Raw genomic sequence first — 72,089 nt, 5'->3', positions numbered from 1 at the left:
TAATCATACAATCCCAAATTCATAATATTCGAAAACAAAGCGATTACCGCACCAATGGATTACGTAATTTTTGTAACCATTCGTACCTACTTCTAACAAAAAATTAAAAAAAGCGCTCCATTCCTTTGTTTTCAGTAGAATGAAAATAGTAAAGGAACAGGTACCTGATTTGATAAGATAAAATCGAATAATTTCTTCAGAAGTTTCTCCAAGGATTACGGTTTTGCCACTTTCTTCAAGAATTCTTTAAGAATGCCTTGAAGCATCTTTTAAGTGATTAATGGAAGTTTAAGATTTCATTTAGGATTTCCATCGAGAGAGGCCCTTACAAATTCCTTCCAAACTTCCTTCAGGAGTTTTTGCAAAGGTTTCTTTAAAAGTTCATCCAATAAATTCTCTTGTCATTTCTCCAAGAATTCAACAGTTTCAAATTTAAAAAAATGTAAGAAATCTTTCAATTCTCACAGAAACTCCCCAAAGAAATTCTACTGGTATTCTTTTAAACATTTTTTCTTGGATAATTCTTTTGAGATTTTCTTCGGCTTTCGGCTCTCGATAATAAAGTTATATAAAAAAATCTTCAGCCGTTCCTTTGTAAATTCTTGTTTTTTTTTAATTCGCAAGAGTGTATCTCATAGAACCTCAAATTTTCTGAGAATTACCGGAGACATTTTCTATAATTGCCGCTTCAATTTACAAACGAATTGACTGAAGAATTTTCAGATTATCGGCCGAATGAATTTTGAAAGGAACTATTGAAAGAATTACAAAAATTATTGTCAGGTATATTAGCAAAGGGACTGCCATTGAAACTTCCAAAGAAATTGCTGAAGAGAATCCCGCAGGGGTTGCCTGATGAATTTCTGGAACTATTGTCCAAAGGAATGCCGTAGATATTTTCTAAAATAAAAACCTACATCAATTTCGAATATTATTGCCCAGAAATTTCCGAATGAGTTACTGAACCAAATTTCGAAGAAAATGCCGAAATAGTTTTCAAAACAAAAAATGTGCAAGAAAATCCCAAAAATAATCTTATAGGAATTTAAAAAATAAATGCTAAAAGGATTTCCAAAGGTTTTGCCAAAAAAAACTCCGCCAAAGGTAATATGAAAAATGTTCACGGGATAGCTCACAGGAAATTTGCCGAATGCATTTCTAAAGTAAATGCCAAATGACTTAAGCAATCAAATTCCGTGGGAATTTCCCGGAAGAAGTTTCAAGAAGAGTGTTGAAGTTATTCCCAAAGCAATTACCAGAGGACTTTTCAAACGAATTTACAAAAAAAAAAACAACGAGAAGTCGTGAATGGATTATTATTATTATTATCTTTATTTACGAGATTTTCAGCCCTGGGCTGGTTCATCTCGGACGTGAATGGAATTTCCAAACAAATTTCCGTTGGAAAAAAAATCTGAAAAGGTTCGCAAAGTCGTTTCTGAAGCATTTCCGATAACTGATTAAAGAAATTTCAAAAGGAATTGCCTAACAATTTCTCAAAAGAGTTGTCGTAGGAATGAAACTTATAACCGAGTTCCTAAAAAAAATCTTGAATATTTTTACCAAAGGAATTGCGAACACAATAGCTAAGACATTTTTCAAAAGAATTGCCAACGAATTTATTTAAAAATAATGAAGATTGAATTCAGAAAAAAATTACCTCAGGAATTCCCAAACCAATTTCCGAAGGAAATTTTCAGAATAACTGCCGAAGGAATTTTCAAATAAATGTTCAAAGGTATTCCTTAACGAACTGCTGCACGGATTTCCAAAGGAATTACTGGAAAAGATCTAAAAGAGATTTCCGAAGGATCAAGGATTTGTTCCAAACGAGGAACTCGAAGAGAGAGATATCTTTTACGATCCATCTAGGAATTCATAGACTTCTTAACAAATTCCTTCTAGATTTTATTTTTGAAATTCCTTCAAGATTTGTTTTTAGACATTTCTGCAAGGGTTCTTTTTGCAATGCCTCAAGCGGTTTACTTAAAGTCAAGTCCTTTTAAGTATTTCTTACGAAGCATTGTTCTTGATTTTCAAAGATTTCTTCAGAAATTTTTCCAATAATTACTGTATGAAATCGTCCAAAGATTACGCAATTTTTTAAATTCCTTTAAGAAAATCCAATAAATATTCAATCTTTTTTTTTCAAGAATTTTTTCAAGCTATGTTACAAAGATTCCTTCAGGAGTTTCTCAAAGTTTTACTTCAGATAATCCTACAAGGGGGCATTCATCTCCAAAGGATTCCTGCACAAATTCCCTTAAGGGGTATTAAAGGAATTCCCCCAAGGCTTCCAGCAGAAATTTTTCCACTGAAATCTATGGGAATTCTTTCGAAAATTGTTTTTTGATTTGCATCAACGAATTTGAGAGGAATTCTTTGGGATTCATGCCATTGATATCTTTGAAAAATCATCTAGGCATTTGATAATTGATTCTTCCAGAACTCCCTTCGCTTTCAAAACTTCTTCAGGAAAACTTTACGTAATTTCTCATAAAACATCTAGTACTTCTACTACTACTTCAATCCGTCAAGAATGTTATCATGATTCTTTCCGAATACATCTTAGAATTCATCTAGAAGATTCTTAGAGGATTCCTTTCAAATTTCCTCCAAAAATTCCTGCAAGCATTTCTACAAGGATTCTTTCAGGAATTCCTTCGAAATTCCTTAAAAAATCTCACAACTGTCCATTGAAGAGCCATACCTGATCAAGCATGATCTCAGAAATTTATCGAAGATATTTTCCATGAGGAACTCCTGCAACATTCTTTCTTTGAGAAGTCTCTAAAAGTATCCTTGGAGAAATTCCTTAAGGTTCATCTGAAGGACTCGATGAAGGACTTCATGACATAATCCTTGAAGGACTTTATGAAGCGATCCGAAGAGGTATTCTTGAAGGAATGCTTGAAATAATTTGTAAGGTTAAATAATCTTTGAAGGAATTTTTGAAAGATTCCTTGATACATTTTGGAAAAAAAATCCTGAAGAAATTTTTGGTGGTGTTCCTGAAGGAATCAATTTAAGTATTCCAAAATCAATGCTTAAAAGAATTTCTAAAGCAATCCATGAAAAAAGTTCTGAAGTAAATCTTAGAGGAAGTTTTGTACGTCTTTGAAGTAACTGCTAGATAAATCGTAATACATATTCCCGAAGGCAAGGTACGTAAGTATTGACCTTGCCCGAAGGGATTCTCGTAGAAACCCTTGAAGGCATACTTGGAAATAAATACTTGATGAAATTGTTGGAATACGTTGATTGCACTTTTTTTATACGAAAGCAAAAAAAAAACGACACAATACTGTTATTACGGTTTTGACTTGACATGTGTTTAGATTATAATTTTCATAAATGCGGCCCCTGAATTTTAGCTGCTACCTTAAGCTGAGTCAATAACTATATTTGGTCCTGTTATCAGGATATCAGGGACGTTTTCACAATGCTCATAAATTTTACTTCAAAATCGGTAATTAATTTCTTATAATCCAATTTTGATTTCTAACACATTTTACTTGTAATTTTGGGGGCATCCATGTGCACCATGATAACCACGAAGTCACAGGGGATTTTTTCGGCTTTCAGTCTATCAAGCGATTAAAACGAAAGTATCTTTCTTACGCCCGACGTTTCAATGGGTTTTACCATCTTTTTCAAGGGTTAAGGATGAAAAAGATGGTAAAACCCATTGAAACGTCGGGCCTAAGAAAGATACTTTCGTTTTAATCGCTTGATAGATTGAAAGCCGAAAAAATCCCCTGTGAATTCGAAACAGTCGATAGCATCCACGATAACCAAACCACGAAGGGGCCCCCACATACCTATCAGCAGTGTTGAACTTATACTTATAGGAAACTTTCGCTATTTAAAGAACTTAGTTCAAACTAGTGTTAGAAACCTTTCTTGATTTGGAGGCCCCCTGAATTCGGGGGCCCGGTGCGGACCGCACCCACCGCACCCCCCTTGCTACGCCACTGGTTGCAAAAATAATGCACTTTTCCGCAAAAGTCTATTTAAAAGATGGCATAAATTTGTTCGTGAGCGGAATTAGGACCACTTTGGTCTCACACCAAATGTAATAAAATCATACTTTTATGAAAAGTTTTACATAGGGGCTGTCCATAAACCACGTGGTCATTTTTTTGGGAAATCTCAAACCCTCCCCCCACCCCGCGTGGTCATTAGTCCATACAAAATTTTTTATTCGTCCATACAGACCCGACTAGAAAAATATATCAACTTTATAACACATTGTGTTATGATGTTATGAAATTTTTCTATAACTTATTATGTTATAAACTAGATGCAGGATGATGTTAAAATAACTAAAATTGTAACAAAAAGCACACCGGTCTTATCAAAATAATAACCTATTTTGTTATAATCAGATCAAAATTATAACACAATATGATACAAATTTTATCTTCAAGAAAACTAGTTTCTATCATATTTTGATACAATTGTGTAAAATAATGTTCTGAATGTCCAAAAATCAAAACTAAATTATTTCACAATGAGTTATTGAACAACATTTATAACATAATATGATACAAATGAGTTATAATATTTTCAAACACCAAAGATGTTAAACATGATTATATCACAATGAGTTATACATATCATGGTTTGTTATAATTATGTTATATTTTTGTTAGATTCTTCTAGTCGGGGAATGGTCATTGGCCGAAAGCCCCCCCCCCCCTCATGACCACGTGGTTTATGGACAGCCCCATAAGTCTTGATTTGTATCTGATTGCACTTAGATTGAACTAACATAAAATGGAAAAACCTTACAAATTGACTTAACAGTCATTCAACAGATGATGTTTTTCTGCGAAACTGGCCTTAGATGAGCGGAATCTGGTACCCTGATGGTATCTATGATATATAGAAAATATTCTCAATCATTCATAGAAGTCAGTAGCTTCGTGGAATATGTATTAAAATACCTGAAAATCCCTAGAGATTCTCAGAAATTCCCAGTCGTCCCCAAGTAACCACGGTGCAATCTTAATTTGATTATATTATTGCCCACTTTAAATCAACCTTAAGTTTGCATGTAAAGTAATGATTGCTCTAAATTCACCGTATATCCATGTATAGCTGCATGCAATAAGGCTTCAACACCGTGGTTAATTGGGTGGGATGTACTCGAAGATTTATAAAAAAAATATTCTCAATGATTAATAGAAGTCAGTAGCTTCGGGGAATGTGTAAACATTGCTAAAGAAAAGTTCGAATAATTTAATAAAATCTCCCGGGTAACTCTGCGATGGAACTCTTGGATGAATTCTGAAAAAAAAATCCTAGAAAGTTTCTGGTGGAATTTTTGAAGAAACCTCTAAATAAATTTTCGAAGAAACTTATGGAGCAATTCCCGAAGGCATCTCTGAAGACGTTTTCTAAAAATAAACAAAAATGCTATTCCGACTCTCTCGGGAAAAGAAAATTCGGAAGCTCGACATTGAGCTCGGCCTAAATATGGCACACACTTCAAAAATCAGTCACTTTAAATGCAGGGAACAAACGTTCATCGAGGCTGCCTCAAGTGCTGGATTCCGCAAAGTCGGCGAAACTGGAGCCATTTCCTCACTTTTTGGTTTTTGATTTTTTATAAAATAACGAAGCAATATTTTCAAAATCGTTTTTCGTGCTTATGTAGAGTGTGGATCAAGGTATCTCCCGATTTTTTTTCCAGATGGAAGAAGTTTTTAGTTTTTGCAGAAACTATTTTTAAACAAAATTTCATTAAAAAATGGTTTATGAAAAAACGAAAAACATTTTCTACCTGGAAAAAAAAAATCAGGAGATACCTTGATCCATACTCTACATTTGTACGAAAACCGATTTTGAAAATATTGCTTCGTTATTTTATAAAAAAAATCAAAAATAAAAAAATAGGAAATGCATCCAGTTTTGCCTTAAGTAAATATGGTCGGCGTTCAGTCATGTCCGATCAAATCATCAAATGCCTGCTCATCCCTTTTCAGGTGCTAAAATGTTTTAAACTCTACCTGTCCAGAAATCTCGGAAGCAAATCCGTAAACCAGTTCGCAGCTCTGCCCCCACAAACTTCCTCTCATCGTCTCAAACGCTGCTGCAAGATGTATGAATGTTTTCTGGCTTGGGAAACCCCTTGATGTATGAGTTCTCCTGTTGCGCACGGCTGTTTCCGTTGATAGATGACCGGAACGTTGTCGATTGTACCGGCATCAACAGTTCGCAATAAAACCTAGTAATCGCCGTCCAGGGAGAGTAGCGAGGAAAGATCGTTTCACAGGATCCTCACGGCTGCTGCGTTATCCTCGGAAATCGCCTGGAAATCGATGCCTCCTACGGCTACATCTAAAATACAATTTTTATTTATTTCGGGCTTGACTCGTGTCGTGTTAATTTATCTTACCGACCCGTTTGGCAAGCAGTAGCTCGTAGAAATCCTTTCGTAAATCATACCCATCATACCATCCGGTGTTATTATCACGCCGAGACCACAGCCAAACCAATTCCAATCGGTGCACCATCACAGCCATCACACTCCGCGAATTTTACTGCCGACAAACCTCGGTGGAATTCCATTAATGGAGCGCTTGGTGCACTTTCAGAGAAGCAGATTTCAATTTGGAAACACATGACAGAGGCCCCGAAGGCGATCATTTTCACAATCCGGATAATTAATAACTTCGATTTCGACACTACGCAAACTCCCGGCAAACGTAAACAAACCTGCTTTCCGAAGCACGGTGACAAGTGGGATTGTATACGTTAGTGTGCGTGCGCTAAACGTCACTCAAACGTCAATCAAACGTCATTTCTGACAGCGAATCTAGTACATACTTTTTCCGCATAACCCCTCGAAGTACACTGTGAATAGTCGTTAAGAAGTGAGCCATGGAAAAATCGCCAGTGTCCCGTCTGTAAATAAGTTTGTGCTTCAGTTCTCGGATGAAATGATGCCTTAAGGATGCCTCGGATTGAATGATGCTCTTGAAGGAAGAAAAATGTACTCGGTGGTTCAACAATGAAAAAAGGGCACTATTTAGGGCTTCCTTCAGATTCAAGATCATTTCAAGCTTCCTCCCAGTAATGAGCAAGTCGTTCACATAGAGGATGATGTACACCTCGTCTCCTGGAACTATCCGCGCGTACAGGCAGTAGTCCAGAAGCGATCGGTGGAATCCGCTGCTCTGCCTGCTTCATTGTAGTGGGTGGAATCCCAAGCTCAGCAATCGATTGTTGAACTTCTCGTCCCAGCATCTCGGAGATAGTTTGAGCCCGTATAGCAACTTCAGCAAGCGACACACTTTATTAGGGGATGCTGTTACATCGTCTAGAATGACCATGTACAGTTCTTCCTTCATGTCTCCGTGCAAGAACACCGTCTTTGACGTCTATTTGATGGAAGAGGAATTCTTGCTGCACACCGGTCGCGAGAACCGTACTCACTCATTTCTTTGCTTTTTGCATTCAACTTACTTCCTTGCTGCTTCGGAATCCATACAAAACTCACAACAACAACAGCGCGCTTGTTGGACTTTGATTCATCAAGTAAACACACGCTAGAGCTGCTTCGGACCACAGCCGCTTCGGTACCTTGGATTGCATTGGATTGGATACCTCTCCGCTGCGCCATTCTGTTGGCGACCGTTATCTCTAGCTGGATTCCTTCCCTTTTGTAGAACTGCATCTGGTTCGTGGAACAGTACTTCCTACCTTGATCGACTGTCATTCTTCAAATGGCATTTCCGAGCATTACTCTTTAGCATTATTTCCCAGCGATATACTTGAAATTTCTCGAACACGCCAGATTTCCGCTTTAGCAAGTAGATCATGGAGAAATGAGTGTAATCGTCGATGAAACTCATCATGTACCGTGAACCATCCAATGCCTGCGGGCGACTGGTCCGCAAATATTAGAATGAATCCGCTCCAGGGGCCGGTTAGCTCAAGGTCGTGTTTCTTTAAACGGTTCCCGGCATTGCTTGGCTTGTACAAAGGCATCACAGAAATCGACCTTGCTTGCCCTTTCGTCTATACCTTTCAGCATTCTGTTACGGGACATGTTCTCCAGTATCCGCGTTGGCCGATATGCCCAGGTTTCCGATTGCTACCTCACAGTGATTCACCTTTGCTTCCTCCAACTACAGCTCAAGCTCGTACAATCCGCCCCGGAGGTGTCGCGTGGCCAACAACTTCTCGTTTTTCTTCAAGACTGCTACATTTCCAGAAAACAGGACATCATCCATCTTTCTAACGGATATGAGGTTTTCTCGTAATTCCGGAACGTAGAGAACATTCTTCAAGTTGCACTGTACTCCTTTGTTGCTTACCGCATTGATTCCGCCGATCTGTTCCGCAAGCATGGCTTCAGTGCCCAACACAATGCATACGTTAATGCGTGTGCGTGACAGTAATTTGACACATTTACCACGGGAAATGGTCAATAAAACGCAAACCTCGACGGAACGGATGCTATGTGTTCCAGCCTAGGCTTTCCTTCTTATTTCTTATGCAACCTTGATCTCCACGCGGCTTCTTCAAAACAGCGACCAGGATTTTGTTACATCCGGAATCAAACTTGAACAGGATCCGTCCAGGCCTCTTCTCCGCAAAGTTTGCATCGGCCATAAAACTGACTGCATCCTTCTTCGCTGAATTTTCTTCCCGATGGCGACAGTCCTTCTTCATGTGACCACGGTATCCGCAGTTATGGCACTTTCCAAGGAATTTTTGCGCCTTTCGAATCGCTTGAGAACGCTGCCGACTTGTCTGCAACCGAATCGCCCTGCCGGTCGGATCGCTTTCTTACTTCGGCCGGTAGCCATTGTTTGACGCGAGGTTTGACGCGGTCCAAGTTCAAGTCTTCTTCCGCTACGTTCTCCAAGGCCTTCGCCAGTGGATCGAACGAGTCTGGCAGCGTCAGGAAGAGCTGCGATACCAGATCACTTTCCGTTTGCGTCGCTCCGGCCGTCTTTAAGTTCCTAACAAAACCATCGAACTTCAGAAGATGCGTCCGAACATCTACGCCTTCCTTCATCCGAATTCTGGTTTGGCTCGCCACGGACTTTTCGCGTAAGTCGTTTCCAGACTGGTCCACATCTCCTTCGTGGTAGTGTTCTCCCGGACGATTTCCAGGCACTCGTCCGATAGGCAGCTTACCAACAACGCTTTGGAGATCCGATCGGTCTCTTCCAAGTTCATCCTTTTTGCTCCCTTCTCCTTCGTCAGCACATCCGCGACGCCCTTGGCTTCAAGGAACAGCCGTACGCGGTAACTCCAGTTCTGGAAATCTGCTCCGCTTCCCTTCAGCAACGGAATGTTGCAAGATAGATCCTTCACGGCGGTGCCCATAACCCCTTGAAGGTGTGATCGGGGGACTCCAGAGAGAACAGTGAACAAAGGAAACTACGGGGTTTAGTTGAGGAATGAGCCGGGCTCTTGACCAGGCTTGTTAATTTTCACTAACATGGGTGTTGTTAGGGGCTTAATTTACCAGGCGGCGCCCGATTTCCCACTACGATAATAGAAGATTTGTTTTGATGTGCTTGGATCTGCGGTTGACGTTAAGGCTCAAGCATTCGCCTAACTGCTGCTCAGTTAGCAGCAAGGTTAGCAGCGGTTTGCGACGGTTAGGAACGGATAAATGCGAATTTTCCGTTTGTTTGCAGTTCAGAAGGAATTTCTCTGCCTATCTTGATGCATGGGAAATTCCTTGTCTAAATCGCCCAAGAAACCGTTTTTCTTCGATCGCAGTACGCAGTTGCGAAGAAATGACAATTCAAATGGCAACCACAGTAGACAATTTCTGCCAGGAATCGGTTAAGAAGTTTCTTGATCGATTTCTTTTGAACTCGAAACTAGGCTTTAGAAAAGGATATGTCATTCCTCTTGTTCCGTAAGGAAAAGTGACATTTCTCCCCATATAGATCAGTTGTCAAAATTACTTGCGGAAAAAGGAGGAATTTTACTTGAGCGCTATACTTGGGATCTGGAAACTTAGCTTTAAGAAATATTTCACAAGCGCACCTTTGAATTTTACAATCCAGAGACTGGACTGTATTTGCTCAAATAGCATTAAGCATATTATTATTACACTAATTTACCAACAAAATATAAAACTAGGGTGCACATCTGGCGATACTAGCTTTAAAAGGTAAAACAACGGCAAATTTGCACCCCGATTCGAAATGTGACAGCGCCGCGTTATGGCTACATTCCCAGTTATTTCAAAACAACAGTTGCAATGGTTTACACAAACGCACTTCACGAGCTTGGACGTCTGTTCTCTATGCTTTTAGGTACCGTGCGGTACCCATATTCTGAACGATTAAGGGAATCTCACAACAAACACTAAAATAAATGGAAGTTCTTGTTGCTAGAGATAATGCTTCATAAGATAAGTTCAATCAAAAACGATATGTTTTGTAACGATTGGATAATAGAGGGGCTCAATAAAATTAACACCTCAACTCTCGATTCAATATATGCTTCATAAAAGGAAAATCTATTTTGCGTTAGCCGACTGTTCAGAATAGGCAGGTGTCTATAATATGGTGCTCGCACGGTGTAACGGAATACTCGCTTTGCTTCATTCCAATTAACTTAACTTGGGTTACTGGTCTCACGTCCGAGAATCGATACTGCAACACATCTATATCCTGTCTGGTGTTCACGGCTATACAACAATCATTCGATGAAGCTGGCGAACTGGTGGTTGTTTGACAATGCTTCCTTCAACTTCAGTTAAGGCCCATAACGAAACACTGCGTTGTGCAATTCGTCAGCAGAAGGCGCTAGTATAAAACATCAAACACAAAGAAAAACTATGCGCGCGCCTCTGGTTGTAAAGGTTACAACTACGCAAATTTGAAATGCTCGTTAAAAGCATGATCGATGAGAATTTTACCAGTGCACTCAGCCAAATAACCTTAAGATTTCCATGAGGCCCAACTTATGAAACGGCCTTTAAATAATTCATGATTCGAATGAATTTCATAAGGTCACTCTATGACGTAAAATCGTCTCACAGCTTGGCTTTTATTCATGTTTAGCAACATGGTATTCTTAAGCGTCGGTAGCCGTGTGGATAAAACACGGGCTCAGTGATCCCGACGTTCATGGATCGAATCCAGTCTGCATCATTTTAAGATTTTTTTGTTCTTTTCATAAGTCTATCTTATGAAATTTGTCATAGCAAGCACGATCAATTTTCATAAGGTATTCTTATGTCATCCATAAGAATTAGTTATAGCAAATTTTCATAAAGTATTTCGATGAATTTCGCTAGTTTTTTTTTCGCTGCGTGTGTTATGTCTGTTTGTGTGTATAAATAAATGTTTCAAACTTTCGCGGGGTTGAATTTTTCTGTGTAGTTGGCAGCACGGAAGGTGGAATGAACTTATGCTGTGAATGAATGCTTGGCGCATGAACTGGAACCCGAGAAAATGAAAGTAACTACATGGAATTCGAATGTAGTGAAAAGCACTAGCTAAATCATTTTAGGAAGCTTAATAATCATTCAGAATAGAATATATTCCCAAACACTGTTTGGCAACCGATTTTACCCACCCCTAATTAGTTTACATTTTCCAACAAATAAATCGCTTCATTATCTCCCCCACAAATCACCTTTGATCGACAGGAATCGAACGAATTGACCGCCTTCCGGATGCCACTCAGCAGAGAAGTCACGCTAATCTTACTCTTGGCTCTTTCCCCATTCAACCACGGATTGTTGGTGTCGGTCGACTCACCACCATGCGTCGCCGTACCACCCAGCAGTCCACCGGTCGCCGAAGCACCCGTAGGAAGGGTGTTCTGATTCCACTGCCACAGTTCCCCACCTTCGGAGGCGGAAAAGAGACGCGAGGGTTGCGTTCGGTGGAACGCCAGTTCGCTGATGGCGTGATCGTGGGCTTTCAGGTACGACGCTGGGAACTGAGGCTGACGAAGGTCCCACACGGTTATGGAGCCTTCCTCGCTGCCGGCTAGGATCTGAAATGGGAGAGGAGGCGTTAAATGCAGTTAGGTTTTGGGGATGCAATTCGAACTTACAATATGCCTTTGCGTGGGATGATAGGCAATACAGGTCACGCAGTTGGAACGCTTTTCGTCCTCGCAGGAAACCGCAAAGCTGCCAACCGCTTTCTGTCCCTCAGCCCGAATATCGAAGCACTTGATGATGCCCAGCCGGTTTCCGGTCAGCACTTCCTTCGGGTTCAGAAACGCCACACAGCTGATGGTGCAACTGTCCGCGCTGGCGATACTCCTCAGCACTTTCAGCCCCACGGTGGACACCACATTCAATCGACCATCCTCCCCGACCGTGGCCACATCCGTGTCATGAACCGACAGTCCCGTGCAAGGTGCCGCATTCAAGCTGCTGAACGTGTCGAATTTGTGCAAACCGTCGAACCGATGCCGCTCCTGCAGGTTGTCCTCGTCCTTTTCCCTGTCCAAGCCGATCAAACTGACGAATCCTTCGGTGCTGGACAGAACCACCGAGCGCTCGTCGACAAACTCCAGCCCGCTGATGTCACCGGTGAAGCACACCTCGGCCGTACACTTGGGCACGAATTCGTTCTCGTCGTCCGCGTAATCATTCCGCACCAGTTTCCACACCTTCAGGTTGTTCACGGCCAGATCCCAGCTGCCGGTGATGAACGAGCTGGATTCGTCGTACTGCTCCGGGATCCAACGGATGCGGGACACCTTCTCCGAAATGAAGGTGCTGTTGACTTTGGTGGTTTCGGGAACCATTTCGATCGTGGGTGGCGTTAACTTTTACACAACTAGGAACGGGATAATCACAAAAAATGATACAAAATCAACGAGAATTTTCACAAAATTTATATCGCTGAAACCGGCGCGATGCGATGCGAGGGATGCGAGAGAATGCGCGTTTCGTTCTGTCATTCTTGTTTTGATTCTGATAGAAGATTACGAATAGCAGTATGGAACACGTTCGCAAATGTACCAATCAGTGATGCCAGATAATCACTCAAATTTCAAAATGAGTTGAAATATTTCCATATGTCAAAATTTCCTTTCTCATCTCTATCTCACCTATCATCGATTCGTCATTGGCGATATCGCGTCATCATAGAACAACAAAACTTTTGAGGTCACCCATAAACGATGCTCCGTTGATGATTTCCGGGTTCAGTTTATAATGAGCGTTTTCCAAAGATTTTTTGGCTTTAACATGATCCAAATCGATAAGTTTACGAATATTTTATATCAACACCGCTATGAGGTTCGCGAAATTTGTAGATAAGTCGAAATTGAATGAGCCATTTTACGAGTGACAACAATGTTGATGATGATATTGGTTTTCACGGGTTATTGGACGCTACCTCCTGTCAAAATTAATTCATAAAATCGGCTCGTAAAATGGACTATTCCCAGGAGATTTAACCGCAAATTCCTGCGTTACGCATTCTATGGATGATCCCACACACTTTACCGTTCCCGTCATCCCGTTCTACCCCAGTACGGAGGGTTAGCCTAACATTAGCCTAATGTTAGACTAACTGGCCAGCATGTTAGGCTAACTTTTTGTCTCACTTTTGCCTAATGTTAGTCTAAAATTAGACAGATATGACACACTTTTGTTAGACATGTTGCAAATTCGAAACATGTTTGTTAGTCTAACATTAGACTAACGTTAGACATGTTTTAGTATGGGCTGTTAGGCAAATGTTAGGCATAGATTTTATGCTGCTTGTTTTCATTCCAGCTGTCATCCGAGCAAGAAGTGTGATTGTAGTAGTGAACTTTTATCGGCGTTCAATACTACAACCGCACTTCTGCCTCGAATGAAAGCTGGACGAAACATATTCAATAAAAAAAATCGGAGCCTGTTTTAATTTTTTTAAATTTTACTTCAATTTATTTTAATTTTAATTTTAATTTTAATTTTAATTTCAATTTCAATTTCAATTTCAATTTTAATTTTATTTTTAATTTTAATTTTAAATTTAATTTTAAATTTAATTTTAATTTTAATTTTAATTTTAATTTTAATTTTAATTTTAATTTTAATTTTAATTTTAATTTTAATTTTAATTTTAATTTTAATTTTAATTTTAATTTTAATTTTAATTTTAATTTTAATTTTAATTTTAATTTTAATTTTAATTTTAATTTTAATTTTATTTTAAATTTAAATTTTAATTTTAATTTCAATTTTAATTTTAATTTTAATTTTAATTTTAAATTTAATTTTAATTTTAATTTTAAATTTAATTTTAATTTTAATTTTAATTTTAATTTTAATTTTAAATTTAAATTTAATTTTAATTTTAATTTTAATTTTAATTTTAATTTTAATTTTAATTTTAATTTTAATTTTAAATTTAATTTTAATTTTAATTTTAATTTTAATTTTAATTTTAATTTTAATTTTAATTTTAATTTTAATTTTAATTTTAATTTTAATTTTATTTTAAATCTAAATTTAAATTTTAATTTCAATTTTAATTTTAATTTTAATTTTAATTTTAATTTTAATTTTAAATTTAATTTTAATTTTAATTTTAATTTTAAATTTAATTTTAATTTTAATTTTAATTTTAATTTTAAATTTAATTTTAATTTTAATTTTAATTTTAATTTTAATTTTAATTTTAATTTTAATTTTAATTTTAATTTTAATTTTAATTTTAATTTTAATTTTAATTTTAATTTTAATTTTAATTTTAATTTTAATTTTAATTTTAATTTTAATTTTAATTTTAATTTTAATTTTAATTTTAATTTTAATTTTAATTTTAATTTTAATTTTAATTTTAATTTTAATTTTAATTTTAATTTTAATTTTAATTTTAATTTTAATTTTAATTTTAATTTTAATTTTAATTTTAATTTTAATTTTAATTTTAATTTTAATTTTAATTTTAATTTTAATTTTAATTTTAATTTTAATTTTAATTTTAATTTTAATTTTAATTTTAATTTTAATTTTAATTTTAATTTTAATTTTAATTTTAATTTTAATTTTAATTTTAATTTTAATTTTAATTTTAATTTTAATTTTAATTTTAATTTTAATTTTAATTTTAATTTTAATTTTAATTTTAATTTTAATTTTAATTTTAATTTTAATTTTAATTTTAATTTTAATTTTAATTTTAATTTTAATTTTAATTTTAATTTTAATTTTAATTTTAATTTTAATTTTAATTTTAATTTTAATTTTAATTTTAATTTTAATTTTAATTTTAATTTTAATTTTAATTTTAATTTTAATTTTAATTTTAATTTTAATTTTAATTTTAATTTTAATTTTAATTTTAATTTTAATTTTAATTTTAATTTTAATTTTAATTTTAATTTTAATTTTAATTTTAATTTTAATTTTAATTTTAATTTTAATTTTAATTTTAATTTTAATTTTAATTTTAATTTTAATTTTAATTTTAATTTTAATTTTAATTTTAATTTTAATTTTAATTTTAATTTTAATTTTAATTTTAATTTTAATTTTAATTTTAATTTTAATTTTAATTTTAATTTTAATTTTAATTTTAATTTTAATTTTAATTTTAATTTTAATTTTAATTTTAATTTTAAATTTAATTTTAATTTTAATTTTAATTTTAATTTTAATTTTAATTTTAATTTTAATTTTAATTTTAATTTTAATTTTAATTTTAATTTTAATTTTAATTTTAATTTTAATTTTAATTTTAATTTTAATTTTAATTTTAATTTTAATTTTAATTTTAATTTTAATTTTAATTTTAATTTTAATTTTAATTTTAATTTTAATTTTAATTTTAATTTTAATTTTAATTTTAATTTTAATTTTAATTTTAATTTTAATTTTAATTTTAATTTTAATTTTAATTTTAATTTTAATTTTAATTTTAATTTTAATTTTAATTTTAATTTTAATTTTAATTTTAATTTTAATTTTAATTTTAATTTTAATTTTAATTTTAATTTTAATTTTAATTTTAATTTTAATTTTAATTTTAATTTTAATTTTAATTTTAATTTTAATTTTAATTTTAATTTTAATTTTAATTTTAATTTTAATTTTAATTTTAATTTTAATTTTAATTTTAATTTTAATTTTAATTTTAATTTTAATTTTAATTTTAATTTTAATTTTAATTTTAATTTTAATTTTAATTTTAATTTTAATTTTAATTTTAATTTTAATTTTAATTTTAATTTTAATTTTAATTTTAATTTTAATTTTAATTTTAATTTTAATTTTAATTTTAATTTTAATTTTAATTTTAATTTTAATTTTAATTTTAATTTTAATTTTCATTTTAATTGTTTTTATACTTTAATTTCAAACAAATTAAACTAAAATAAAATTAAATTAAAATTAAATTAAAATTAAATTAAAATTAAATTAAAATTAAATTAAAATTAAATTAAAATTAAATTAAAATTAAATTAAAATTAAATTAAAATTAAATTAAAATTAAATTAAAATTAAATTAAAATTAAATTAAAATTAAATTAAAATTAAAATTAAAATTAAAATTAAATTAAAATTAAATTAAAATTAAATTAAAATTAAATTAAAATTAAATTAAAATTAAATTAAAATTAAATTAAAATTAAATTAAAATTAAATTAAAATTAAATTAAAATTAAATTAAAATTAAATTAAAATTAAATTAAAATTAAATTAAAATTAAATTAAAATTAAATTAAAATTAAATTAAAATTAAATTAAAAATAAATTAAAATTAAATTAAAATTAAATTAAAATTAAATTAAAATTAAATTAAAATTAAATTAAAATTAAATTAAAATTAAATTAAAATTAAATTAAAATTAAATTAAAATTAAATTAAAATTAAATTAAAATTAAATTAAAATTAAATTAAAATTAAATTAAAATTAAATTAAAATTAAATTAAAATTAAATTAAAATTAAATTAAAATTAAATTAAAATTAAATTAAAATTAAATTAAAATTAAATTAAAATTAAATTAAAATTAAATTAAAATTAAATTAAAATTAAATTAAAATTAAATTAAAATTAAATTAAAATTAAATTAAAATTGAATTAAAATTAAATTAAAATTAAATTAAAATTAAATTAAAATTAAATTAAAATTAAATTAAAATTAAATTAAAATTAAATTAAAATTAAATTAAAATTAAATTAAAATTAAATTAAAATTAAATTAAAATTAAATTAAAATTAAATTAAAATTAAATTAAAATTAAATTAAAATTAAATTAAAATTAAATTAAAATTAAATTAAAATTAAATTAAAATTAAATTAAAATTAAATTAAAATTAAATTAATATTAAATTAAAATTAAATTAAAATTAAATTAAAATTAAATTAAAATTAAATTAATATTAAATTATAATCAAATTATGATTAAATTGAATAAGAATATTATTAAAATTTCATTGAAATTTAATTAAAATTTTATTAAAATTTCATCGAAATTTTAATAAAATTTAATTAAAATTAATTTTACATTAAAATTAAATTTGAATTAGAAATAAATGAAATTAAAATATAAGTGACTCACCGACACGATGAGGACAAACTTAACGGAGTCGGACACTGTTTTGGTGATGACTGGTTCCGGCGACAGTGCGAAGAGAACGAACCGAACTAATTGGCCAGCAGCAGCGACGAGGAACTGACTGGTTGGACGACGGAACGACTGAAATGGTTCCTACGGGTTTAAACTAATTGAGACCGCAAATTTTTCTCATTTTCTCGACCGACGAACGCGATTTTTAAACTGCCGCAACTAACAAAGTTTTTTTCCACTGCCATTTGCTCAACTGTCAATGACGCGCGAAAAAAATCGAACATTCAGCATAAATTCGGGGTTATGATTTATGCTCTCGAAAATTTTTCGATGAGCAACATAACTAACAAATGCCTAACATTGTCGAACGCCTAACTTCCTCCGTGCTGGGACGGGTGTGCGGGATCAGTCATTTATGAATCAAATCAACATCATCGCGAACGCGTAGCTCGTGCGTGCCCAGACGACGAAACCTTTTTCCGCTTTTCCGGGTTCCAGAAAACGCAGAAAGCAAGGCGAATCTAGTCCGTTGCCCCGGAGCCAACGGAAACGAAACTCCGCGCAGATTCTGTGTGGTGCAAGAAGCAACATCAAATTGCGTCGGCATGAAACAACCGAACATTCTTGTGACAGGTATGTAGTAAATGATACACGATGGAGAATATCATGTTTCCATCGAAAAAGTGTGCAATGATGGGTGTGTGGACGGAGTTTGATGGCGAGAGTTTATTTTTAGGTACCCCCGGCGTCGGTAAGACGCACCTGAGCAAGCGAGTGGCCGAGAAGCTCGGCTTCAAGTGGCAAAACGTGTCGGAAATAGCCAACCAGAATGGGTTCGTCGAGGAGTACGACGAGGAATTCGAGTGTCCGGTGCTGGACGAGGACAAACTGCTGGACCATCTGGAACCGATCATGCAGGAAGGTGGCAACGTAGTGGAGTACCACAGCTCGGAGTTCTTCCCGGAACGGTGGTTCCAAGCGGTGTACGTGGTCCGGTGCTCGACTTCGCTGCTGTACGAGCGGCTGCAGGCCCGGGGCTACAACGACCGGAAAGTAAAATCCAACATGGAGTGCGAGATCTTCCAGATTCCGTTGGACGAAGCCAAAGATTCCTACCGGAGCGAAATCATCGTCGAGCTGCAGAGCGACACCGAGGCCGATCTGGACGGCAACGTGAAGCTGATTTCAGACTGGCTGGAACACTGGCGAAGTGCCAACGAGGGCAAGAAGCAGTAAGGCGGGCGGGGAAATACCCGCGCGGCACCAGCGCTACCAACCTCAACCCTCCGTTTTGCATCCCAAAAATATGGAAAACGTACGGAAAAAAACGCCGTATATTTTCTCAATAAGGATTTGTGTTCAGAATATTTTTGAGCATTGAGTTACAACGCCCGCTGCATTATACCTACGAAGATTGCTTTAAACTAACCCTACCCTTTAAGAGCGCGCAAGTATTTATGGACGTGTTTTGGCCTGTCAAAATTGTTAAGCGACTGCTATTGATTTACTTTTTTAATAAAACAAAAAAAAAAATGGAAAATTAATAAATTATTAGGATACAATCTACACACAAAACATGATGCATATTTATTTCTAAGTTTAATTAACTGACAACAAGAATTAGTCCTCATGAATCGTATATACTGTTTCTAAAACTGTTCACGTTCTTTCCGATGTCAAAATTAAGACATGCTCATCAGAAACGTTCATCATTGAGCGAATGGGCTCTTCAACATCGTAGGTAGTTATGAAAACGGCAAGAAAGACGAAATATGCCACTATGACGAAGCGAACATCTGCATTTATATCCAGGCCCAGGGACACGCCATGAGATAGGGAGCATCCATTTGACCGGCCAGGATTTTTAACACAAACACTGTCTTAGCAGCTTTCCTACTTGTGACTTCTTGCTCCATACGGTAGCGTGGCAAAGTAAAGGGAGCATTACAAGGAAGATTGCATAGCGCAAATCTTACAAACTTACGCTGTAAGAATTTCTTTAAAAGATTCTGCTGAATCTCGTCGAGAGATTCACAAAAATCTCACTGAGAGATTCAGAAGAATCTCGCCGAGAGATCCATACGAGTCTAGCGGACAGATTCAGATGAATATTTTTAAAATATATATTCAAGCTAATCTCGTTGAGAGATTCACGTAAATATCACTGAGAGAGTCAGACAAATATTGCTGAAAGTCGCTGAAAGATTCAAACGAATTTCACTTAGAGATTCATTCAAACGAATTTCACTGAAAGTTTCTGATGAATCTCAATAAAAGAATCAGACGCTGATCGCTGAGGGATTCAGACGAACTTTACTGAGAGATTCAGACGAGTCTCCCAAAGATTCAGACGCCTCCCGCAGAATGTTTATCGTTCAAACATTCAAACGAATCTCATTCGAAAATTCAGATGAAGCCCATCATGTAAGAATCAGATGAATCTCGATGGGAGACTCGGACGAATCGCTCTCAGGCGAATATTGCTGATATTCAAACAAATCTCGCTGATAGACTCAGACAAACGCCGCTGAGAGATTCCAACCCCCTGAAGAAAGTGTTAATTCTTGATGCCACCGCCTTTGGTGGGGCGCTACGGGTTTGTTTACAAAGTTTCAATCTGCTGGCCAATCTGCTACGTGCGGAAGCGAACTTTGTCGTACGAAGATAAATTCGTGATCGAGAAACGATCATTTCCTGAAGGAATCTTCGAAAGAATCCCTGGAGGAATCCATGGTGGAATTCTTGGAGAAATCCGTGGAGGATATCCTGGAGGAATTCCTGAAGCAATTCATGGAGGAATCTCTAGAGGAAATCTTGGAGGAATCCCTTGAGGAACTTCTGGACAAATTCCTAGTGGAATCCCTGGAGGAATTCTATGAGAAATCCATAGTGACATTCTTAGAGGAATTTCTGGAGGAAACCCTGGAGAAATTTCTAGATTAATTTTAGGAGGAATTCCTGGAGGAATTCTAGAAAAAATTCCTGGAGGAAGCCCTGGATAAATCCCTGATGCAATAGGACGCAATCAGTGAAGTACTATATTGAGCTGGATTTTTGTATTAAAAATGCCTTCCATCAACTCCAACTCGACGATGAGAGTAAGCACCTGACGACTTTCATTACCCACCGCGGCCTTTTCCGATATAAGCGTCTAGTCTTCGGTATCTCTTTGTGCGCCTGAGATGTTCCAGAAGATTCTCGAGCAGATCCTGGCAGATTGTGAGAACACGGTGAATTTCATCGATGATATACAGTGTAGCAAACAATTGGGTTTTTAAATTTTGAAAATAGGCTCCTAAAGGCCTATCTCAATTTCTGCATAATTCGATCAAGCATTGAGTAAAACGACATGTTTACTCATTTTTTAAGTATTCCTATTAGGTAAAGCCCATAAAATATATTTTCAAAAATTTTAATAATTTTTGCAACACTCCTTGTTTAGCACTAAATTTTGGGTAAATTTTGTTTACCGTGTAGGTCAAACAGGAACATTTATTGTCAAAAGTGAGCCAATGTGGTGTCTTTTGCAACCCACCGTTTCACTTTCGTTACGTCAAGGTTGACCTCGAATGTCAAACAATACCTGCTCATCATTATTTTATTTTCAAGTTTATTAACTATTCTGTTATTGTTTAAGTTCGGAAAAATTACCACTGAGATCAGAAAAGCACGCTTGTCGCCGACGCTATTATAAAAATACAATACGATCAATTAGCAGTACAAAAACAAAAGGAAAATAAACCGGCAATAAAACAGACCCTTCAAATTAGAAGTAGGAAACAAGGATCAGCCTGTACCGCCTCTCTCATTAGTAACATCCCTTTTTCAATCATCCCGATCACGAGACACCTCCTCAGGTAATTTGCAAGACAAAAAGGATAACAGTGATAACACGTGACTGTGTCTGACCGGCGACGACGGCGCGGCCGTTAACAAAGTAGATAACAACTGATTACCTGAAGCTGGCGGCAAAGCAGGCGGACACGCGAAACATGTGCGAGGCATGTGAACGAAAAAGGTCTCGCAGGTATTTTTTAGGTAAACTTAGAATTAAGATATTTTTGTATAAAAACCCTTGTTCAGAAAATAAAGGTAGCATTTTTGCACTTGAAACTTGGTAAGAGTCATTTCACTATTCGAACTCACGCGTCACATTATCCGAACGCTACAAGATTAGATAATCTCAATTCTGGAATAGCTTCTCGAACGAGTAGAAGAACTAGCCAGAATCTCGAGATATATCCGAGATTGATAGCCTTGATTGTGACTTAAAAACCTTTTGGCACTCTGAGCCACAACGCTCTTTCGTGTTATGCAGCAAAACCGGGGAAATATTTTTCATTTTAGGACCCTATTGTATTGATTTTTCATTTTTATACGAAAGAGCATATTTTTCTGAGCCACCATGATTTTTTCTGATTTTTAGAACTTAATTGTGATACCTAAAATCAATTTCAAAGATATTTTTTGAAATCACCTTTTAACAGCTGGACAACTGCTTGACAGCTCCGCCTAGTACAAAATGCGACCAGGGGTGATTCGACAAATCGCTTCCATACAAACTTCAAATTTATTTTTAAATGGGTTCCCGAGCTCCAAAATTCATGAAAATTTGGATTTCGGCTCAGTTTGGCATGTAGATTCAGAATATAGGATTATCTAAACACCACTAAAGAAGTCAATTGTCCGTACAGCATTTTTTTGGTTAAAATAATTTTTCATTCAAATATTCATAACTTTTTTATTCGTCAATAAAAATGCTGAAATTTTGACCAATCATGAATCATATATTAAAGCTCCATTGGTAAAATTTTGAGCGAGATCAAATAAGTTTTCTGAAAGTTATAGAACTTTTAGAAAAACTTATAAGATTTTTGAGCACGTTTTCAAAACTTTATATCTCAGTATGTTCTCGATGTAACTTTTTCAATTTTGTTATCAAGTAGCCAACTAGTAAGTTGTGTAGCAACGCTACCCTAGAAACCCCCTAGTTACTTAAGTTGATTATACCAAATAAATCTGGCATTCGATTTGAATAGGTCGTATGAACATAGGAATCACAGCAAACATACGACCTATTCAAATCGAACGCCAGAAAGTCAATTTGCTATCGTCAAGCTCAGACGTTTTTTCTTCAAACCCTCCGGAGTTTTCCCGACAAGTAGCACCACTACTCTACAGGTTATGGGCTCGACCAAGGATTCGGCGCACAGAATACCCCAGTTCAGCTCGGACACTACCGAGCTACCTTTGCTTCCAAGCTCCTCCTGGCTCCAAGCTTCATCCGAGTACCTTCCCGCCATCCAGCTCCAGCGTCCCGATCAGCCAGCACCCTCTACCTCGACCTCTTGGTTCCAGCGCAGTTCCCTCAAGATACTAGATCCTCACCGCCTCTCGATATCTCAACGACTATTAGCAACAGGCCTCATCGCATCTTGATACCTCATCGGATATTGGATGGTACCGCATCTTGGTCTCCTCGCTTCCCGAACCACCGCCAGGGCGTCCCTGGGCCCATAACCTGTTGGAAATAAAAACACAGGCGAGTTTGTTCTCCAAACCCAGGCACTGACTGATATTGCTACCAGCGCAGTGTCTCTCCTTTATTCAATCTAGGTATAACTTATTTACAATTTATTTCCATCATACTTTACCAGTTGATACCTAGCTATCCTCACTGAGCTGTGTGATGCACCTCCAAGGATGTACCTACAATCCAACACGATGAAGCGGACAGGAAGGCGAAATCCCTGTTGATCGGTTTCCTGGGTGACGACTGTTTGGAGATCTTACGGGACAAGACTACAGAGAAGCAAATGTGGCGAGCTCTGGAGAATTCCTTTGCCAAGAAGTCTCTGGTAACGCAAAACATAGTGTGGAAGCAGCTGGGACGGTTAAGAATGAAGGAAGGCGATTCCATGCGAAGTCATTTGGTGGTGTACGAAGACCTGATTCGGCAACTCAAACTGGCGGGCGCGGTACTGGCGGAAGCGGACTTCATCGTGACGATGTTCGGAACCCTTTCGGAAACTTTCGATCCGTTGATCACGGCGCTTGAAAATCTGGGTGATGACGAGTTAACGCTGGATACCGTGAAGCAAAGGCTCCTAGGAGAAGAAGTGAAGCAGCGAGACCGGCAGCAGGATATGACGGAGAAATCGACAGCGTTCGCCAGCGAGAAGGGCAAGATGAAACCCAAGACAAGGTTCAACAGAAAGTGCTACAAATGCGATCGGAAGGGCCACATGAAGAAAGACTGTCGCCAGAAGGGCGGTAGTGAAGCCAACGTTGCTGCGGGAAATAAAGCCTTAAGTTTTATGGTCAACCGTGAGGAGAAGATTCCGAGCCGAGGTGAGAAGTTAATTTTCAAGCTGGACTCAGGATCAAGCGACCATTTGGTTAACGACATCAGGGTGTTCTCGCAGTCATCAAGATTATCCAATCCGATCGTCATTCAAGTGGAAAAGGATGGGGAAAGTCTCGTTGCGAAGACCAAGGGCGTGATCAATGGATGCAGCAACAAAGGTATTCCGGTCAACATCAACGACGTGCTGTACATCCCAGATTTGAGGGGCAATCTGATGTCGGTCAAGCGATTGGCGAGTGCTGGAATTTCCGTGCTGTTCCATGGACGTCAAGCTGTGCTGCGGAAGGAAGGTCAAGTTATTGCTACAGCTCACCTGAACGGCAGGTTGTATGAACTAGCGGTTAGCGTCCACTCATCTACGGCGAACGCCAAGCGGAGACCGAGGCGGAGACCAGAGGATTGTGGCATTGTCGACTCGGCCACCTCAACGAGTAAGCTATGGCGAAAGTAATGCAACAGAACATGGTTGAAGGAATTAACATGAATCCAAGACCCCTCGAATTCTGCGATCCCTGCGTACAAGGTAAGCAATGCCGTGAACCCTTCAGCGGAACCAGGCAACGAGCGACACGGGTGCTGGAGCGAATACACTCGGACGTCTGTGGTCCGATTGATCCACCGGCGTGGGACGGTTCGCGATATTTTGTATCATTCATAGATGATCATCTTGTCGATCATAGTCGACTAAACCCTCTTTTCGGTCACCTACTTGATGAACAAGAAGTCCCAAGTTTTCGAGAAGTTTCGCTGGTTTGAAGCCATGGCAACCGCAGCAACTGGGAAAGCAATATCAAGGCTCACAGTGGACCAAGTAAGAGAATATTATTCCAGCGTGCAGAAGATGTGGTACAAGGCCAAAGGTATACAAGTCAAGCCGACAATTGCATATACTCCTCAACAAGACGGCGTGACAGAACGCTTCAATAGGACACTCATTGAGAAGGCTCGTGCCATGATGTTGGACTCCCAAACACCGAAAAACTTGTGGTCAGAAGCAGCCTACACATGTGTGTACCTTCTTCACCGAAGCCCTACGACGAGTTTGTCGTGCAAGATGACACCAGCGAAGCTGTGGTTCGGTACGAAGCCAAACTTGAAAAAGGTACGTATATTCGGCTGTAAAGCTGGATACCAAGCCAGTCAAGAAAGAAGCTCGGTCCGAAAATCGTAGAGGTAATCATGATGGGCTACGCACCGAATGGCTACAGACTCTGGGACCACAAACACCGAAGAATCATCGTAGCCCGCGATGTCAAGTTTGACGAGACAAGGTTCCCTTAAGTGCCCCACACAATGCATACGTTTGCGTGTGCGTGACAGCGAACGGGAGCGCACGCTCCCCGGTAATTTTTTGGATTACTTTGTTCGCTACGGAGCATGTTCTGGCGGTTCACTTTACACAGATATCCCTCAAACCTATGACGAGATTGCCGGACGAGAAGACAGCAAAGACTGGTTACGAGCGGTGGACATCGAGCTCAAATCCCTAAAAGCGAACAACGTGTGGCAGCTAACGACGTGTCCAGCAGGTGTTAAACCTCTCAAGTCAAAATGGTTGTTTCGGTTGAAGGAGGACGAGAACGGCAGGCCGGTCTGGTACAAAGCCAGATTAGTGGCGAAAGGCTATCTCCAAAAACCAGGACGAGATTTCGAGGAAACCTACGCACCAGTGGTAAGGCTGGCCACGATTCGAGCTGTTCTAGCCGTCGGAGTACACCGCAAGTTCTACTTTCATCACGGACTGCTTTCCTGCATGACCGTCTCAAGGAAACCATCTACATGGATGTTCCGGCTGGACAATTGTTTGATTCACTGTAAGTTTCCGAATGCGAGGACGTTGGCATGATTATAGAAAGTCCTAAATGCTACCACACACGATTTGGACGTTCGATTTTAACTATTCTCTCTCTTAAACTCTATTACGAAAAATAATAAAGCACTAAAATGCATTCTAAAATATAGTATATTGTAGTGGAACACTACAAATGCGTATTAAATAATACCACAACACAAAACATAAATTTCACCCTGTTACCCTGGTGGATAACAATTTCCGCTGACAGGATGACGAGGTATCATAAATGTTGTTGGTCCGTCAGTTAATCCTGTAATCGTATTTTATTTGGCAGGTTGCCTTTTGTTTGCAGCCTTAGTTGCCTTCATAGCTTGAATTTGGTCTAGGTAGGAATTCCTAATCCTATGGGGCATCTCGGTTCGGGCTTCATCACTAGAGTTCTATAATTTGAAATCTGTGTCAGGGAAAGGTTTACATATCTAGTACTTAATCGTGACCAGAAATGGACTGAATTTTGGCAACCGAAATAGGATTGCGGGCCTCCATTATGCCAGAGCCCTATAAATGTGCATTAATACCAGGGGAATATTTACAAGTTAAAATACAACATTTAACACAAAAATAAAACTTGTAATAACCTCCTACCCTGCGTGAGTAGTAGCGAGCTCAAAAGCTACGCGCTCCGCTTAATGGGAAGTAAATACGCACAAGAAATTTCTTGGCCTATCTCGATGCGCGGAAAGTTCAGGCAAGGGATCGCTCAAGAAATAATAAAGCGTCGCTTTATTCCGGATCCTAGTACGGAGCTGATACGAAACGTCAAATCAAATGGGGCTTGCTGTGTTAAATTTCTTGACCATTCCGGACACGGAAAAATAATGCACTGAACTAAAATTACTTGTGGATTCCGTTTGAAGTGTATACCTCACCTCGCATAATCTGTTGGTTGGCACACACGGAATGTAATACCGTATCCCTTGAGTTGAGTAAGAAGACAAAAAACATATCAAACACAGATTTCAGACAAAAGTGAGGGTGCGTGTTGACCAATTTTCTTCTGTCTAGTCCAACTGCAGGCATTTGTCATTACCGTGTATGCACCAAACTTTGCGCAGTTAAGAAAAAATCAAATTTCTAGTCGTTATAAAAAATACAAACAAACAAAATATATCATGAACAACATGCTCATACCAAAAAATACCTCAAATAGAAAAAATAGGGCCCATATAGCCGAGGCGGTAAACGCACGGGTATTCAGCATGACCATGCTGAGGGTGACGGGTTCGATTCCCGGTCGGTCCAGGATCTTTTCGTAAAGGAAATTTCCTTGACTTCCTTGGGCATAGAGTATCTTCGTGCCTGCCACACGATATACGCATGCAAAATGGTCATTGGCAGAGGAAGCTCTCAGTTAATAAATGTGGAAGTGCTCATAAAACACTAAGCTGATAAGCAGGCTTTGTCCCAATGAGGACGTTACGCCAAGAAGTGAGCGAGCGAGAAAAACTATTTTATTGCCTTGTTCCTAACGGTCTAACGGTGTTCGAAACGGTCTAAAAATGTTTCGTATTGGAAATTTCCTTGACTTTTTTGGGTAATAGATAATAATATCATTCAAGCCAAAAGCAAAACATTGAAAATATCTAGGGAAAAGAATGCAGAATTATGCTTCGAGAAGTAGAACAAAGAGTTTTCAAAATCGGTCAAAAAGATTAAAAATTGAGGCTTCCTGACTTTCTACATGGCGACCGTGACAAAACATAGAATCTGGAATTTGGTCTTAACAAAATGGTTGCCTGACGCAGTCCATCAGAATTTTTCAGATACCTTGATACATACTGTGTTGCCTCTAATCCTAGATTAAAAATCAGATATCACAATCAGGTATTCATAGTAAATACTTACCGTAAACACATTCCTTATTCCAGATAGTCTTCAAAAGCTACACAAAACCAGGGGTTTGAGAGGTTGACACAACAAAACGAATCGCAACCGGAAAGTTCGAGATGTTTGACTTTTTTGTTTGTTCATCTAGGTTATGGTGGGACTGTACTTTACAAAAGTGCTCTTAATACTGTGCTTGTTATTGTTTGTTTTTTTTTTTCTTTCTACTAAACTTGGACTGTGCAATTTCGGTTTTGGACTAGTTTTGGAAGATATTCGACAGAAACAGATTGGACTAGGTGCATATTATAGGCTACCGAAATGGAAGTTCTTTGACTGCTTTTCCCGTTGTTCTTTCCAATCGTAACAATACCGTTTCTTTTTCGATTTTCGAATTTTCCGTTCGCAGTTTGTTGTTTCTTTGTTTATGTCACTAATATCAACACATTCTATAGTTAGAACAATTTTCGTCATCGATAAATTAATAGGTTTCCTTTGTTTCATCACAATTAATTGTTCTTCTTTCTAATATATATCTTTCCCTATATAATTAACTACAATCATTCAAGAATTAAGTTAAGAATCACTCTTTGTCTCGCTCGCGTGCGCGCCATTTCTTACTAATTCTGTACTTATACCTTCCCTCTCTCGCTCTCGGTTTCTACTTAGTGTGTCCTACAGTTAATAATCAATTTTATACAATGTCTAACATGACTCGCTTCGGTAATCCACTCTGCTCGCGCACAACTTTCGCGACTGGCTAGTTATATCAAGTAAGGAAATGCTCCCTCCGAACAATCGAGGAAGAGACATATTTGTTTTACTAAAAAATTTACACACGCGTATACTCACGCACATACATGCACACACACACATACAGACACGCGCGAAAAAATCAACAAAAAAAAAGTAGAACACGACTCATCGCCATTCCCTCTGGCTGGCGATATCCCATCCTTCCCCGGAATGTTTCGTCGGAGTAATGATGGTGGCGGGAAAACGAGGCGAAGAGGTCCTAACTTGGTCTAAAGCTGCACCTTTCGGTGATCATGATGGCCCTCCGCCCATTTTGCCGGGGTCTTTAGTGGTGTAGTGGTGGTGGTGCTGGTGGAGTTGGTTCAGAGCCGGTCCGGTCCGGTGGAGACTTTGGCCGTTTTACCATTGCGCTAATGGTAACGTTGCTCCACCTACCGACCTGCTAGAGTTAAGGGCAGCAGCAGTTCAGGGAGCGTTGGAGCTCGCCGCTGCACGGTACAGCAAGTTGTGACCCCTCACCGGCAGGGGATGGGCTTCGGTGTTGAACACCCAGTCCTCGAGTCGAAGTAGCGAATCGTCCGAGAAGATTAGATAAAGGTACTGAAATGGGAAGGAAGGTTGAGTTGATGGTCTTGCTGAATCGTTTAAGGGGTTGTTACCTTAAGTGTCTCCGCCAGGAAGAAACTTTGCTGCACGTCATCCTTCTGCGGATCCGTCAGGTAGACGTTTTTCAAACCACTGAATCCGTTAGGTGTCCGACTATGTTTCTCAAGTGCCTGTGTAAAGAAAAACAAGTTAGAAAACCTTTCGGCTCCGTAAAGCTCTCTTGTGCAGTTGAGCCCTACCTGCACAGCGTCCCACGCCCAGTCACGATACTTTTGATCGTGTGTCAGTCTCCACATGACGAAATAACTCTCGAATGTCTCCGGTCGCAAGATGTAGTACTTCTCCTGGGATTTCAGGGCCTTGGCCTCCACTCCGTCGTTAAAGCGGAACGCCTCCGGACCTAACCTCGTGTACGTACGAATGTAGCTCTCGTGGCAGGTGTTCGTTAGACCCTCGCCGATTTCCATGTACCGCTCCGAGAACTGGTTGTTCAACGTCGTACCACCAAGTCCAAACAGACCACCTAGAGTATCCACAAAACTCATGAATATCCCGGCCGAACAACAAGCCCCTCACAATTCTTACCCGCAAAGCACGCCAAATGGTCCATCTTATGCTCCAGCCGCTCGAACTTCAAATCCGAAACGTACGTCAACCCACCCGGGCTGGTCCGGATCATGTGCTGGATGATGGCCTGCATCGCGTCGTCGTACATCTCCCGGGCTTCCTCGTCTTCGTGGCCGGACTGGATCCACGCCTTCAGCAGGTACTCGTAGAAACTGTCCCCGAGGGCACCCAGCGACATGTGCTGCTGGCCCCACTTACCCGTCTTCGGGTTCAGGTAGTTCGGATAGAGGCCTTTGGGCTTTTCGATCTCTTTGAGCACGCTTCGGATCGCTTGAACTCGCTCGCGGTACACCGAATCGCCGGTGATGTCACTCAGGTAGGCGAACTCCAGATGCAAGGTGCCGAACTCCGACAGGATACTGCTACCACCACTGGCCCAGCCGTAGTTTTTGCTGATCTGTTAAGGGATTGGAGGGAATGGTAGTTGTGCAAATGATCAGCTAGCTGTAACCATCCAAGTATAAGGTTTGTCCGAAAATAAGGTTTTCGTGTTGATTGATTTCTAAGGTATCTCATTGGAATTTTATGAACAATCATATAATTAGATGGAAATCTGAAAATATGTTGACAATATGTATTGGAAAAATATGGATATCATTCAATGGATTTTTGAAGAAAAAGTGATGATATGGTTTATATTTAAATAATGATTGTTGTAGATATTCTCTGCAAGATTTGTCTGAATCTCTCGGCGAGATTCGTCTGAATCTCTCGGCGATATTGTCTGAATCTCTCAGCGACATTCGTCTGAATCTCTCAGCAACATTCGTCTGAATCATTCAGCGACATTCTTCTGAATCTCTCAGCGACATTCCTCTGAATATCTCAGCGAGATTCGTCTGAATCTTTCTCGCGAGATTCGTCAAAATCTCTCAACGAGATTCATCTAAATCTATCACCGAAATTTCTCGGTGAGATTCGTCTGTATCTCTCGGTGAGATTAGTCTGAATCACAGCGAGATTCATTTGAATCTCGGAGAGATGCATTTGATTATCAGTGAGCTTCGTCTGAATCTCTCGGCGAGATTCGTCTTAATCTCTCGGCGAGATTCGTCTGAATCTCCCGGTGAGATTCGTCTGAATCTCTCAGCAAAATTTGTTTGAATCACTCGATGAGATTCATCTGAAAATCTTGGCGAAATTCGTCTGAATCTCAGCGAAATTCTTTCGGTGAGATTCATCTGAATATCTCGCCAAGATTTGTCTGAATCTTTCAGCGAGATTCGTACGAATCTCTCGGCGAGATTTCTTGGAATCTTTCGGCGAAATTTGTTTGAATCTATCACCGAAATTCGTCTGAATCTCTCTGCGAGATTTGTCTAAATCTCTCGACGAGATGTCTAAATCAAAATCTGAATCTCTCGGTGAAATTCGTCTGAATCTCTCAGCGAAATTCGTATGAATCTCTCGGTGAAATTCGTCTGAATTTCTCAGTGAAATTCGTCTGAATTTCTCAGTGAGGCTCGTCTGAATCTCTCGGCGAGATTGGTCTGAATCTCTCGGCGAGATTCGTCTGAATATCTCGGTAAGATTCGTCTGAATCTCTAGGAGAGATTCGTTTGAATCTCTCGGCGAGATTCGTCTGAATCTCTCGGCGAGATTCGTCTGAATCTCTCGGCGAGATTCGTCTGAATCTCTCGGCGAGATTCGTCTGAATCTCTCGGCGAGATTCGTCTGAATCTCTCGGCGAGATTCGTTTGAATCTCTAGGCGAGATTCGTCTGAATCTCTCGGCGAGATTCGTCTGAATCTCTCGGCGAGATTCGTCTGAATCTCTCGGCGAGATTCGTCTGAATCTCTCGGCGAGATTCGTCTGAATCTCTCGGCGAGATTCGTCTGAATCTCTCGGCGAGATTCGTCTGAATCTCTCGGCGAGATTCGTCTGAATCTCTCGGCGAGATTCGTCTGAATCTCTCGGCGAGATTCGTCTGAATCTCTCGGCGAGATTCGTTTGAATCTCTCGGCGAGATTCGTCTGAATCTCTCGGCGAGATTCGTGTGAATCTCTCGGCGAGATTCATGTGAATCTCTCGGCGAGATTCGTGTGAATCTCTCGGCGAGATTCGTGTGAATCACTCGGCGAGATTCGTGTGAATCTCTCGGCGAGATTCGTGTGAATCTCTCCGCGAGATTCGTCTAAATCTCTCGGCGAGATTCATCTGAATCACTCAGCAAGAATCGTCTTAATCTCTCGTCGAAATTCTTCAAAATCTCGCGGCGGGATTCGTCAAAATCTCTCGGCGAGATTCGTCTCAATCTCTCGTCTGCATCTTACGGCGAGATTCGTTTGAATTTCTCGGCGAGATTCGTCTGAATCTCTCGGCGAGATTCGTCTGAATCTCTCGGCGAGATTCGTCTGAATCTCTCGGCGAGATTCGTCTGAATCTCTCGGCGAGATTCGTTTGAATCTCTAGGCGAGATTCGTCTGAATCTCTCGGCGAGATTCGTCTGAATCTCTCGGCGAGATTCGTCTGAATCTCTCGGCGAGATTCGTCTGAATCTCTCGGCGAGATTCGTCTGAATCTCTCGGCGAGATTCGTCTGAATCTCTCGGCGAGATTCGTCTGAATCTCTCGGCGAGATTCGTCTGAATCTCTCGGCGAGATTCGTCTGAATCTCTCGGCGAGATTCGTCTGAATCTCTCGGCGAGATTCGTTTGAATCTCTCGGCGAGATTCGTCTGAATCTCTCGGCGAGATTCGTGTGAATCTCTCGGCGAGATTCATGTGAATCTCTCGGCGAGATTCGTGTGAATCTCTCGGCGAGATTCGTGTGAATCACTCGGCGAGATTCGTGTGAATCTCTCGGCGAGATTCGTGTGAATCTCTCCGCGAGATTCGTCTAAATCTCTCGGCGAGATTCATCTGAATCACTCAGCAAGAATCGTCTTAATCTCTCGTCGAAATTCTTCAAAATCTCGCGGCGGGATTCGTCAAAATCTCTCGGCGAGATTCGTCTCAATCTCTCGTCTGCATCTTACGGCGAGATTCGTTTGAATTTCTCGGCGAGATTCGTCTGAATCTCTCGGCGAGATTCGTCTGAATCTCTCGGCGAGATTCGTTTGAATCTCTAGGCGAGATTCGTCTGAATCTCTCGGCGAGATTCGTCTGAATCTCTCGGCGAGATTCGTCTGAATCTCTCGGCGAGATTCGTCTGAATCTCTCGGCGAGATTCGTCTGAATCTCTCGGCGAGATTCGTCTGAATCTCTCGGCGAGATTCGTCTGAATCTCTCGGCGAGATTCGTCTGAATCTCTCGGCGAGATTCGTCTGAATCTCTCGGCGAGATTCGTCTGAATCTCTCGGCGAGATTCGTCTGAATCTCTCGGCGAGATTCGTTTGAATCTCTCGGCGAGATTCGTCTGAATCTCTCGGCGAGATTCGTGTGAATCTCTCGGCGAGATTCATGTGAATCTCTCGGCGAGATTCGTGTGAATCTCTCGGCGAGATTCGTGTGAATCACTCGGCGAGATTCGTGTGAATCTCTCGGCGAGATTCGTGTGAATCTCTCCGCGAGATTCGTCTAAATCTCTCGGCGAGATTCATCTGAATCACTCAGCAAGAATCGTCTTAATCTCTCGTCGAAATTCTTCAAAATCTCGCGGCGGGATTCGTCAAAATCTCTCGGCGAGATTCGTCTCAATCTCTCGTCTGCATCTTACGGCGAGATTCGTCTGAATCTCTCGGCGAGATTCGTCTGAATCTCTCGGCGAGATTCGTCTGAATCTCTCGGCGAGATTCGTCTGAATCTCTCGGCGAGATTCGTTTGAATCTCTAGGCGAGATTCGTCTGAATCTCTCGGCGAGATTCGTCTGAATCTCTCGGCGAGATTCGTCTGAATCTCTCGGCGAGATTCGTCTGAATCTCTCGGCGAGATTCGTCTGAATCTCTCGGCGAGATTCGTCTGAATCTCTCGGCGAGATTCGTCTGAATCTCTCGGCGAGATTCGTCTGAATCTCTCGGCGAGATTCGTCTGAATCTCTCGGCGAGATTCGTCTGAATCTCTCGGCGAGATTCGTTTGAATCTCTCGGCGAGATTCGTCTGAATCTCTCGGCGAGATTCGTGTGAATCTCTCGGCGAGATTCATGTGAATCTCTCGGCGAGATTCGTGTGAATCTCTCGGCGAGATTCGTGTGAATCACTCGGCGAGATTCGTGTGAATCTCTCGGCGAGATTCGTGTGAATCTCTCCGCGAGATTCGTCTAAATCTCTCGGCGAGATTCATCTGAATCACTCAGCAAGAATCGTCTTAATCTCTCGTCGAAATTCTTCAAAATCTCGCGGCGGGATTCGTCAAAATCTCTCGGCGAGATTCGTCTCAATCTCTCGTCTGCATCTTACGGCGAGATTCGTTTGAATTTCTCGGCGAGATTCGTCTAAATCTCTCGGCGAGATTCGCCTGAATCTCTCGGCGTGATTCGTATGAACCTCTCGACGAGAATCGTCTAAATCTCAAGGCAATATTCGTCTGAATCTCAAGGCGAGATTCGTCTGCATCTCACGGCGAGATTCGTTTGAATCTCTCGGCGAGCTTCATCTGAATATCACGGCAAGATTCATCTCAATCTCTCGGCGAGATTCATCTTAATCTCTCAGCAAGATTTATCTGAATCTCTCGGCGAAATTCATCTTAATCTCTCGGCGAGATTCATCTGAATCTCTCAGCAAGATTTGCCTCTATCTCTCAGCGAAATTCGTCTGGATCTCTCAGCGAAATTCGTCTGAATATCTCTGTGAAATTCGTCTGAATCGCTCAGCGAGATTCGTCTGAATCTCTCGGCGAGATTCGTCTGAACCACTACTCTGTGAGATTCGTCCGAATCCATCACCGACATTCGTCTGAATCTCTAGACGAGATTCGTCTGAATCTCTCGGCGAGATTCGTCTGAATCTCTCACCGAGATTCGTCTGAATCCATCACCGAGGTTCGTCTGAATCTCTCGACGAGATTCGTCTGAATCTCTCGACGAGATTCGTCTGAATCTCTCGACGAGATTCGTCTGAATCTCTCGACGAGATTCGTCTGAATCTCTCGACGAGATTCGTCTGAATCTCTCGACGAGATTCGTCTGAATTTCTTGGCGAGATTCGTCTGAATTTTTTGGCGAGATTCGTCTGAATCTCTCGGCGAGATTCGTCTGAATCTCTCAGCGAAATTCGTCTGAATCTCTCAGCGAAATTCGTCTGAATCTATCAGCGAGATTCGTCTGAATCTCTCTGCGAGATTCATCTTATTATCTGTAACACTCATCAAGATTCGTCTGAGTCTCTCGGCAAGATTGGTCTGAATCTCTCGGCGATATTCATCTGAATCTCTCAGTGACTCTCGTTTGAATCTCCCAGCGAGATTCGTCTGAATCTGTCAGCGAGATTCACCTGAATCTGTCAGCGAGATTCATCTGAATCTCTCGGCGAGATTCGTCTGAATCTCTTGGCAAGATTCGTCCTAATTCGTCTCAATAAGACAGATCGGTGAAGTACTAGATTTGTAGTAATGAGCTGAATTTTAGTATGGTGAGAAGGCCAATTCTCCGTTTTTGCAGTGGAATGGTACAAAAAGCGTGGGTATTATGATTCCTTGCCTAATTTGATGCTGTTTGAGCAAAAGTGTTGTTGTTTTCTCCATTTCTTGCAACATAAACAATATAGTTATCCAAAGTTTTGCTCAAACAGCATCAAATTAGCTAAGGAATCATAATACCCACGCTTTTCACACCATTTCATTGCAGAAACGGAGAATTGACCTTCTCACCATACTAAAATTCAGCTCATTACTACAAATCTAGTACAACACCGAACGTGCCCCATTCGTCTGAATTTCTTGGCGAGATTCGTCTGAATCTCTCGGCGAGATTCGTCTGAATTTCTTGGCGAGATTCGTCTGAATTTCTTGGCGAGATTCGTCTGAATCTCTCGGCGAGATTCGTCTGAATCTCTCGACGAGATTGGTTTGAATCTCTCGACGAGATTGGTCTGAATCTCTCGACAAGATTCGTCTGAATTTCTCGGCAAGATTCGTCTGAATCTCTCGACGAGATTGGTTTGAATCTCTCAGCGACATTCATCTGGATCTTTCAGCAAGATTCGCCTGAATCTCTCGGCGAAATTCGTCTGAATCTCTCGGCTATCCACTTATCCGCGAGCGGTAATGGCGGCGGCGGGCATATCCAACCGGTTCGGATTTTGACGTTTCGTGGGGGAAAGTCAAAACAGTTTCATTCTCCTCCTCACCCCTTCACCCACCGTTCGGTGGCGCCAACCGATTGCGATCCCCAAGAAACGTAAAAATTCGAATCGGTTATTTGTGCCCGCCGCCGCCATTACCGCTCGCGGATAAGTGGATATTCGTCTGAATTTCTCGGCGAGATTCGTCAGAATCTCTCGGCGAGATTTGTCTGAAGCTCTCGGCGAGATTTGTTTGAATCTCTCGGAGAGATTCGTCTGAATCTCCCAACGAGATTCGTCTTAATCTCAAAGCCAGATTCGTCTAAATCTCCCAGCGAGATTCGTCTGAATCTCCGAGCGAGATCCGTCTGAATCTCTCTGCGAGAATTGTCTGAAAATCTCGGCGAGAATTGTCTGAAAATCTCGGCGAGAATCGTCTGAATCTCTCGGCGAGATTCGTCTGAATCTCTCGGCGAGATTCGTCTGAATCTCTCGGCGAGATTCGTCTGAATCTCTTGGCGAGATTCATCTGAAACTCTTGGCAAGATTCATCTGAATCTCTCGGCGAGATTGGTCAAAATCTATCGGCGAGATTCGTCTGATTTTCCTTCGGCTAAGCGAAATTTGTCTGAATCTCTCGACGCGATTCGTCTGAATCTCTAGACGAGATTTGTCTGAATCTCTCGACGAAATTCGTAGGATTCTCTCAGCGAGATTCGTCTGAATCTCTCAGCGAGATTCGTCTGAATCTTTAGTATGATTCGTCTGAATCTCTCGGCGAGATTTGTTAGAATCTCTCAGCAAGATTCGTTTAAATCTCTCGATGAGATTCATCTGTATCTCTCGACGAGATTTGTCTGTATCTCTCGAAGAGATGCGTCTGAATTTCTCGACGAGATTCGTCTGTATTTCTCGACGAGATTCGTCAGTATCTCTCGGCGAGATTCGTCTGAATCTTTCGGCGAGATTTGTTTGAATCTCTCGGCGAGATTCGTCTAAATCTCTCGGCGAGATTCGTCTAAATCCCTCACCGAGATTCGTCTGAATCCTTCGGCAAGTGTCGTCTGAATCTCTCGACGAGATTCGTCTGAATCTTTCGACAATATTTGTCTGAATCTCTCGGAAAATTCATCTGAATCGCTCGACGAGATTCGTCTGAATCTCTCGGCGAGTTCCGTCTAAATCTCTCGACGAGATTCGTCTGAATCTCTCGACGAGATTCGTCTGAATCTCTCGACGAGATTCGTCTGAATCTCTCGAAGAGATTCGTCTGAATCTCTCGAAGAGATTCGTCTGAATCTCTCGACGAGATTCGTCTGAATCTCTCGACGCGATTCGTCTGAATCTCTCGACGAGATTAGTCTGAATCTCTCGACGAGATTCATCTGGATCTCTCGACGAGATTCGTCTGAATCTCTCGACGAGATTCGTCTGAATCTCTCGACGAGATTCGTCTGAATCTCTCGACGAGATTCGTCTGAATCTCTCGACGAGATTCGTCTGAATCTCTCGACGAGATTCGTCTGAATCTCTCGACAAGATTCGTCTGAATCTCTCAACGAGATTCGTCTGAATCTGTCGACGAGATTCGTCTGAATCTTTCGGCGAGAATCGTTCGGCGAGATTCGTCTGAATCTCTCGGCGAGATTTGTCTGAATCTCTCGACGAGATTCGTCTGAATCTCTCGACGAGATTCGTCTGAATCTCTCGACGAGATTCGTCTGAATCTCTCGACAAGATTCGTCTGAATCTCTCAACGAGATTCGTCTGAATCTGTCGACGAGATTCGTCTGAATCTTTCGGCGAGAATCGTTCGGCGAGATTCGTCTGAATCTCTCGGCGAGATTTGTCTGAATCTCTCGGCGAGATTCGTCTGAATCTCTCGGCAAGATTCGTCTGAATCTCTCTGCGAGATTCGTCTGAATCTCTCTGCGAGATTCGTCTGAATCTCTCGGCGAGATTCGTCTGAATCTCTCGACGAGATTCGTCTGAATCTCTCGACGAGATTCGTCTGAATCTCTCGACGAGATTCGTCTGAATCTCTCGACGAGATTCGTCTGAATCTCTCGACGAGATTCGTCTGAATCTCTCGACGAGATTCGTCTGAATCTCTCGACAAGATTCGTCTGAATCTCTCAACGAGATTCGTCTGAATCTGTCGACGAGATTCGTCTGAGTCTTTCGGCGAGAATCGTTCGGCGAGATTCGTCTGAATCTCTCGGCGAGATTTGTCTGAATCTCTCGGCGAGATTCGTCTGAATCTCTCGGCAAGATTCGTCTGAATCTCTCGGCGAGATTCGTCTGAATCTCTCGGCGAGATTCGTGTGAATCTCTTGGCGAGATTCGTCTGAATCTCTCGGCGAGATTCGTCTGAATCTCTCGGCGAGATTCGTCTGAATCTCTCGGCGAGATTCGTCTGAATCTCTCGGCGAGATTCGTCTGAATCTCTCGGCGAGATTCGTCTGAATTCCTCGGTGAGATTCGTCTGAATCTCTCGGCGAGATTCGTCTGAATCTCTCGGCGGGATTCGTCTGAATTCCTCGGTGAGATTCGTCTGTATCTCTCGGTGAAATTCGACAGAATCTCTTGGTGAGATCCGTTTGAATCTCAGCGAGATTCGTGTGAATCTCGGCGAGATGCATTTGATTCTCAGTGAGATTCGTCTGAATCTCTCGGCGCGATTCGTCTGAATCGCTCAGTGAGATTCGTCTAAATCTCTCAGTAAGATTCGCTCAGCGAGATTTGTTTGAATCTCTCAGCAAGATTCGTTTGAATCTCTCGATGAGATTCATCTGAATATCTTGACGAAATTTTCTGAACCTCAGCGAGATTCTCTCGGTGAAATTCATCTGAGTATCTCGGCAAGATTTGTCTGAATCTCTCAGCGAGATTCTTCTGAATTTCTCGGCGAGATTCATCTTAATCTCTCAGTGAAATTCGTCTGAATCTCTCGAAGAGATTCGTCTAGATCTCTCAACGAGATTACTCTGAATCTCTCAGCGAGATTCGTCTGAATCTCTCAGCAAGAATCGTCTAAATCTCTCGGCGAGATTCGTCTAAATCTCTTGGCAAGATTTGTCTGAATCTCTCGGCGAGATTCGTCTGTATCTCTCGGCGAGATTCGTATGAATCTCTCGGCAAGATTTGTCTGAATCTCTCGGCGAGATTCGTCTGAATCTCTCGTCAAGATTCGTATGAATCTCTCGAAGAGATTCGTCTAAATCTCTCAGCGAGATTCGTCTGAATCTATCAGCAAGATTCATCTAAATCTCTCAGCGAGATTCGTCTGAATGTCTCAGCGAGATTCGTCTGAATTTCTCAGTGAGATTCTTCTGAATCTCTCAGCGAGATTCGTCTGAATCTCTCAGACGAATATTATATAAATCTCTCAATGAGATTCGTTACGTTGTTAATGAAACTCGTTTAATGAATTCGAAATTGAAATGCACCCCAAAACCCATTCCTAAATCAAAACCAACATGATGATGAGCCAACTATGAACGATACTGCTACCGCTGCTTCAATGTGCACTGGCGCACTGGTGGTTGAATGCAATGGGATGAGATTCGAGATGATTGTAATCCTATATCGGTTCTGGTTCTGCTTTTGGCAGGTACACTCGTATTTGCTCGTTGCCTATACTTATATCTAAATGTTCTACTAGATAGAGCAAGCGACACACTACTTTCGTCCGATCGATTTCTTCGTTTCGCATTCGAACTACCATTCAAAAATCCTCTTACAAGGAAACAAGTCTGCTTCTACAGCTGATGGTAGTTGCGGGAGTTTGGGGTGTGCCTACCGGAGTCCCTCTATCTACACACTACTGCTCTAGTCGGCCGGAAGGCCGAGGAGGAAGATGGAGGGGCGACATGTATGATTTCCTAGTGCGCTTTCAAGGACAGGAAGAAGCTTAAATCTAGTTATCGGTTATGGTATTTTCTGTTTTCGAAATGGAGAAATGTGACGAAAGATAGCAAGTAGGTGGAAAGGGAACGCTTTTACTAACCTTGTAGAACAGATTGACAAAAAAGATTTCTACATGATTGACGACACGCTCGAGCACGGTTTTGGGCTGCACAATTGGTTTTAAGATTGCGTAATTACAAATTGATTGATAGTGAACCCCACGACAATTAATTGCACACAACAATTTCCACACAACAAATATTCAGACAGAGGGGGAGAGAAGAGAAAATATCACATTGATAGGTTGGTTGGTTTAGACTAGCCTACAGTTTGGTGCTTGTGAGAAGACAAAATTGCTATAAACTACTTAAGAAATGTTCTGAAAAAGATCTACAAAAAGACAAAAGTTTTAAATAACAAAAGCCGAAAATAATTTTTGATATAGGTTTCTCCAATCCTAGCATGCTCGTCGATTCGTTTGATATGTACAGCTTCCAAACTGTGAAGTCTAATCCAATACAGCTCTTCGTTTCGAATATTCTCTTCAAGGACTCTTATACAGCTCATTCACGCATCCGAAGCTGTATATTGGCTGTATAACAGCACTGAGAGTAGAATGGCCGATTTCGTCGTTTTAAACTAGATTTCTATGAAAGTGCACTAATTCTAGAAGTATGTGGAAAGTGAAACTACTCCTTGAAAATAATTGAAAATCTAGAAGAAAACTTGGGAATTGAAATGTGTCTAGGCATGGGATTCAAATGCTAAGTGGGAATTTTCTTCGATAACTCAATTAATAGAACATTGGTGCTTTACACTGGCTATGGTTACAATCATCTCGAATCCCATCCCTTTTGCAAGATGGTTTGTCGATTGATTACTGTATGTACATGATGTGGATCGTTGCGACTAAAATACAGGAATTGTGTTGAAGAAAATTTAAGGAAAGTTCAATTTCAAAACCCTTCCCCCCCCAAAATCGCCAACTTACCCCATTGGTCGGGTTGACCAGCGCGTACGGGATGCCGGTCGGGGTCTGGAACGCCGGCAGCAGCTTGTCCGCCACGTACTTCGCCTTCTCCAGGAACAGCCGATCGCCGGTGAAAGCGTAGCACGTCAGGAATCCACCGATGAAGCGAATGTTCGTCTCGAACACCGACAGATCACTTCCCACATTCTCGAGGGTGAACTTCCGTTCGACCCAGTCGCGTCCCTCGTCGAACTCCTTGTGCAGCCCCATCAGGTAGAGGGTATCCAGCCCGTCCACTATGGTTGCGCCCAGGTCGAACGCCCCGAAGATGCTGCCCGAGTGGCCCCGCTTGGTGATGGGTTTCAGCTCGTTTTTGCCCCAGGCGTACAGCTTGTAGTTGTCCCATGCGTGGATCATCATCTGGAATGGGCAGAATAAGAAAAATATAGTTAGAAACTGAGAGACCACAGACAAACAGACGTACCTATCACTTGAAACAAAATGCTATTAAAATTATCGTCACGAAAACATAATCGCCCAATGCTAATTACGCTGTGTTTCGCGAATCTAATGAATAGATTGCGGTAATGTGCACTGCACATTGGCGAGTTTTACTGAGTCCTCTTTGGGGATTTCTGCGGGGATTGCTTTAAAAAATCCTGAAAGAAATTATTCTTTTCGGCATTCCTTCAAAGATTATTTCCGGAATTCCTGCTGAAAAGGAATATGAAAGAATAGATTTCTACCGAGATTTCTACATGCAACCTTAGATTTTTTTGGTATTCGTGCTGGAATTTCCGATGGGATCCCTTCAAAAATTCTTGCCGAGTTTTTTTTTCAGGGGTTTCTGTAATAATTCCTTCAGGCATTTCTTCTATGGTTCTTTCTTGGATTCCTGCTGAGCTTCCATCCGAGATTCCTGCCATGATTCGTCTAAGGATGCCATCAAGTATTCTCGACGGGATTTCTTCAGGAATAAAGCAATCCTTGATTAAAAAAAAATTGAAAGGATTCTTTCAGAAATACTAGCCGGCATTTCTTCTGGGATTCCTTCTGAAATTACTCCACAGATTCCTCCTGGTATTCTTTCAAAGGTTTCTATTATTTTCAGAGAATCCTAGTGTATTTTTTTCAGGCATACATGCCGGAATTCCTGCTGGTATTTCTTAAAAGATTCTCCTCGGATTTTTTTTTTCAGAAATTTCTTCCAGGATTTCTCCAGTAATTCCTCCTGGGATTTCTTCTGTGATTCTTTCAGCTGAGATTTCTCTAAGGATTCTACCATATATGACTCTTAGGACTCTTCTAAAAAATCCCTCCTGGTTTCCTTTAGGAATTTCTACCAGGATTGCTTTAGAAAATCTTGAACTGACAAATGTTCTAATCGGCATTCCTTCAGGGATAACGACTGTAATTCCTTCAAAGATCCCTTCCGGGATTTTGTAAAGGATTCCCTTAGGGATTGCTGCTAGGATTACACAATGGTCCACGAAACAGATTTACGAGGAAAGATGCATTTAGCGCCTTCAAATGATTTTCTAGAGTAATATAGTCTTCTACAAAGTTGTTCCTAAAAATATGGCCCTCTTTCCAATATACATGAAAATTAGGGTGGTTCATATTTTCAATGAAATTGGGAACCAAACTTTTTTATTTGAAAAAATACCTGTATACATTCTTCGGGATAGTTGTAGATCTATCAATTTTGAGCAAGTTTGCTGAACACACTTTTTATGTAGCTTTAAAATTGACCGATCTAGAGGTATTTTTCTGAATAAGCTTAGGGTGAATCAAGAAAAACCGGTTTTCTGGCGTTAACTTTTTCAGTTTCGATTTTTCATCAAAGTCGCCCAAGAAACACCTGTAGAGCATTTGAAGACGCTTCGTTCCGTTCGCTGAGATGATCGTTATCTGTTTTGATTCAAAAGTTACAGGCTTCTTTCTTTAAAAAATCATAGTTTTTTAAAAAGGGGTTTATTTCTTGGCAACAAATGTTTGCCTATAATGAAGCTTCTTTATTCATATTTACAAGATATTTCTTATAATATTTGATACTGTTTTGTTTTTTTTTGTACTTATATATTTTCAGCATTTCAAATTTGGTTCCCATACAGAGTACCTCGGATCATGGACCCTCCCTAACAAGTTTTTATCAAGATCACGGCTCGGCTATGGATTATTTCCGGAGGAGCCTTTATTTAGTTTTTAAAAATGTTTATAATGTATTTTGAAAAGATTAAGAGGTTTTATGCCTTTTTGAGAACGATTTCAACATGTAAATTTGGAAATCACTCAAAGGGGCTTTTCCCCTCTTACAAAATTAAAAGTTAAAAATAAATAAATAAATAAATAAATAAATAAAAAGGGGTTTATAATGGGTTGGGACAAACATAAAAAATATCTTTTGCCCGCATTCAAAAGAAGAAATGTTGTTATAAAAAAAATTAGAGGGGTGTCATTTTTGTAACTCAAGTGAAAAATACTTGAAAAGTGCCTATTTTCTCTAGAAAATCATCAATATCTTTTGAACGGAATGACGTAGCAACATTCTCAGCGCACGAAAATGTGCGTTTTTTAAAGCTCTAAAAATGGTTCTTAGACTACTAGGATGAGAAATTTGAAACAAAAAAGATAAAGCGTTTAAACTGTTTTGGCCAAATTTGTAGCATTTTCTCATAGTTTTCATAGGGTGACGCTAGAACAAATCGTTTTATTGCTTTATCTTTTTTGTTTAAAATTTCTCGTCAAAGTCGCCAAAGAACCACTTTTAGAGCTTCTAAAAACGCGCATTTTCGTGCGCTGAGAATGTTGCTACGTTATTCCGTTTTAAAGATATTGATGATTTTCTAGAAAAAATAGGCAATTTTCAAGTATTTTTTACTTGAGTTACAAAAATAACACCCCTCTAATTTTTTGATATGTTTTATAACAACATTTCTTCTTTTGAATGCGGGCAAAAGATATTTTTTATGTTTGCCCCAACTCACCATAAACCCTTTTTAAAAAAACTATGATTTTATAAGAAAAAAAGCCTGTAACTTTTGAACCAAAAGAGATAACGACCATCTCAGCGTACGAAACGACGCGTCTTCAAATGCTCTACAAGTGTTTCTTGGGCGACTTTGATGAAAAATCGAAACTGAAAATGTTAACGCCAGAAAACCGGATTTCTTGAGCCACCCTAAGCTTATTCAGAAAAATACCTCTTGATCGGTCAATTTTAAAGCTACATAAAAAGTGTGTTCAGCAAACTTGCTCAAAATTGATAGATCTACAACTATTCCAAAGAATGTATACAGTTATTCTTGCAAATAAAAAAGTTTGGTTACCAATTTCTTTGAAAATATGGACCACCCTAATTTTCATGCACATTTTAAAAAGGGCCTTATTATTAGGGACAATTTTGTAGAAGACTATATTTGCTTAAAACCTCTTTTGAAGGCGTTGAATGCATCTTTCCTCGTAAATCTGGTTCGTGGACTACTGTGGATTGTTTCAGGGATTCCCCCTTGTATTCCTTCAAAGATTCCTTCAGGGAATCTTGCGGGAGTCTTTCATGTATTCATGCCAGGATCCTTGCTGTGGTCTCTTCAAAGATTCTTCTCGGTTTTTTGACATTTCTCAAGAGATTTCTCCTATATTCTCGTATGATCCCACTCAGGATTTTTAAATTATTCTTCCAGGTAGTCCTGTCGACCTTTTAGCCGGAATTTCTTCCGTGATTCTTTGAGAATCCCATGAGGAATTCTGAATGGGGTTTCATTTGGTTTTTTTTTTTGTGACCTTCAGAGAGTTTTGCCGAGATTTCTACAGGAGAACTTCCTTCAGCGTGAGCTACAGCTAATGAAAATAAGAAGAAAATAGAGAAACAAAGAAGAATGTATACAGTTATTCTTGCAAATAAAAAAGTTTGGTTACCAATTTCTTTGAAAATATGGACCACCCTAATTTTCATGCACATTTTAAAAAGGGCCTTATTATTAGGGACAATTTTGTAGAAGACTATATTTGCCTAAAACCTCTTTTGAAGGCGTTGAATGCATCTTTCCTCGTAAATCTGGTTCGTGGACTACTGTGGATTGTTTCAGGGATTCTCCCTTGTATTCCTTCAAAGATTCCTTCAGGGAATCTTGCGGGAGTCTTTCATGTATTCATGCCAGGATCCTTGCTGTGGTCTCTTCAAAGATTCTTCTCGGTTTTTTGACATTTCTCAAGAGATTTCTCCTATATTCTCGTATGATCCCACTCAGGATTTTTAAATTATTCTTCCAGGTAGTCCTGTCGACCTTTTAGCCGGAATTTCTTCCGTGATTCTTTGAGAATCCCATGAGGAATTCTGAATGGGGTTTCATTTGGTTTTTTTTTGTGACCTTCAGAGAGTTTTGCCGAGATTTCTACAGGAGAACTTCCTTCAGCGTGAGCTACAGCTAATGAAAATAAGAAGAAAATAGAGAAACAAAGAGAAATGTCCTTTTTGATGTACGTAGATATCTTTAATAAACTAATAAACGTTATCTGTCAGTCATTTTCTTACTCTTCTTGAATAGTTACCCTCTCTTTCACTAATTGTAGATGCATTGTAGATATACGGATCAGAACACAACGATAGTATAAACATTGTGGTAAAACAGAGCTTGATAGAATTATCGGATGTTTGTTTTTGGAACTACACCATAGACTTCCATTTTTTTTTCGTGAAATCATGTTTATGTGGAACTTGACTGTTGATAACACATTTTAGCGAAGATTACAATTGTGAGACACCTTGGGCGTTAACGGGTTAAGGAATTCCTCTTTTGATTTCTCTTAGAATCCCTCAGTGGCGATTTCCTAACCTCAAATCTACTTCGCTGAAAGTCTCTCAAATAAAGATAAATCAATCAAAAAATCAAATCTACTTATTCAACGAATGAAAACTCTTGAATTTTCTAGACAAATTAGCATGTAATTTGTAGAAAATGACGAGAAATGCCGTTTCCATCCATTCTCGATTTGATGCAGAACCTGAGCTCTCCGAAATTACAAGTTCTAAGGTCGTTGAACAGGTACGACACTGAAATTCCTGTTGGGAAGTTCCTGGAATTCTCCTCGAATACTTGCTAGAATTTGTAAAGTCATTTCTGCTGGAATTCCCCCAAGAATTGCTTAAAATATTCTCCCGTTTTTTTTTTCAGCAATTCTAACAGGGTTTTCTTCGGAGATTTTAATAGGAATTCCGCCAATACTTCTGCAAGGAATCATTCCAGGAATTTTTCGAGGAATTCTTCTACGGATGGGTTTAGGGATTTATTTGAATGAATTCAGGGATTTATTCGATTTATATTCCTTCAGAAATTAGCAATTTATCTTACAACGCCTCTAGAGGATTATACAGAAAATACTAACGGGATTCCTTAATGAACTCTTGAATTACTCGGCTAAATTCTCCGTGAATTCTTCAAGCGATTCCTCTTAAAATTTCAACTGGAATTTCGTTAAAAATTTCTCCACGGATTTGAATTGGGATTTTTAAGTTTCACAAGGAATTCTTTCACATAGAAAGCTTCAAAGATTTTTCCAGGGATTTCTTTAGAAATTGAGCTCACTGTTAGGATAAGCGTGTTTTTTTCTGTTTTCACAGTTTTAAGTGTGTCTCACTAACACGTGACAGGAGATGTTTTCGGTATAGAACACTTTGGAAATTAAAGCAGAAAGGCAACGTAAACAGAGCCTAAATAGTTCCGCCTCCGCTGCCGTCTTCTGTAGACCACAATTACTACAAACTGCGAAAAGGCTGTGCTCCAGTAGGGCTGTCATGACAAGAAGAAGAAAAAGTAAAAGGCAGTTTAGTTGTGCTGTAAAAAGCTTAACCCTAGTAGGATGTTGGGATCAATTATGGTCAATATGGGGTAAATCTCGAACCTGGAAAATTGTGGAATGTAAATGTATCCGCACTTGTCATGTTTACTTCACAATCACCGCGTGGAGAGTTGCCTTCATATGCTTCACAGCTCTCTCTCTCTCACACAACTTTGATATCCGTGTGGGACGCTTACGTTATTCGGTAAACTTTTATAGAAAAAGTTACAAGGTAAAAGATTACCAAAAACTTTGATACTTTTGAACTGAGATATTAGTAAGTGATACTTTTCACCTGTGAATGTTCCTATTTCTCTCGTTAATATCATCAGTACATATGCCACAAAAGTTCAACTCATTGGACGCAGTGGCTTAATTTCCCCAACAGGGGATGAAAAAAAAATCATCAGTACATGACTAATAGTCAGTGACCATGCATTGCAATGTTGTAACACATTATGGATCACATATACAGCAGTGTTCACAAAAATAGCAGTGAAAGCCGATTTCCATACAAAATAGCCAACTTTGGCGTGTTGTAACTTCTTTCTCCCATGATCGATTGAGCTGAAATTTTGACAGCAAACTACAAATATAATGATATTGTAATAGAAAAATTTAGAAATTTTCGAAGCACGTGAAAAAAATATTTACACTATTTTCACATAAATATTGTTTAACTTTTTTCCACGTGCTTTTTTTATTTTGTTCACTTAGAGCCCCTTAAGAGATAAAAAATGATCGATGGCATCATGTTGAACGAAACTAGAAGTGGACTCATCATTATGTTTGGCACGAGAGGTATAGTGAGCAGAGCCGTAACGTGGGGTTGGCCAGGTTGGCCCCCGCCAAGGGCGCCAACCTCAGAGGGGCGCCGAAAATGCCTTAGAGTAGAAGGAAACTTGATGATGCTAATTATAATTATTATGTTTTATAAAGAACACTTTACCAGATGAGTTTTTTTATCTTTATTAACCAGATGAGTTGACATTCGTGTTCAATCGGATGATGCTTATGTTTTCTGGAATGTTATCAAGATTTCACTATTTATTATATTTGAGATTGATAATATGTTTGTTTCATTTTTCAGTATTCTCAAAAAATAAGATTCCTCTATTTTATTCTGAGCATTTACCATGATATTAGCAGGGAGTTTATCTGCTATTTTATTTTGAGAAACCATTTTCAAAATTCAAGTTTCTTTCTAAAAATTCCTAAACATTCTCACTGAGGATGTTTGAGACTACTTCCGAGGATTTTCTTCGCATTCATTGAAGAATTTATTTTATTCCTTTAGAAATTCAGGAAGTTATCTAGAATGTTTTTCAAAAATTTGTCAAACAATTTCTTCTGATATTTCTCTAAGGATTTTATTAGATAATTTTACCTTAGTTATGTCAAGGAGTTTCAGCAGATATTCTTTCAAAAAATCTTTCTGTGATAAATTTGTAAATTTTCTTCAAGAATAGCCTCAGAAATTCCTACACACCCACAGATTCCTTCATTAATTCTTCATACTTCTATCTCTCAATATTTCTATTTTACATTTTTCCTGGGTTTATCCTGGAAAATCTTAAATAAGGTTCTTTAGAAATTTTCCAGAAATCTTCCTACAGAAGATTCCTGCAAAAATATCTATAATGATAACTTTGAAACTCTTCAGTAATTCCAATAGAAAATCCTGCAGAGATTCAAGATTTCTTTAGTAAATAATTTGACCAAGTATTCTTTCAGAAAGTGTTCTTAAGATTCCTTTAGAAAGAAAAAAAAAACGACGATATTAAAGCTTGGAAAATATTCAGAAATTGCTTCATGTTTACTAGAAATCCATACATTTCTGCTAGAATTTTTATAGAAAACATTTTATGAATTACATAATAACTTCCTTCAGAAAACCATAAATAAAGAATTTCTTCAGAACAATTTTTTTAAAGAATTTGAATGAAAGCCTTCCATGGATTCCTTCAAAAATTTCTGGGATTTTTTGGGATTACTTCATAAAATTTTCTACGAATTTTTTTTTAGAAAATCCTCAAGAGATTCTTTAAGAAAATTTTACAGGGATTTCTTCAAAAATTTCAACAGTCTTTCAGAAATTCTTCCAGGGGTTATTCACAAATTCCTTCATGTATTACTTCGCAAACTACTACAGAAATTCCTGTAAGAATTATTACATAAATTCCATTGGAAATTCTTGCTGAAATGTCTCCTGGATTTTCATGTGAACCGGATATTCAAGCAGAATTCCTTCAGAGATTCCTGCATAATTTTGTTCAGTAACTCCACCAGGAATTCTTACACAGATTCCAACAAAAACTCATATAGAAACTTCTTCGGGAATACCTTGTGTCGTAGCCGAGAGTAGTTTTCCGGATTATAATTATAAAAATACACGGAATTACACGAGGAACTATCGAAACGTTTTTATTCGCGTGGTTAACATGGCGACTACAATACATAACTGAGGTGCAAGTGGGGGAGATTAAACAAAGCAAAACAAGATAGTTATATAGTGGGCAATTTAGGATTCGGTAGGGTTGCCAGTAATTCAGTGTGTGGCATTTTAGGTAAATCTATAACAACTCTTCCCCCCTTGGAAATGTGTACTTATCTCTACAGATCAAGTCTCCGAGGCGGTTTGATAATCCTTGATGATCGCCTTGGTGATTGCTGGTAGTTGGGTTCTGCGCGTACTCCAGGGATCTGCGGCCTTGGCTCAGGTACCGCAGGTGGTACGTTCGGCCGGGCTACAGCAGATGCACTCCTCGAAGGTTGTGGTTCAGCAATCGGGGTTGCCGCAGTTATAGGCGGCGGAACAACAGCACATGGAGTCTGTTCCGGGACATCGCTTCGTGGAACAGCTGGAACGGTTTCCATCTCCACGGGGATTGCCGGCAGCGTAGGGCGTGCTGGCAGGTTGGCACCGACCTCCCGTAGCTGGTCGATATGGCGCTTCCAGAGTCGACCGTCATCCAACTTGATGTTGTAGTGAAGTTTGCCCAGTTTCTCCGCAACGTGACCGTATTTCCACTTCTCCTTGTCCAAATAGTCACGAGCAGCGACTCTCGTCCCCTCCGCGAGCGATTTGGCACAAACATCTGGTTTCTTCGCGGAGGCAGAAGCATTCGGCACCATCAGATCAAGTCGAGACCGGATTTGTCTGTTGAACAGCATCATTGAAGGCGACTTTCCGGTGGCAGGGTGTATGGTTTTCCGGTAGCTGAGCAGGATGTTGCAGAGCTCCGGATGCATCCTCGACTTGTCGCAGCTCAGAGCTTTCATTTTGTTCTTGAACGTTTGGATAAAACGCTCGGCCTGTCCGTTTGTAGCCGGGTGATACGGAGCACCCATCTTGTGAACGATTCCGTTGAGCTGCAGAAACCTCTGGAAATCAGTCGACGTGAACTGCACGCCATGATCGCTGACGAGCACAGCAGGTATCCCGAAGGAAGCAAAGAACTCACGACACGCATGGATGGTGGTGCTCGTGGTGATGTCGCGGAGGATCCGCACTTCCGGCCACTTGGTGTAGGCATCCACAAACACGATAAAGTACGTGCCCATGAATGGACCTGCAAAGTCCACGTGCACTCTCTCAAACGGCTCCTTTGGCTTCTCCCAGCAGTGTAGAGGGACTTTCACTGGATCAGGGCGTGTCATCTGACAAGCCGCGCAGCATCGGACAAGCTCCTCGATGTCCTTGTCGATTCGCTCCCACCAGACGTAGCCTCTGGCGAGCGACTTCAGCCGTGTAGTCCCAAAGTGAGTAGAGTGCAGCTCCGTTAACACCTTCCGTCGCAAATCCGGTGGGACATACACACGGATCCCGCGCATGATGCATCCTTGTTGTAGTGCGAACTCGGTTTGATCGATTCCGAACCGATCGCGGGCCTCCACCGTTTTCCCGTTTTTCAGACCTTGCAGTAGCACTTGTACCGTAGAATCAGCAGCAGTCGACTTCGCGAGATCGTCGACCGTCAGCGGCAGTGTTTCGATTATGCTGACCTCGAGCAAGTCAACCTCCTCGACGACGTTGTCCGGTGTCTTCGCACCGACCGGCAAACGGGAAAATGCATCCGCATTGTAATGCTCCTTCGTTGGACGAAACTTGATGATGTAGCGGAACGACGCGAGGAACGTCGCGTAGTGCTGCATCCGTAGTGCCGACATTGCCGGCAAACCCTTGGTTTCCGAAAATATCTGCTTCACCGGCTCATTGTCGGTAACGAGCCAAAACTTCCGTCCATACAAGTATTGGTAGAACTTCCGCACTCCAAAGATGATCGCATAAGCTTCACGGTCGATTTGCTTGTACCTTCGCTGAGTATCGTTCAGTGTTTTCGACGCGTACATGATTGGTCGCTCAGTACCGTCCGGCATAATGTGGCTAAGCACTGCACCGACCCCGTATGGAGACGCATCGGTCGCCAGCACCAATGGTAACTCCGTACTGTAGTGTACCAAGAACCGGTCGGATTGCATTTCGTCCTTCACCTTCGAAAAGGCTTCTTCGCACTCCTTTGTCCAATGGAAAGCCACATTGTTACGCAGAAGACGGTTCAACGGGTATATGGTCGTACTCAAATGTGGGAAGAAGCGACCGTAATAATTGACCAACCCAACAAATGAGCGGACTTGCTCTTTGGTCGTCGGCGCAGGCATGTTCTGAATGGCATCAATCTTATTTCTTACCTTGTGGATTCCGTTGCGATCGATCAAGTAGCCGCAGTATTCGATTTGATCAGCAAAGAACTGACACTTGTCCAGGTTGATCCGCATGTTGTATTGGCTGAGCCGCTTCAGTACTTCCTCGAGACGCTGCAGGTGGACCTGGTCGTTAGGCCCCGTTACTCGAATGTCGTCCAGAAATACCGTTACACCTGGAATCCCGTTCAGTACTTCCTCCATCAAGCGTTGCCAGATAGCCGGAGCGGAGCTGACTCCGTACATCAGCCTCGTCGGTCTGTACAGTCCCAGGTGAGTGCTCAAAGTGAGGACCTCCTGATCCTCCGGACTGACCTCCAGCTGCAGATAGGCTTGCGAGAGATCAATCTTCGTAAACTTCTCACCACCTGCCACATTAGCAAACAGCTCCTCGACGGTGGGCAGGGGGTGTTCATCGACCACGAGATTAGGATTCACTGTGATCTTATAATCACCGCATAGTCGCACTCGATTGTTCATTTTCATCACTGGGACAACCGGTGTCGCCCACGCACTGTGGTTCACTTTCACCAACACACCATTCTTCTCTAAGGTTTTAATCTCCTCTTCGACCGCATCCCGAATGGAAAACGGAACCGGTCGCGCACGCAAATACACCGGCCGCACATCTGGCTTCAATTGCAGTTTGGCTGTTAGCCCTTCGATTTTACCCATCGACTTCTCACAGACGTTTCCGTATCGCTCAATGAGCTTTTTCACCGATTCAGCACTGTTGTCAACCGCGATCGTGTGGACGTTTTCGTAAAACTTGTTCACATCAATGTTCAGCACTTTCATCCACCCACGACCCAGCAGTGGATGCTTTTTGTTCTTCGCCACGTACAGCAACAGTTCGTGATTTTGTCCACCGTAATTCACGCGCACAACACACATTCCGCACAGCTCGATCATGTTCCCACTGTAGCTCACCAAAGCAGTGTCCGGGTGATGCAGTTTAGCCGTGGGAAAGATTCTTCTCTGGTCCGACACACTCATGATCGATACTGGCGAGCCGCTGTCAACTTCAAATTTCACAGTGGCATTGTTCACTGACAGCTCCAGCCAGAACTTTTCAACGCTATTGTTGAAATCAGCAGCATCATACACTCCGCAGATCTCTTCCGTATGCACACTTTCTCCGCAGTTTCCATTCCCCGCATTTTGATCCAGCTGGTGTGTATCACTTTTTCTTCGGGCACCCTCTGCCGCAATCTTCTTCAGGCAAACTTTTTGCAGGTGGCCTACCACCTTGCAGTAGTTGCACGTCGTCTTCACGTGCGGGCACTTATTTGCGAAGTGAGCGGGGCTCCCGCAACGAAAACACTCTCCCTTCTTCTTATCACTGACTGTGTGCTTCTGCACTCACTTTCTTCGCAGGAACGACGCACTTTTTGTTCGCCTTCGATTTTGCGTGCTTGTTTGGCAGATGCTCCACAAGGTTCAGCTCCGGTTTTCCCTGACGCGAATGGATCTCCTGTCCACCTTTGGCCGACGCCTCCATCGACACTGCAATCTCGCGGGCACGGTCCAGCGTAAGATTGCGCACCTCTAGCAGACGCGCCTGTATTCCCCGGTCTCTAATCCCGAAAACAAACTGATTCCGCAACGCAGTATTGAGATAGTTGCCAAAATTGCAGGTTATGGCCAACTTTCTCAAAGCAATGAGATAATCGTCGATCGATTCCTCTGCACGTTCGTCGCCTTGCTTGCGACATTTGAACCGGAAGTTTTCCAAGATCTCGAGTGGTTCCGGGTTAAAATGGGTTTCGAGAATCTGCACCACTTCGTCGTAGGTCTTCGTCTGCGGTTTTTCCGGAGCAATTTTGTCCGAAACTACATCGTAAGTTTCGGCTCCCATATAGTGCAGCAGCATCGGCAGCTTCGCCTGGGGACCAACTCCGAACAGCAAAAAAGCACCCTCCAGCCGCTCCACCCAGCGGGACCATTTCATCTTATGGCGATCAAATGGCTCGACTGTGAACGTCGACTGCATCGCGACTGGGGCCACAGCAGCAGCGTATGGCGGAGCACCTCCTCCAGCCGGTCCACCACCGGGAGCAAACAGAGCCCGGTTTTGCGCATTATAAAAATACACGGAATTACACGAGGAACTATCGAAACGTTTTTATTCGCGTGGTTAACATGGCGACTACAATACATAACTGAGGTGCAAGTGGGGGAGATTAAACAAAGCAAAACAAGATAGTTATATAGTGGGCAATTTAGGATTCGGTAGGGTTGCCAGTAATTCAGTGTGTGGCATTTTAGGTAAATCTATAACACCTTGAGAGCAGAACCAGCTGTATAGCAGTTTCCTAAGCTAAACCTTGCTTAAGAGTGGTATATTGCACCCTAGTACAGCAAAAATGTTTGTTGGGTTATCCAGTCTATAGCTTGTCTAATGATAACCGAAAAGTTTCTCACAGATCTTCTGGGAAATATTGTCATTAAATTTCAAAGGAAACCTCTGGTTAGGTAATTGGAAAATTCTGGTAAAACCAATTAAGCTAATTGCCGAAAATTTGTAAAATAAATTGTATGAGTTTTCCTGAAAACCCCTGAAAATCAATTGAGTATATTTTTTAAACAATATTCAGTAGAACAAAAAAAAACTCAGAAAAGAAAAAAATCTGTAGAATATCTTGAAGAAATGCACTCATCATTTATGTCATTTCTTATTATTGTGTTGGTCTTAGTGAAATTTTTGAAATGTTGCCCTTATATTCGTACAAGAGAAATAAATTTTGGAAAATATTTGGGTAACATCCATTGAACTCCAAAAGAAAAACACGAATGAAAAGTACCATAAGAAAATTGAAAAAAAAAACAAATTTTTTTTCGAAACACCAAAACCCAACTTTTAAAAATTTTGGAAAAAAATGAATAACTACAACCTTTAAAAATACACAATCACCAATTGTCGTGGGGCGCCAACCTGTATGCTTGCCAAGGGCGCCATGGGACTACGCTACGGCTCTGATAGTGAGCCATCCTAACACGCACTACAATACTACAAATTGCATAATACTCATTTTTAGACAACTCTTCCGTAATATTTAAGCAGCAATACTCAAAAGGAACATCATATGGACGGTATAATACACCACCCACCATGCGATCGCATTATTGCGATCGTTCTTCCAACAAACGTTCGTTATCTATTCCGCCCAAGCGCGGCGCAAGTCATCAATAAGTATGCCATTTACCTGCTTCACCCTGTCCCGTTTCTCGTGATCCGTCCCGCCACACTCAGCATCCCCTTCGATCCGGAACCACCCGGCCGACCTATTGTAGGCCGGCGTGTAGCTCACGTTCTGGAACACCGAACTTCGCCAGCTGTACTCTTCTTGGTCTTCATAGTCCACATCCAACCGGGACCAGTGCTGATAGCTGTAGATCGGCCCACCCCCTCCACCGTGCTGCTTGCTGAACTCGTCAACGTCCACAATCAAGTTATCCACCACACCACCCCCTCCGTCACCCTCAAACCGATTGAACTTGGTGTAATCTTCGTACGTCCGATACCGGTCAGCAGCACGATCCTCGTTGGATCGCCTGTGAACGACCAGCGTCACACCGGTAACGGCCACCACAAATAACGCTGTCGCGACCCCACTCAAGGCCGGTGCCATAGCACTCACTCACTGCCACTAGCTCCACCGCGCCACCACCAGCACTTCTTCACCCACACAACCGTTCCGATTCGATCGAGTTCCTTTGTTTGCGGCGGCGGCGGCAGCGTTCCGAATTCGATTCGATTCAATTTCTGCTCTCTGACCACACTACTGTCTCTGCTGTACTACACGGCGGCGGCGGCGACGCTGAGCACATCAACATTCGCCCAAGAATGCACAACAAGCGTGGTCGAGTCGTATGTACACATGGACCATTCAGCCACTTGCAGCGCAGCCAGTGCGGCCGGTGGCAAGGTTGGACTTAGATTGGATGATGGAAGAAAATCACATTCACCATCCGCGGGCAGCAGCAGCAGAAGCACCATTCACCCCAGCGAGTTTTCGAGGTTCCGCACACAAAGCACAACGAGAGGTTGCTGGAGGGTTCACTTTTTTGGCTTTTAAATGTCGGGTTTTACGGTTGAGAATAGATCCGGAACGGAATAATCAATGGTCGTTGAATTTGACTTAAGTTTATCTTAAACCTGTCTTGTCATTTATTGCGTCATTCCTAGGAGGTAGAACACTAAGCAATCCTTAGCATTTTTAGTTAAACAACATTTCTTGTAAGTGTGCGTCAAAATTGGAAATTTTGTTCGAGCTTCTGCTAGTAGAAGTGGAATACACTCCAAATTTTGTTTACGTAGAGTAACATTTTAAGTTTTGTTCGGCTCTAAAAGAGATCTCCATGACCAATATTATAAAACTTGCAATAAAACTGATTTATATATTAAAACCTCTTGATAACCTCTTTAAGAATATCTTCCGGATAAGTGGACCACTCTCAGAGTGGTTTTGCAAACCGTATTAAGAGTAGCAATAAAACTGTTTTAAAACCTAATTGAAAAATTGTCCGTTCTTTAAAAGAGGTTATGATGATTGTTGTTGTTTTTTTTTTGATTGATTCAAATGCACGCTAGTAGCACATGGTCTGCCAAATGCACATCAAGCAATCTAGTAGGCGCGCAAACTGTCGTCGTGAGACAGAATTTCTTACAAAAATAAGGGTGCGGTCATCCGGACGCGCTGTGGACTGTATTTACTGTCGCCATGAGACAGAGTAAAAGTAAGGGTGCGGTCATCCGGACCCGCTGTGGACTGTATTTACTGTCGCCATGAGACAGAATTTCTTATAAAAGTAAGGGTGCGGTCACCGGACACGCTGTGGACTGTTTTACTATCACCATGAGACAGAATTTCTTACAAAAGTAAGGATGCGGTCATCCGGACGCGCTTTGGACTGTATTTACTGTCACCATGAGACACAATTTCTTACAAAAGTAAGGGTGCGGTAATCCGGACGCCTGTGGACTGTTTTTACTGTCGCCATGAGACAGAATTTCTTACAAAAGTAAGGGTGCGGTCATTCAGACACGCTGTGGACTGTAATTACTGTCGCCATGAGACAGATTTTTTTTATAAAAATGAGTGCGGTCATCCGGACGCGCTGTGGACTGTGGACTGTCGCCATGAGACAGAATAAAAGTAAGGGTGCGGTCATCCGGACGCGCTGTGGACTGTATTTACTGTCGCCATGAGACAGTATTTCTTACAAAAGTAAGGGTGTGGTCATCCGGACGCGCTGTGGACTGTTGTTACTGTCGCCGTGAGACACAATTTCTTGCGAAAATAAGGGTGTGATCATCCGGACACGCTGTGGACAGTATTTACTGTCGCCATAGACAGAATTTCTTACAAAAGTAAGAGTGCGGTCATCCGGACACGCTGTGGACTGTTGTTACTGTCGCCATGAGACAGAATTTCTTACAAAAGTAAGGGTGCGGTCATCCGGACGCTCTATGGACTGTTTTACTGTCGCCATGAGACAGAATTTCTTACAAAAGTAAGGGTGCGGTCATCCGGACGCGCTGTGGACTGTTGTTACTGTCGCCATGAGACAGAATTTCCTACAATAGTAAGGGTGCGGTCATCCGGACGCGCTGTGGACTGTTTTACTGTCGCCATGATACAGAAAAGTGTTGCATAATGTAATACAATAAGCAACACTTTTCTGTTGTATAATGAAATGAGGTAAAGTAACACGTGTCGTAAACTAGCCTATTACGATTATGTAATACAAAATAGTTATTTGTGCAGAGTTTCAAAATGAAAATTTTTACAGCACCGGTCGTACATTTATCCAACGAGGCTTGCAGAGTTAGATAAATATGTCGAGTACTGTAAAAATCGAGTTTAGCAACAAGTTGCATACACAAATGTTTGCAATGATAAAATTAATCACTGTGATATAATCATTTCCATCAGTATCATCATACTTCCTAATGGTTGAACTGGGTCACCCTGGATCACCTACGTATTCCAGCATGCTAGATATGGAAAATTTGAATCAAGCAAGCTGCACTATAACCGTCACAGTTTTTCAAGCTTATGCAGTAGAAACATAATTTGTTGGCCAAACGTTTGCATTATGATTCGTAAATGCAACCGAAATGAGTTGCATTATGAATCAAAATGCAACTGATTTTTAAAGTGAGGAAAAGTAGACCGTTGTGAGACTAAAACGGCAGTGGCGAAGCAACGGAGGTGCGTGTTCAATACTCACAGATCTGCTGACAGGTATGTAAGGACCCTTCGTGATTATCAAGAGTTTGTGGAATAGGGCACACAGATGGCTAATTTGAAGTCTTTATTGTTAACAATTATAAATGTGCACACTTTATTCAAGTAGTTTAGTTAGTTTAGTTTTGATTAGTTTGATGATTACTCTTTGTACCTGCAGGGGCCCCAAAATAAGGTACACCGGGGTAAGTTGAAACGGATGGCGCAAGATGAAACGCGAAGTTTTGAAATAGATTTCAATATAATTTTAAAATGTTTCTTTCGCCAAATATTGTTTGAATCGAAAACTATATGTTATGGTATTCAAGCTATTTCCCATCATTGGATAACATCATGTTAACCCGCTGTTTCATCTTGCCCCACCCGTCTCAATTTGCCCCGGTGTACTTCACAAGAAAACATGCGAAAAAACTCCGATATGGAAGTAAAATTCATGAGGAATTTCTGTGAAAATTGTTAAAGAGATTTTTTACATTATATTTTAATAATTTCTTGCGGGTCTTTTCAGTAATTACTTTAGAACTCCGTGCAGCAATTCGTTAAGGAATATCTTCAAAATATTTGGAAATCCCTTCAGCAATTACTCTGAAAACTTCCTTCGAAAATTTCTTTGGGAATTCCTTAAGCATTTTTTTTCGGAATTCATTCTGCTCTTTTTAAGAAGCTTTCTCGGCAATTATTTTGGAAACTGTCTCAGATATTGTGTCGAAAATTGAGTTCCCTATCTCTTTGGTAAAAAAAAATATTAAAAATATTAACAAATATTTCAGCAATCCCTACTTAATTTTATTCGGTAACTCTTTTGGATATTTCTTTGCAATAATATTCAAAATTTAGGGTATTATTTTTGAAAATATCTACTGCATTACTTTTCGAACTTTTTTGTGCAACTGCTTTGGAAATTTATCAGGCAACTCCTACAGGAATTTAGCAATTTCATTGAAACTTTCACCGGATGTTTCTTGCTAATACACTTGACAATTGCTTTTGTAATTCTTTCAATAATTCCTATAAAAAGACACGGACACGTTCAATACTCCCAGTGAGCTATTCGCTCTTTTAAGGAAGCACGATACTAGACAACGAACTAGCGGCGGCGGGAATCGAACCCGCGCTCCTCAGCACGATGCGACTCAATGCTTGGTGACACTAGCCGCACGATCACGAAGCCACACTTTCCTTTAGAAATTGTGATTCGACAGGTACCTACTTTGAAAATTCCTTAGTCGATTCGTTTGTAAATTTGAGAGGCAATTTTTTGAAAACTTCTCCGGTAATTCTCAGAAAATTCCTCTGGATTTTTTTTTTAATTCTTTGTGGAATTCAGTTTGTTATTACTTTTGAAGTTCTATGAGAGTTTTTGTGAATTGAAAAACAAAAATCCAAGAATTTACAATGGAACGACGAAAGAAAATCTCAAAAGAATTACCAAAGGAATTTCCAAAAAAAAATAAGATGATTACCAAAGAAGTTCACAAATAATTACCGAAAAAAAAATCACAAAGCAATTGCTAAAAATTAGTTTTAGGAAATTTTAATAGAATTTCTTGGAGGTATTTTTGATGGAATTCTTATATTGTTTATTTGAATTTCCAAAGGAGTTCCTGAATTCTTGTATGTATTGGAGGAATTTCTTAGGCTTTTTCAAGCAAAAATACTCAAAATATCCTCTGGAGGAATTCCTATAGAATTTTTTGGAGGAATTTGTGTAAAAATATTCGAGAAAATCCTGCAGGATTTATTTTTTATCTGTATTAACGAGATTTTTAACCCTAGGCTAGTTCATCACGGGAAATCTTGCAGGAGTATTTATATAAATACATGAAGAAATCCTTGCATGACAGAATTCCCGACAGATTTCTTGCACAAAATTATTTCTAAAATACCTGGGAAAATCAGTTCAAGAATGAATGAATGAAATCAATTTAGGAAATTCTAAGTGAATACTTAAAGGCCGCTTTGAAGGCATTCTTTTAGAATTTTCAATAAAACCTTGGAAGAATTCCTAAAGCGATCTCGGGAAAAATCCCAAAAGTAATCCTCGGTGAAATCCGAGGAGAAATTATTAAATAAATTAATCGAGGAAAGCTTTATCCGATTGAAGAAACCTCTGCAAGAGTTTCTAACAAGATCCTTGAAGAAATTCTAAAATATTCATATACAGTAAGGACCCGATTTTGTCAGCCCCATTTTGCGACGAACTGTTTGCTCTCATTATCTTAAGATTAAAATTTAAGCAATTTATTATTATTTATCAAACTACCGCAGAGATGAAGAACTTAGAGGAATAAAAAGTTTAAAAAATTGTTTAAGTTTTTGAAGAGAGCGAAAAATGAATTCCAAAAAGGAGCTGACAAAATCGGGTCACTTATGTATATAAAATCCCAGAGTTGAAAGGTTTCATTGAAATGTTTCACAGAATGAAAGCTTCGATAATCATTACACTGTAGCATTGTACCTATGTTGATTTGGTTCATCCTTACATTGGTGCCCCATTGCATTGGTGCATCGTTGCATAGGTGCATCGTTGGATTGGTGCAACATTGCATTGATGCATCATTGCATTGGTGCATCACTGTATTCGTACATCGTTGCATTGGTACATATTTGAATTAGTAAATCGTTGCATTGGTACATCGCTGCATTGTTTTGATAAATCAATTCAGCAGTTTCTAGAATTTTCTTTCCATTCTATGGATCACAACCCTACAACAGTCATTTACAGTCAAAAGGTGGATGCTTGGAAGTATACCTTCTAGCGCTTCTCGATGAGATGCCCAATGCTGTGAAATTTTTCACATGTGCATTGATGTAATAGCTTTCGTGGAATCTTTTAAAAAGTTTCGTTCTAGAAGATTCTATGAATAAAAATCATAGATATGAAATCCCAGAGTTGTCCATTCTTCCGTCACGTTTGAAATGTTTCGTTGAACTGTTTCACATGGTTATACAAGTATTATCTTTCCATTGTTCCGTCGTATATTGGTGCATTGTTGTATTTTTGCATTGGTGTATCGTTTTGTTACATCGCTGCATCAGTGTATCGCTGTATTGTTTCATCTTTTCTTGATGCATCGCTGCATTTTTGCATTGGTGCATCTTTGCATTGCTGCATCAATCCTGTAGAAAGATCTAGAAGTTTCTTTTTATTCTATGAATTAGAACCCTACAACAGTAACATACAAGCCAATGGTGGATATGTAATAGTATACCTTCTGGCGCTTTCCAAAGAGGTGCACCATGCTGAGTGAAATATATCATATATGCACAAGAAAGCTTCTAGAAACTTCCGTCTAGGAGATTCTAGGATTTTCTTGATTGTATAAAAAAACTACTTTTTAGGAACGGACTAGCCACGTTGGGTCTGTTAGTCTTTTGATAATTTTCAACAGATTTTTTAGAAGAAATATTTAAGAAATCTTTGGAAAAATAGCCGTAGGCATCCTTAAAGAGATTCCTGAAGAATTCCCGAATTCATGTTCTCTATGAAAGCTTAGTCTTGCATTAATGACTTAAGGGATGCTTTTAGGCTCTTTCTGAAGAAAGTGGCAAAACAGTCTTAGCCCAGACAACCTGTAATCATATTTGATGTTGCATAAGATGATAAAGCGGAGGCCATATACATACATGCCTTAATTTAGGCGCATGTAAAATGTACGCATATCCCATCCACTTAAACATCTTATGCAACATTAAATATGATTACAGGTTGGCTGGGAGGAGGAATCCTTGGAGAAACTTCTAAAGAAACTGTTTGATTTTATGTTCCTTTATTTCAACTAAGGAATGAAGCGCATTTTGCTTTGTTTCCTATATTTGCATTTTTGTTAGAAGTGAGCGCGGATAATACGTAATCATTTGGTGCCGTGATCGCTTTAATTGACTTGAATCTTTGGTGTGGTTGAATCTGAACAATTTTATTATGTTTCATATCGGCACCAACATTTCAAAAGGGCGTAACTGCTTTTGCAACCAATGCCTTCCCATAAAGCTGTGGACCGTATCTCATCCCTCCCGAGCAATCCACTAGCACAACTAGAAAGATAAAATCCTCCTCTTTCGTTTAATGGATGTGAGATGAATGATATACGATGCACAGCTCTGTGAGAAGTAATTGGTTGTAAAAGCAGTTACGCCCTTTTGAAATGTTGATGCCGATATATAACTTTGACCCAGTGGAGCGGACCAGGTGTGAGGGTTAGAACACTTGACTATCACGCCGAGGACCTGGGATCGAATCCCACTGCTGACAAACTCACAAAAATGTGGGAAGGGGAGTAAAGCGTGGGTCCCGAGATGAACTAGCTTAGGGCTAAAAGTCTCGTTAATACAGAAAAAAAACTTTGACCACCCTAATGCTTATATTACCTTTTGTTGCACTCCGGATGAACAGCGTTTATATTGATTAATTGATGTTTATTAATGATTAAATTTTCATTATCTTTCAATGACCTTAGATGACAACTTCTACATCGAAAAAAGTGCTTCAAAAAATGTTGCAAACAGAATTAAGTTTTTAAATAAAAAAAAGTTTTCGATCGATGGTTCATTGATTGCTTATCAGCCAAAGTGTCTACTATTTTACGAGGAACTTTTGAAATAAGTCGTAGCACATCCCGTAACGTGGGTAGATCACCTTAGAATGGTGCGTTGCGGTGTAAGATCTACCATATCAAATTTTGATCTTGATATTTACCGTATTTTTAAATATTCCAAGATCAAAGTTTGATGCTCTTTTCCTTGTGTTTTGTAGTATTTGTGTTTCAATGTACTGCTAATTAACATTTTATTTCAGCAGGATTCAGGTAAATGTATCGTACGATATAATTAATATTTTAAAAATATGTAACTGTGGCGAGCGTATCACTAATATGTAACTTATTTGACGTACGATGTTAATATTATTTTATATTTCAGATTATCAACCGAAGAATCTAGTAATTCAACCAAATGCCAACAAGATGACGAGGAAAACAGGATGAATTAGGCAGACAACTGATTCGAAGCAGTCTAACAATGGTGTGCCTGAACGTTAACCAAGCGTATCCTTTGGAGTTTACCCTCCACTAACAACACCCAAATTCCCGTGACACCTAGGCCTGAGAGATCGTAGAGTTGTCTACATTTTTCATAGGTGTCCAAAACTAAGCATCCTTTCCCATTCCTCAGCAGTCGCAAGGACGTGGCCAGGACAGTGCTCGACCATTGGAGGATTGCGTCAGTCTTGTCTAAGAGTCAGAGATTAGTCCCAAATCTTTGCGCTTTGGTTCCGACGGGAAGGAGGCAACCCTCATAACAGCGGTCTAGGACTGTACCACCTACGAATTTGTGCGACTCGCTTAATGCTAATGCTAATACTAATGCTAACTTTTGAAATAAGTCGTAGCAAACATAATGGTAGAAATCGAAATAAATAAATCTGAAATAAATCTAATGTAAGTCTTAAAAAATCTTTTGACAGAATTCCATGAACATTTTTCGAAACTTAAAAAAAATCATGGATTAATTGTAAAGATACTAATAGAGTTATACCAGTGAATTTTCATGATAAAATCGCTAATATATTTTATTCTTTCGGGAGATATTGAAAAAACAAGAAATTCTTAAAAAAAATCCAGAACGGATTTTTGGAGAATTTCACGAAAAAATCGCTAATGAATTCGATACCTCCAGGAGATATTTCCGAAAAAGGAAGAATTTCAGAAAACAAATGTCTGGCAAAGGTTCTGCATATCAAGCAAAATATATGTAGAAAGGTAATAATTTATTAGATATAGATGATATTACGTGATAAGAGTTTCCAAGAATACCCTTGAAATTTTCGTAAAATTTTCAGTAAAAAAATTATTAACTTACGATCTCGGAAACTTCAACGATTTCTTCAAGCATTCTGCAAAAAAAAAGTCCTCCAAGAAGTTTACCAAGAAACCTTTCAATAGCTGTGCCTGCAATTATAATAATCACGACTCTACAGAAGGTCACACATTTCACGATAATTTTATTTTAATTTTTGTTATAACAATAATTGTCAAATGTCCGTTGAAAGTTATAACAAGCAAAATAAGTCATGTACCAACAAATTAATGACAGGACAGTTACAGTTAGACGAAACACAAGACCAAAAACGACCAAATTAGTTTCCCCCTGAAGAAGACACTAACCCCGTGTCGAAACGTTGGGCAAGTAATAAACATCGTTTTATAACAATAACTTATTCAGGAATTCCGGCGATTCCATCATTCTGAAACTCTTCTATAATGAATCCATAAAATCCTGCATGTTTTCATAAGAAATTTCGCAAGAAACTCCTTATGAACCAATACCAATGATTTTCTTGAGGAGATTCTGTTAAATTTGACTAATTTAACTCAAATGAATTGCAAGAAAACGTTAGCAGCAGAGCCCAGCGGAGGAAACATAATGTGCACCGAATTTGCAAAAAAAGGTGTTCATTTAGCCAACCAAGGAATGTACGAGTTGCGATTCCCATCGAATGATCGATCGGCTAATGATCGTTCCAATGGGAAATATTGCCCAGTGATTATACTTCAAACTGCTGAGTCATTCGAGTGGTTGCTTGGCAAACAGGTTTGCCAAATCTAAGACGTGGAAGTGGAAGATAGAAAATTATGATAACAGAAGCTCGTACGAGTTTAGGTTCATAAACGATAATTAATTATTGCCGGCTATTGAACCAGGTTGTGTTTTGTAGTCGTACAATTGCTCTAATAAGTTTTTTTTCTCTTTGGTGTAACGTCCCCACTGGGGCAAAGCCTGCTTCTAAGCTTAGTGCACTATGAATCATTTTTAGCATGATCTTGCTTGCTGAATACTCATGTTTACCGTTTCGGCTGTATGAATCGTCAATATTTACAGTTATTGTCTATTATTACCTTTTCCTCAATAACTACGGAACCATCAAACATATTTTTATTTCTGAAGTGTTGATCTACAAAAATGACTTTCTGTATTCAATGAAATGAGATTCATAGCATTCTTTGATATCCATAATACCTTAGGTTAATGCGTTACATCTCTGAGACGAACCCATCCTCTTTCATCCGCTGATTAAACATCAATTAGGAAAACCTCAAACAATCGCTTGCATAATTCGTTTGTTTTGTTATGTTGCTACCGCATTAGAATGCTGGGCAGCTATATAGACTAACTATAGAAAGCCCATTGTAAAGCGACTGTCTGCGTCACTACGATGCCACTGGTCGGAGATCTCGCTAATTATATAAGAAGAATCGAAAAACAGCCCAGCCAGATTTACTGATAGCTGATATCATGCTCTGTAAGCTAACGATCTCAGCACGAGCCACACAGGTTTCCTGGTGGCGGACGGCGCGACGCGACGTCGCTACAAATGTCAATGAATGCAAATTAGTCAGGTGGGATACTGTTCTGCATTTTTGCTGTGGCGTCTTTATGGTTCAATCAAAAGACAATGATCTCTGATCTTCGTTCGGGTGTTGGAAAGTGAAACTTGTTTTGGTTTTCGTAAATAAAGCTTTCCCCAGTAGGATGTCTACCGACCGATAACCTGAAAGAGTTTGATGCACTTAAAGACTACTTGAATATTTCAGTGTTGCCAACACTGAGCTAAGAATGTAGTGTAGTCGAAGCGGTAAACGCGCAAGACCATCCTGGGAATGTCTGGGTTCGATTCCTGGTACTATTTAGAATCTTTTCCCAACGAAAATTTTCCTAACTTTCTAAGTGGTCGTGGCAAGTCCGTTAGGAAAACAATGTTCCAAGCCCGTTGAAAGCCGGTGCTAGCCGGCATTCTTGTTCGAGTAAAAATAATGCGTTTTCCCAAGCCAACCCGTCCCATACGTCGTCACGCGTTCGCTCATGGTCGGTTCTACGTCTCACGTTGAACCTTTGCACTTTGGTATTTTCTGACTCAGCTCAAAAGCGTCGCCTTTGTCTACGTAATAGCAATAGCAGCAAGCACAGTAAGCAGGGCGACAACCGCGCGCTCAAAATTGCGCCAACTCGGTACAATTGAACAAATAACACAGCGAATGACCGGACCGATGCGATGACCACACCGCCCTCAGTTTCCAGGGTTACACAAAAGTACAATAAAGGGGCAGGGCAAAAACGGGTCACTTTGTGCCTCTACTTATTATGAGGCCAACCAACAACAACGCGAGAAATCTTCATCGACGCGTCGCCATTTATTATCATTATTCATTTGGCCGGTCAAGTAGGCCGTTTTCTCGGTTTTCTTCCACCACCGAGCAACTGCTAGTGCTGACAACTCTGACTACTTCCAACATTATTCTTTCCGTTTCGGTATTCCTTGCGTTCGCTGATACTTGCTGAAGCCTGTACTTGCAATAATCTGGACGCAGCAATTTGACAATTACTGTACAATGAATGGGTGAACTTGGCCATAAATTTGTCTGAAGTTTCTTTAGAATATGTTTCTTATGTAGCGGTAGAGTACTAGTAGCATCGGATCAACGACACTGGCACAAGAAGGAACCAATGAAATAGCTGCTTGGAACTAATAGGCAACTTCAATGTGTGAGTGTTGTGGGTGATCTTCTATTTTTAGACGAAAACGGCGCCTGCTACGTCAGGTTGCTGGCCAATGCGGGTAGGGAAAAGAAATGATGGTTGCGATCGCTTGCCCACGGCAGACCGTACATACCACTACATCAGCACAAGCTCATGTGAATGTCTGAATGTTTTGTTTTAAGGAAATGATTTTTTGATAGAGGGTTCACCCTGGTACATGGATGCCAGACATAAGGTGATAGATTATGAATTGACTTCTTTGAAGATATTGCGACACAATTCACATATTCAGACTTTTAAATTTTAAATAATCAGATGACATTTTATACAAAGCTATTCATGGGAACTTACCCAACAAACATTTTAGCTGTATAAGAGTTGAACAAACAAATCTCAAAGAGTTGAGCAAACTCCAGCTTAAGGCACATATGTACACATGTAATGTTCAGAAAAGTTCGAAAGGACAACAAAGGCGAACCAGTGATAGCTCTTGATATAATTATTTCTTATGTTAGATGGCAACACTGTTCAAATAGGGATAAATAGGGATAGTCATATATTGCTGAATATATACATAAGAATGTATAAAATATAAAAGACTCTCCAGCATAATGTAAGTAGACGTCAAACACTGTTTCATGTTGCATAGAATAGAACGAAGTATTTTGAAGCTAGCAACAGTGCTGAACTGTAAACCAAAATCTGAATATATAATTCACTACAATTGGGATGGTGTCCATGTTCGTTGTAGTATGAAGTAACGTAACACAATATCAGCAAGTCAACTAGATTTACCTTGAGTACTTGTCTTTGTTAAATTTGGTTCTTCAAAATAATCTATGCAACTGGCAACACTGCATAATGCTGAACATCGATCAACACGATTTTGAGATAATATATCGAATTCGATTGTTCAGTTAAGATTATGTAGAAATCTAGTGCCATCATTGACGTAATTTTAAAATACAGAAATTTTTGTCGGCAACAACGGTCATGTACATTCAAATATAGCTGAATATCACAGATCCGATGTGAGATAGGCCATAGTACACCTCAAGTGCAGTACATTGTTTCACGTTTGGACAAAAAATATATTATTGCTGGCAACACTGATCATACAGATTCAAATATAACTCGATATCTTTGATATGGTGTGAGATAGGCAATTCGAATGTTCGACAATGTTATGGTGCACCGCAAGTGCTGTACATTGTTCCACGTTGGGATACAAAAATATAGTATTGCTGGCAACACTGATCAAACAGATTCAAAACATCTTTGGTATGGTGTGAGATAGGCAATTCGAATGTTAGCTAATCTTATAGTGCACCTCAAACGCAGTTCATTGTTACACATTGCAACACAAAAGAATATATTACAGGTAATCTTCGATATAACGTACCCTCGATATAACGAATTCGATATAACGTACATTTTGCTTCGATATAACGTACAGCATTGAAAAACTTCTTTTTTTTCAGTAATAACCCCCAGATAAACTACGAAATGACTAGAATCAATGCCTTTTTACCCAGAATTAATGCAAATTGGGAAAAAATGAGAGTATCGAAGCAAAATGTACGTTATATCGAAGCACAAAAAACGAAATGGCTTTTTAGCAAAAACTCATGTTTTTCATTATTAGTTTTGAGAATTTCACCGAAATCGTAATTAGTAGTTAATTTTACGGCGAATCCATTAACACCAGCATAAAAAATGTGATTTTTTCTCTGCTTCTATATAACGTACACTTCGATATAACGTACAAAGAGAAAAGTTTTTTGTATGTTATATCGAAGAGTACCTGTATTGCTGGCAACACTGATCATACAGATTCAAATATAGCTCAACATCTCTGATATGGTGTGAGATAGGCAATTCGAATGTTCGACAATGTTATAATGCACATCCAGTGCAGTACATTGTTTCACGCTGGAATACAAAAATAATATTGCTGGCAACACTGGTCATGCAGGTTTAAACAAAGCTCAATACAGGTCCGACTCGATCATCTAGATGACTCCGAAAAATCACCACGGATAATTGAGCCTTTTTTGCCAGATAATGAATCACGGATAATCGATCTCCCGGATAATCGAGTATCTGTATGTCAGATCCGGTATTAGATAGGCAAATCGAATGTGCGACAAAGTTATAGTACATTGTTTCACACTGTGACACAAAAAAAATGTTATTTCTGGCAGATAATATTAGAATATCTCTGGAGGGAATCCCAGATTCCTTAGAAAAAAATGAAAGGTATTTTGGAAATACTCCTGAAATGCCCTGAAGGAATGCCGGGATAAAGCACTGGACAAATTAGCAAAAAATCATGATGGAAGGTTTACCAGAAACAATCTTTCAAGAATTCTTAAGAGAGTTATAAATTCTTGGAAGGAATATATAAAATATTGTTTTAACTAAATCTGAAGTGAAATGGTGAAACCATGGACAAATACGTTTAAAAATTATGGAAAAATAATGAAAATATCGTGAATCTCTGGAAAAATGATGAGGAATTTAATACATTCGAGAGAATGTTACATTGAGGCGAACGACTTTCAGACGTTTGTTACTTTCGGGCATTTGTCATTCGGGAGAATGCGTCATAACCAATTGGTGAATCACCAGAATATTCTTGTCCTTCTGAACAACTTTGCCGAAGACGACACATTTCTATCTGCTTTGGTTTCCAAGATAGAGAAGTCTGAAATTTTTCTTTATAACTAGCGCCACCTAGAGGTGAAATCACCAACTAATTAGTGAATCACCAGAATGTTATTGTTCTTCTGAACAACTTTGTTAAAGACGAAACATTTTTAACTGCTGTCCATCCCGAGATAGAGCAGCTGAAACTTTATTAGTTAACTAGCAACACCTCCAGTTAATGGACGATATTATGCACTCAGGCAAATAAACCTAAGATTATCATAAGTTCTAACTTATGAAATGGCCTTTAAATAATTCATAACGACTAGATTGAATTCCATAAGGTCGGTTTATGACGCAGAATCGACTCACTGTTTTGGCTTTTATACACATTTAGCAAGACGATATTATCAAGCGTCGATAGCCGCGTGGGTTGGGCACGAGCTCAGTGATCTCGACGTTCATGGATCGATTCCAGTCTGCATCATTTTAGGGTTTTTCTGCTCTTTTCATAAGTTTATCTTATGTAATTAGGTCATAATAAGCATGTTCAATTTTCATAAGGTATTCTTACGGCATCCATACCTTACAGTTATGGCTAAATTTTATAAGGTATTTTGATGAATTTCGGTTGTTTACTTCGCTGAGTGTGTAGATCGATCAGTGTTGCCATCTGCGGTCATAATACCGAATAGTGAATGGCCACACATGATAACCCTTGGTCAGTACTCCAACACATGGAGAAGGTAAACTAGCCCCCCCCCGAAAGTGAACGTAAATTTGGGGTGGAGTGTACCAAGATAATTTCAGTCCAAATTTTGCCAATTTTAACGGACCCTTAAGTGTAGAATTAGCGTTATGTTAAAATACACATAAATAAAAAAAAAACGGACCCTTTGCAAAGTTACTGCCATGCTTGCGTGTCCAGATTATTTCGGGTACATACTTTAGGAGGTATGCCCGCTCCTCGCATGCATATATGCATCCATCAAGTACCCAGCAATACGAAACTTTCGCGACGCGGTTGATTGCACAATCAGTTTCACTTTCGACTGGCCTGGCCGAGCGTGCTCGGAGGGATTCGGCACAGCACACTACAGCTCAGCTCCCGTTACCACACACGCGACACTTCAAACCATTAGATTTTTATGTTTTAGCTGTTGTAGATTAGCATTCGCCGCGCGGTGGATTTGCATGGATCCGCTATTCTGCGCTGACGAGCTCACTTAGACAAGTCGTAAAATCGCCGTAGAGAAAACCAGTTTCCAGTAGCACAGTACAGTCGTTAAAGTTCAATAGATCGACGATGTTCAAGCGACGGACGAGAAGGAGACCGGTGAACGCAGTCATGGTCAGGTCATCAGGTACCGGTGCCAACCTCCCCAAGTGCTACAGCAACCTCTCCGTGCTTTACAACGCGCGTCACTAAACTCTACAAGGGTGGGTGTGTTTGATTTGCTGCGCGGTGTAGCTACTTTTCCAGATCACCGCAGCAGCAGCAACAACAGCTTCCGATTCGACGATGATCCGTCGCGCGCGATTTTCCACGAAGCTGGTCCAACCTTGTACCGGCAAGGCGACCTGTGTGGTGAGAGAGATTCGCTTTGATGGCTTTTTTCGCTTCTTCTTCTGTTTGTACCACTGCTGCCAGGCAGGTAAACGACTGGAAGCGAACCCGTTCTGAATGGCAAGTTGCGGAGGGCGCGCGGAGATGTAGGTATTGCTACGACCGACGACTACGACGACGACGACGACACGATCCGCAACCGTACGCGATCGATTCAAGACTGACTGGGCCACGCCGCGCTGTACGGCGACGAGAGAAACAGAGAAACGAGTGGCGGACGACGACGACGCAAACCACAGCTGATCATCGTTGCGATATGCGATCGTCTCGTCGTAGCAGCCCGCCGGTCCGTCCGCGGAGCGGAGTCCGATGATCACTTGTTGAGAATTTCGCTTTACTGGCACCACAATCGGAAAGTGTGGAGAACTGAGTAGGCCGCGCGCCGAGGCGAGTTGAATTGAGTTGAGTGATATTTGAACTGCTTTACCAGCATAGGCTTCAGCTTCAGAGCTCGACAGGCTGAGCATGTTGGATGACGAGAATCGAGAGTAAATAAAGTGCGATATGCATGCATGCATATCAGACTTGGTACCAATTGATTCAATTGGAACGCGAATTGTTTTGTCTGAGTCGGCTGACTCGAGTATGCACAGCTGGAATTGATTTTGAGCGAGACTTGGACTTATTCTTGCTTAACATTGGATATTGTGGTTTCAGTTTCTTGATTTCGAACATATTAATATATCTAACCGAGTTGTTGACTCAATTTTGAAAACTAAATCCTTGTTTTCCGGTCTGGTCTAGTCTAGTTATACCTTGAGTTATACAGATATACAGCCATCTATTGAAATATTTATTACGATAACATATTGAAGCACTACAAATGCATATTAGAAATAAAGTATCTTATAGTAGAACACTACAAATGCGTATTAAAACAAGGCATCACATATGGACATATACAACACACAACATCCTTTTTAGCCCGGTTGCCGAACCCCAGGATGACGAGGTTTCAGAATTGTCCATCAGTCAATTCATTTTTTTTTTTTTTTAGAGTGACCAGGTGGAGCTGCAGGACAGCTAATGGCAAAGCCTAGACCCTTTCCTAACTTTCCCCCTACTAGGACCAATACTCACGATGGACTAGACGATGTCGTCAACTTGAGCAAAGTGTGTAGTAATTAGTATTGGATCGTAGTAGTTTTTAAAAATACTGTGTTTTCACTATTCCCATCGCACTAGTGTTTTGACCGAATGGAAGCTCCAAAGATGAATTGATAATTGAACAATATTTCAATAATCGAAAATCTCCGTGGTCACTGGACAACATTCAGAGAGAAAAAAGACTGTCTATGTTAAAGTCTTCAAAGTACTATTTCTAAGAAATATTACAAAGAAGAGCAAAAAAAAAATATGTCATAGCTAATTTTAAAGATTTGATATTTCTAAAAATTATTCAGAGACCAGAGCTAGCGTTTTTAGCCGATATGGGCAACTAGTTTTTCTTACAGCTTCTCCAAACAATAATCAAATAATATCCTAAGTTATTTTATAATACATTCTGAAAATTATTTGAAGCTGATTATCAATAATGTCAATAACCGATGTTGGTCATTGACAGCACCAGCATCATCCCCAAATAACTCTCATATTAGTGTTAGATAATATTTTTTTTTTGAGCTTCCATTCGATGTTGTAAATCAGTCAAACCCTATACGTCAAAATACAGTCTATAATGTGTCAAATTGTGTTATTAATTTCGCTAGTCGTCTTCAGCATATCTGTGATCATCTCAGTCCGAAGTATTCTTATATCCACCGTAACCCTTCACATTGTCAACCGTCCTAATTCCCAAAGAAACATGTAACTTAATTCCTGCTTACTTTTTGGTCAGTGTTATAATACCGTCTAGAATATAAAAACAAAAAAGTTCAGACAGCTGAT

At 39.5% G+C, this 72,089-nt stretch overlaps 3 protein-coding genes across 3 annotated transcripts; 1 reads left to right on the top strand and 2 right to left on the bottom strand.

The window, feature by feature from the left end:
• Positions 1–11,490: 11,490 nt before the first annotated feature.
• Positions 11,491–12,913, bottom strand: LOC109415224 (nucleoporin Nup43). Its single transcript, XM_019689112.3, has 2 exons — positions 12,052–12,913; positions 11,491–11,991 (listed from the first exon to the last, which is right to left on the bottom strand). Exons 1-2 carry the CDS (start codon positions 12,754–12,756, stop codon positions 11,572–11,574), a joined length of 1,125 nt encoding a protein of 374 aa, XP_019544657.1. The 5' UTR covers positions 12,757–12,913; the 3' UTR covers positions 11,491–11,571.
• A 5,002-nt stretch (positions 12,914–17,915) lies between these two features.
• Positions 17,916–19,099, top strand: LOC109428364 (adenylate kinase isoenzyme 6 homolog). The gene is made up of 2 exons (XM_029856430.2): positions 17,916–18,157; positions 18,261–19,099. Exons 1-2 carry the CDS (start codon positions 18,130–18,132, stop codon positions 18,758–18,760), a joined length of 528 nt encoding a protein of 175 aa, XP_029712290.2. The 5' UTR covers positions 17,916–18,129; the 3' UTR covers positions 18,761–19,099.
• Positions 19,100–27,645: 8,546 nt separating this feature from the next.
• On the bottom strand, positions 27,646–70,566 carry LOC109428360 (mannosyl-oligosaccharide alpha-1,2-mannosidase IA). The gene is made up of 7 exons (XM_029855522.2): positions 70,051–70,566; positions 54,347–55,075; positions 40,620–41,018; positions 29,518–29,956; positions 29,172–29,455; positions 28,986–29,102; positions 27,646–28,926 (listed from the first exon to the last, which is right to left on the bottom strand). The coding sequence occupies exons 2-7, from the start codon at positions 54,770–54,772 to the stop codon at positions 28,792–28,794; spliced, it is 1,800 nt and encodes a 599-aa protein (XP_029711382.1). The 5' UTR covers positions 54,773–55,075; positions 70,051–70,566; the 3' UTR covers positions 27,646–28,791.
• Positions 70,567–72,089: the final 1,523 nt, after the last annotated feature.

Source organism: Aedes albopictus, chromosome 1 (genome assembly GCF_035046485.1).
Source record: "Aedes albopictus strain Foshan chromosome 1, AalbF5, whole genome shotgun sequence".
NCBI lineage: Eukaryota > Metazoa > Arthropoda > Insecta > Diptera > Culicidae > Aedes > Aedes albopictus.
Note: the sequence above shows the minus strand (reverse complement) of the source record. Positions and strands in the feature narration are given on the sequence as shown.

Excerpts from the sequence above, each read along its gene's own strand:
- LOC109415224 (XM_019689112.3), bottom strand. The coding sequence starts at position 12,756 with ATGGTTCCCGAAACCACCAAAGTCAACAGCACCTTCATTTCGGAGAAG. Across the intron at positions 11,992-12,051 it reads ATCCCACGCAAAGGCATATT|ATCCTAGCCGGCAGCGAGGA; the intron begins GTAAGTTCGAAT and ends CTCCCATTTCAG.
- LOC109428360 (XM_029855522.2), bottom strand. The coding sequence starts at position 54,772 with ATGGCACCGGCCTTGAGTGGGGTCGCGACAGCGTTATTTGTGGTGGCC. Across the intron at positions 41,019-54,346 it reads AACGGGACAGGGTGAAGCAG|ATGATGATCCACGCATGGGA; the intron begins GTAAATGGCATA and ends TGCCCATTCCAG. Across the intron at positions 28,927-28,985 it reads TCCTGGCGGAGACACTTAAG|TACCTTTATCTAATCTTCTC; the intron begins GTAACAACCCCT and ends TTCCCATTTCAG.
- LOC109428364 (XM_029856430.2), top strand. The coding sequence starts at position 18,130 with ATGAAACAACCGAACATTCTTGTGACAG. Across the intron at positions 18,158-18,260 it reads ACCGAACATTCTTGTGACAG|GTACCCCCGGCGTCGGTAAG; the intron begins GTATGTAGTAAA and ends GTTTATTTTTAG.